The sequence below is a fragment of the Thunnus albacares genome, chromosome 1 (genome assembly GCF_914725855.1).
Source record: "Thunnus albacares chromosome 1, fThuAlb1.1, whole genome shotgun sequence".
Lineage (NCBI taxonomy): Eukaryota > Metazoa > Chordata > Actinopteri > Scombriformes > Scombridae > Thunnus > Thunnus albacares.
In genome coordinates, this window is record NC_058106.1 from 38,095,117 (window position 1) to 38,167,205 (window position 72,089).

General features: G+C 40.1%; 1 protein-coding gene and 2 non-coding genes across 3 annotated transcripts; 1 reads left to right on the forward strand and 2 right to left on the reverse strand.

Annotated features, from left to right (window-relative positions):
- Nucleotides 1–567: 567 nt before the first annotated feature.
- trnav-uac lies at nucleotides 568–639 on the reverse strand. The gene has a single exon. It is a non-coding gene; the product is annotated as a tRNA-Val (tRNA).
- Nucleotides 640–1,099: 460 nt separating this feature from the next.
- trnav-uac lies at nucleotides 1,100–1,172 on the reverse strand. The gene has a single exon. It is a non-coding gene; the product is annotated as a tRNA-Val (tRNA).
- A 24,114-nt stretch (nucleotides 1,173–25,286) lies between these two features.
- LOC122987212 (nuclear receptor ROR-alpha A-like) lies at nucleotides 25,287–58,378 on the forward strand. Its single transcript, XM_044358980.1, has 11 exons — nucleotides 25,287–25,445; nucleotides 40,654–40,739; nucleotides 41,922–42,063; nucleotides 43,038–43,309; nucleotides 43,394–43,589; nucleotides 46,328–46,449; nucleotides 46,692–46,824; nucleotides 48,567–48,674; nucleotides 50,063–50,173; nucleotides 50,595–50,707; nucleotides 51,819–58,378. The coding sequence occupies exons 1-11, from the start codon at nucleotides 25,418–25,420 to the stop codon at nucleotides 51,975–51,977; spliced, it is 1,470 nt and encodes a 489-aa protein (XP_044214915.1). The 5' UTR covers nucleotides 25,287–25,417; the 3' UTR covers nucleotides 51,978–58,378.
- Nucleotides 58,379–72,089: the final 13,711 nt, after the last annotated feature.

Here is a 72,089-nt window from a genome sequence, read left to right on the forward strand (position 1 = left end):
ATGGTTTAGGTAGAGTTTTTCTTTTAGTTTACAAGACAGAAATATAGAATTAGGGAAAACCACACTTTGGTTGAGTTTGAGCATTTTAGTTAAAGTTATCTTTAGATTGTGGTTTTCCTTCTATTATCATACAATCATACATCTGTTAACAGTATTAGTGAGAATATGATAGGGTAAGGTTGATTGCACCATTGTTTTGATGTGACAAGATGACAGGGTTCTGGTTCTACTGGGGATTGAACCCAGTACCTTTGGCATATAAAGCAGACATGATGACCACTAAACTATGGAACCACCGACATGAGTCTTTTTCTACTAAAATCCCACATTTTTATGTCACTTCTTGTGACATGTGACAGGCCTGTGTTTTGAAATTAGACTATAAATGTCTATATTTATTAAATAACAAAACAATGTGTATTTAGCTCAAGCTTAAAATTATGTAGTAGAGTTTAGGTAGGATACCTTATGTTTTGGTTGAAGCAAGTTTTTCCTAAGGTAATTGTTGAAATCTATATTAGTGGATTCCACAACTGACTTTAGTCATGTGGAAATTTGACAGAGTTCTGGATCCACTGGGGATTGAACCCAGGACCTTCTGTGTGTAAAGCAGACGTGATGACCACTACACTATGGAACAAGGCCTTTTGGTTTTTTATACCAAAACCATGTAATTTCCACTAAAACGTGGCAGGCCGAATTTTTAAACTGAGACTATAAATTTTGATGCTGATCTAGACATAATCTCATCATTAAAAACAGTATGTTACATCCCAACACTGTTCCATACTTAGATACTGCAGCCACTTTTTGTTGTGAGAATATGTTGGTTAAGGTTATATTTACATCAGGTTGTCTTAGTTTATGAAACAGGATGACCTTTATTAGTTCCAGAATTGACTTCAACCAAGTTAAGGTGATTACTGGTTGTGATTACAGAACCCCAAATTGCAGTAAAGAAATTATAAGCAAAAATAGGGAACAATTGCATTGCTGGTTTAATTGAGGTTAAATCATTTTTAGTTAGGCCAAAGTTATGATTACATGCCTTTGATAACTCTACAGTTGACTTTAGCAATCTGACAACATGACAGAGTTCTGGTTCCACTGGGGTTTGAACCCAGGACCTTCTGCGTGTAAAGCAGACGTGATGACTACTACACTATGGAACCACTGACATGGGTGTGTTTCTACAAAAATCAGACATTTTTATGTCCCTTGTGAAACTTGACATAAAAATGTGGGATTTTAGTAGACTATAAATGTCTATATTTATCAAATAACAAAACAATATGTATTTAGCTCAAGCCCAAATTTATGTATTTATTTAAACTGAGGTTGCACTTTTGGTAATTGTTGAGCTCTACGTTTGTGGATTCCACAACTGACTTGGTCGACCTCTAATATTAATCATACAACAGATAGATCTGACCAAGCAATCTGATTGGTCAACAAGACATTTAGATCGAATCAGCATGACAGCACATCTAGCCGTGCTCAAATGAAAAAAGCCTCATCACTAAAAATATCGCTCCACTTTTCATAAGAACTACAGACCGTGACGTTGCGCTGACAACTACAGTCACTAGACGACTAGACAGCTGGTGGTTGATTTGAATTGTGGAGATATGTGAACTCGGCAAAGTTTTTTTCTGTGGTCATTTTCAGCCGAAACTGTAACATTTGAAGATATTTAGTTAAACACGGTGGTCCGACCTATCTGACATTTCTGTTGGCTTTATTTCATGTACTGTGTTGCTTTGCTAGTGTCTTTGGCTAGTTTTGTTTTGTTTTGTGTTGGAATCTGCGGTGAAAACCCGGAGCGGAGTTTTGAGTTGTATTTCTTTTATGTTTGTGAAACTGGATTGAACTGAACTGATTAGGGGTTGTGGGGAAAACAAAACGGACCTTTTACCAAGTGGATTGAATTCTGAGACTGTGGGACGAGTTACACTCACACACACACAAAACCCGAACCCTTCTTCACTCTCTATCATTATCTGGCTCCCCCATACACAGCAAAACTTAACCATTTTCCCTTCAGTTGAGACTGTATCTCAGCTTCCACTCCTGCATCCTCCATCAGCTGTGCTGGTGCTACGGCGCTACTAGCTTAAAAATGTCTGTGAAGTTTGCAGACATAGTAGCTAAATCTGTCTATGGGAAAATGATTTTTTTTCAGCGGATATCTCAGTCATAACGAGACTGAGCTAGCAAAGCAGTTTTGTGTTTATATGTGATGTATTTATTCAGTTTGGGAAATCCCACGATCTCTAAAAAGTCGGCTAGCTGAGTCAGCAGGGACTAGAAATCATCTCTGTTGTGAGATCGTTACTAAGGGTCAGTCTACTTGCTGGAGTAGTAAACAAGGTTTCATTACATAGGATTCTACTGAGGTGAGTGATTGTTTTCCAGGTATTAGTCATACCCCATGTATTTCCATGGAAACGGAGATAACACAAGCAAAAAGTTTTTTATTTTTAGAGCGAACTGACCCACAATATGAATAACTTTTGTTTATATCTTTTATTTTGTTGGTAAATGTTGTATAATCACAAGTGATGCTTACGGATGCTTTCCTGACCGCATCACTGTCGTGCCAACAATGACGGTAAAACAAACCCTCGAGTGTAATATTGCTTAATTGTACAAGAGATGAACGATGTATTTTAAGATCCTCCAAAGATTTAAACTCACAGTCTCTCTTTTCCCAGATCTGCTTCTCAATTGAGCTCAACTGTACTTTGTTATCGCTATGTATTGTACTCTGTACTGTCTGCCATGTGCAGCACTGTCTGTTCATGTCTATGGAGGCCCTGAGGGCGGGAAGGAGATGGCGTGTGTGTGTGTGTGTGTGTGTGTGGTTTGGGGAGGGGGCACAGAAGGCTGAGCAGCATGTTTTCTCTCAGTATGGAGTCCAACTGGAGCACCGAGAGGCTCAAGACCCCTATTTAATATATTTAATAAGCATGGGAGGGGATGCTGTGTGTGTTTGTGTGTGTGTGTGTGTGTGTGTGTGTGTGTGTGTGTGTGTGTGTTGCTAAAGGGCCGATGGCTTTGTAATAGCAGACTGAGCCACTCCAACAGTGAAAACAGTGTTTGCAGAGTTCACATGGACAGATCTTTCCTGGATCTTGGATGGAGAGCAACTTCGTCATGTTACATGCAGATAAAACAGAAATGACAGACCTGCACTGTGCAGAAGAGGCTTGAAATGGGGTGATGATTTTTGATTCTGACCTAAATGTCTCGACTCATTTCTGTAAACAAAACAAAGATGGCCGTCTGTCAGCTCACAAGCAGCACTAGGATTAGATCTTATCTTTCATTTCAGGATGTAAAAACCCCAAATTTGTGTCCTCATTTCCAGCCAGTTTGATTATTATAACTCCTTGATCAGTGAACCAGATAATATGAGCATATATCTCCTCTTATGGCCTCCTTGCACTGGTTCTCCTCCTACTGGGCATGTGCGGACGACAGATGAGCAAGTCAGCCACAGAAAACCAGTGAAGAAGAAATAGTATACTGTTTCCTTTTCTGTTGTGGCTTCCTGACATTTAGTTTGCATCACAGCATTCAACAGAGCATTTGCACTGCTGTGTTACTTGGTGAATTACAACCACATATAGATCAGTGGAATAGTGTGAAACCATTGGCAGGAACGTGTTTCATGTCACCTGCGTGCACGAGACAAACAAGCGCTACTAGAGGACCGAGACTCCACAGAGAACCTTTGATGCAAGGTTTAGATGCACTCAGAGAGTATTGTGATCAGCCAGAGCACATCTGGAAGTGTTCTGGTTCACATTGTAAATTCCATCTGAACATCCAGCAAGTTAAAAGATCAGCTAACTCCGCCTCTTATAAGTGCTTCACAGGAATAAAAGTTCAAATTAAGACCATAAAAACATACAAACAATAAGAGCATATGCCAAAAGATAAAGTTAACATAAAAACAAAACACAGGCAACAAGGTAAATCAAGAAGAAACAAATGAACGATCACTTTACATCACAGACGACTCACACTAATAGTTTAAACAAGTCTGGCTATAAAGCTACAAAGTAGTAGCGGTCGCTTAGCTTCTTGTCAACAAATCACGTGCAGATAAATATTATGTATATAAATACATCATTGCCATGAATTAGGGAACATACACATGTGCACACATGTGCAACACATGTAAATTGATTGTCATGTGATGTAAACACTGCTGTTATTGAGAATGTCACTATTTATTATGAGCTTTATTTAATGTATTTCCGGTAGTGATATGTTATCACTACCGGAAATACAGGGACAGCGGTCGCAAATTAGCCTTGGCTAGAAATCCTATATGCAATACAATCTGTTTCATGTTATTTTAACCTGTTACAATGAGTTTTTTTGCATCGTCCCTGACAAATAAACTAATAAAAACAAAAGATATGTTGGTGTAGCATGTTGTGTGGTTGGACTGTAGATTTCAAGATCCTATAAACTCTGCAACAGTAGACAAATACTATGGACTGTATATCTGGACATGTGTGTACAAATACATGATGCTGTTGTTGTTCTTTTTGTTTTCTTTATGATTTTCTACCACTGTCTGTAGCCGAGGGGTAGAGGGTATAAAGTGCAGGTGGGGATGGGCTGTTTGTCATTGTTGTGTTATTTCAGTAATGTAAAAACTCTGATAACAGGTGTTGACAGGTGTGTGTTTTTTTGATGTTATGTTCTTTGTATGAGTGCTTTTAATAAGTCAAAACTCACATATGCAGACCTAAACCAACAATGAACTGATCTACTGGCTTATTCTTCCTCCATTACTGGGTGACGCACCGTCCTGCCGTCAGAAATACTCACGAGAACACCAAATGTGAATTTATCTGCCACTGAAAATAGTCCCCCAAAAACTACAGTGCAATATTCTGTTTATATGCGTAAAAGCTTGTGTAGCAGCAGTGTTTGATCCTTCAGATCTGATGCTCTCACTGTCCACTGAGAGGACTTCCAGATAAAAGCAGAGCAGGGACTTTTAGCGACCGCAGTGGCGTCTTACGGCCGCTTTGGCTGGTTGCTGGTACTTCCCCAGCTCTTATACCTGCAGAACACAGTGTTTCAGCTGCTTCGGTTGCAGCAGCAGCAGCAGCAGCAGCAGTGGTGTGTCCGTTTGTGTTTGGCTGCTGGTGATAAGCTGCTGTTCTTTCATGTGTCACTGTCTGAGGTGGCAGCAAACGTTACTGCGGTTAGACAGGAAACAACTACCAGGAGCCCTGAGAGTGTGTGTGTGTGTGTGTGTGTGTGTGTGTGTGTGTGTGTGTGTGTGTTTGCATTGTACTGGTATCATATGGAAACCTCATATATCATCCTATATGCTCATGAACTTCAGTTTCAGTGTGATTAGAAGAGGTATCTCCGGAGTTTTAGAATACAAATGTAATGACTTTAAAAGCAGTAGTTTGACATTTTGGGAAACACACTCATCTGCTTCCTTGCTGAGAGTTTGATGAGAATATTGAGACGCTTTCATGTCTGTAGGTGAAATGTCAAGCTACACCCAGCAGCTGATTGGCTTAGCGCAGTATGAAGAATAAAAACACAACCCCTGTAATACCACAAACTTTATTTGGTGTGTGGATTAAAAATGCAGAAGGACTTGGGTTCAACCCCCAGTGGAACCAGAACTCTGTCTCATGTCACATGACTGTGGAGTCAAAATGTAAGATTGTATCGTGAACAAAGGGAAATCTTGACCTAAATCTATCTGTAATCAAAATATGTTCAACAGGCTAAAACCACCAAACATGTTACAAGATAAATTTACAGTTTTAAGGTTCAGAGCAGCAAACAAATGTATAAGAGAAAGTCTGCAAACTGGAGGTGTGGAGATTGAAAGATGTGGGTGAATACCAGTCAGGGAAGATCTATTATAAAACACTGAGTTGCATTGTGGGACATGTAGGATCCAGTGTTTTTGGAGTTTGACCTATACATATATATATATATATATATATATATATATATATATATATATATATATATATATATATATATATATATATATATATATTAATTTGTCAGAGTAACCCTTTAAAGAGAAGAAATGAGTGGACATGACTGAACTTACAACTACAAATAAAAACTACAAATTCAGCAATGTATAAATACTCCTACATGAAAAATCCTACTGTAGTAAAAGTACATAAGTATTATGAGCTTGATGTAGTTAAAGTATTGCAGTAAAAGTACATAAGTATTATGAGCTTGATGTAGTTAAAGTATTGCAGTAAAAGTAGTGGTTTGGTCCCTCTGACTGATATATTATTATATATGACATCATTAGATTATTAATAGTGAAGCATCAGTGTTAGAGCAGCATGTTACTGTTGTAGCTGCTGGAGGTGGAGCTAGTTTACACTACTTTATATACAGTTAGCTAGTTTAGTCCAGTGGTTCCCAACCTAGGGGTCGGGCCCCTCCAAAGGGTCAGCAGATAAATCTGAGGGGTGGTGAGATGATTAATGGGAGAGGAAAGAAGAAAAAACAAAGTTCTGATACACAAATCTGTTTTCAGTTTTTGGACTTTTTCTCTAATCTTTGATTTTTGCTGAAATATTGGATCATTTGAACATTTATTGAAATGAAAGCATGTGAGAAGTTTAGAGGGAAAAATCACTATTTGGTGGAGCTGTTAACAACTCATAGACATGTGAAATGTGACCCCGACTACACACTGCTTTTTGTAAGACGTCAAAAGACAAAAAGGTTGGAAACCACTGGTTTCATCTTTAACAATGTGTTGTATTTTAAAAGCTTGTTATATTATCCATTGTGTCAAATCTTCATCTGAAAAGTAACTAAAGCTGTCAAATAAATGTAGTGGAGTAGAAAGTACAATATTTCCCTCTGAAATGTAGAAAGTAGCATCACATAGAAATACTCAAGTAAAGAACAAATACCACAATACTGAACTTAAAGCACCTCCACTCAGTGTTTTTCTTCTTGTTCAGTTGGATGTTTGAGCTTCTCTGTGCAGAATGATGTTTGTGTTTGTTTTAACATCCATCAGCTGAAGGTCGAACGTTTCTCTGAGCTTGTTGAAAATCCAGTTTTTACAATTTGCATGATTTATGACATCACGACTAGTTTGCAGCCTGTTGTGGTCCAATATTCAACTCACACAAGTGTGACGTGGAAACAAACACTGAGAATGAACTTTAAACATCTGGTGTGAAGTAATAAACTTTTTGATATGAAATATATTTGCATATTCATGGACTCTGGAATTTTTAATGAGGGAGAAGGAGTAGATGTCATTTCAGGGATTTTAACTTGGTATTTACACTTTTTTGGGCGGGGAAACCACATCAGACACACAATATTGTTCCAAACAGAGTATTTTCACGTCTTACTACATCTTTAAATACGGTGCTTTCCACCTCTAGTTCAAACTTTAACACAGGTACATTTTGAGTCATTTAACTGCTGTAACTGCAGGTAAAATGGAGACAAAATATTCTAAGATTGATTTTTTTTCTTGCTTTCTATGTGTTGTGGTTTTATATATTTCGGCAGCAGCATTACTCACTTCCTCTTATTTTAAAACAAGTCACCCAAAGTTCACTCACATCTCTCTGTCTAATCCTTAAATCTCATTTTATCAGCATCATCTTAAACCCTCAGTTCATTTGATGCTGTGGAGGCAGCGGGACAGAGAGTTTCACTCTTTCTCTTTGTTTTTTAGGCTCCCTGATGAACGGCAGTGAAATGACTTTGGCGGCGGCCGCTAATGCGCTATAATTGGCGCGAGGAGCCGCTCGCTCTGAACAATTAAAAAGATGCAGGAGCTGTAATCTCTGCTGAGACTCTGAGGCAGATTTCTCTCCATCTTTGTTGTCTTTGTTTTATGTCTTTCAGAGCTTTTAAACAGGTTTCAGACACATTGTTGTTTTTGTTTTATGTGTTTCAGAGCTTTAAAACTGATTTTAGACTCATTGAAGCAGCGGTGACTGTGGTTTCTGTACCTGCTGCAGACTGAAGGACTAAACTTTTACTGCTTTTCTTGTCAGTCGTGTTTGAAAGACGAACCGTCAGCCAGCAGACTGAAACCTGACGCAGCTCGTCTGCGGGTTCTTTAAAAACTCTCGAATGTCTTAAAGTCTCAGTTTGACAAAGATCAGCTCTTGTTTTTCTTCTGAAGTTCAGCGTTCGGGGCCTCGTGGAAACGGATTTATTCTTGTGTGAGTGATTTCAGAAGATTTGTAGGATTCATCAGTTTTCTTGTTCTGTAGGTAGAAGTTCAGTCTGACTTTCTTTACATGGAGAGAAACACTCATCTGACCTGAAACATAAAGTCTAGATATGAGAATTAACAGTAGAGCTGAAATGATAAGTGTCTTAATTCATCAGTCGATCGAAATAAAATTAATTGACAACTATGTTGATGGTCGATTAATCATTTTTAAGTCCTTTTTCAAGCAAAAACACCCAAACATGTAAAGGTTTCAGTTTCTCAAACATGACGATCAGATGTCATATTTGACAATAAATTGAATATCTTAAGGTTTCGGATAGGGAGGCACGATATTGGATTTTTTGCTGATATCCAATTTGCCGATATTTCCAACTCATTGTGGCTGATTTCTGATATATGCACATATTTTTTTCCAGCTGGCTGAGGAGACTATTATACATGCAAGCATAGATTGTACTAAGTATGATCAAGAAAGACAATATATGAAGGAAGAACTTAGGAAGACTGGAGTTCAGGAGCTCAGCAGTAAAACTTTAATGAACCTGCCAAGTTGGAGCAGCAGTAGAGTTTTCATTGAGTTTATTAGACAGACAGGATTAATGTGTAGGATTTAATCTCTGGTCCACACTCCGGAGCAGAAGGTGGCGGTAATGCACCTGATACGCTGGTTGCCAACCGCCGTTATAAACCAAAAAGAAGATTTTTTTTTTCAAACAGAGTGGTACATCCCATCAGCCGAAGGATTCCTTATCTGTGACGTGCCGATAATATCATGCATCCCTGGTTTCGGACCATTATGTCGGACAGAAAACATCATTGTGGAGAAATTTCTCACCATATTTCTCAAGATTTCTTCAGCTAAACAATAGATTAATTGAGAATAAAAAAATAATCAGCAGATTAATCGATGACAGTAGTTAGTTGCAGCCTTAACTGAAGCAAAAACTACAACATTCTGTTCATCATATCATCGTCTTGGCAGCCAGTTCGCAGTAAACATCTGTCCAGCATCATGTCGACCGCAGGCTCTAACATCTCTGTGACTGTTACATGACCTCCTCTCATATCAGTCATGGAGCTTTTTGCTTTAGAAAAATACATTTTTTAGCATCTAACTTCACGTCAAAGCGTTTCCTTCTTTCTTTCCGTCACGGTGCAGCAGCTGCTCTGATGAAACATCACCAACAGCTGGATTCATATTTTCATATTTTGAAGCTCTGCAGTGTGAAATTCTTTCTTTTTACTCCTTGAGAACAGCACTGAGCGCTCTAACAGGTGTAAAGTCTGCGTGGATACTGATTGTTTTACGTGCGTTTAGCTCTGATCGTGTGGGGTTTTTCAAAACGAGGATCAGTGCAGATAAACACGAGAAGCTGCTGGATGAAGCTTTTCTACCGTCAGAACAGATTCAACAACAGATCTCTGGCTTTAATATGAAGATACTCGAGGATCCTCGCCGTCTCTTCAGCATCGTCGAGGCTCAGCTAGTTCTGAGCAAATGTTTCTCCCCCCTCATCCATCCATCACAGCCCCGAGGGAAGCGCTCACCATGTTGCCGGCCTCTCTCGTTAATGCCTCTGCTCTTCACCGCGCCGCCCCGGCTCAGTCAGCTGGACCCCTGAGGGGGGAAGCGGCTCCTGCATCCCTCCTGTGTTTCCTTATGTTGCTGCTTTCTGCTCAGCTCCACTGATGAATTATGGAGTGAGAGCAGGAGGACAGAAACACCCTGAACACACTCTGAATAAAGAGTTTCAGACAGAAACAGCAGCACTCTGATACGTTTACAAAAGCAGGAAAAGTAATCCGACACGCTCCATAAAAATATTCACCTCATATAAAACAGCAAATATATATATATAAAGCAGCAAATCAGCACATTTTAGAAGCCAGAACCAGAGAATGTTTGGCATTTTTTCATAATAAATGGCTTGTAATTATTCAAATTCAAACTATTTGACTGTTAATCAATTATCTGTCTTGAATTCTTGTAGTTAACTGATTCATTGCAGAGTCTACAAACATGTTCACAGTTTAAAGGATTCAGATGTTTGTAACAATATAAAATACATTAGTCTGCTGTGGTTTGACTCTAATAAATGGATTATAATCCGTCAATTCATTTAATTCGTCAACACTCTATTTTCTGCTCTTTTCACTCTTCCACACTTTGACCTTTTTCTCCGTCTGATGGGTCGATAACCGCAGACTGACGTCCAGTTATAAACACGTCAGAATTTTCTACTTTTCATTATTTATCTCTGGACAACCTTTGTGATAAACACAAGAAAGAGAAGATCAGCATAAGTTAGTTCTGATAAAAAAACGCCACATACAGAACACAGACACTTCACTAAATAATACACATTATATTATAAAAGGATCCGTCCTCTCCCCTCCTTAAAGCTGTGAATATTTCAGCAGAGAGCTGCAGGTTCTGGGTCAGTGTGTCAGTGTGTGATCTGCTGTCACTGACAGAGGAGGAAGAGGAGGAGGAGAAGGAGCAGCCGAACCATCACATGATATTACAGACACACTGTTAACACACGTCAGCTCTGATGTGGTCTGACGAACAACCACGTACGTTGTCTTAGTTGATATTTGGGCAAGATAGAAGCTTCTTCAGGACCTTCTTTGTCTGTGTTTACATTCTCCTTCCTGCCTCAGACACATCTGACCAATGAGAGGAGAGAATGTTCTCACCTGGAGGTTGAACTTTAAAGGCCCATTTCGGATGTTTTGAATGTTTTTTTATTACAAATAACGAGGTATTCCTGGTGTGTAAACGTCTCCGAGGATCGTCTCAGGCTGTTGCGTTCCTGACAGCGAGACGACGTGTATTCTGAGTTTGTATATTTCTCTGAGCTGAAGCAGCTTCTCCTCCTCCTCCTCCTCCTCCTCCTCCTCCTCCTGCAGCCTGAAGTTGAAAAGGGCAGAGCTAATAAATATTCGAATCTGGCCTAGATTTCTATGATAAAGCCTTGTAGATGCTTGAAGACAACGCCTTTTATCATGTCTTTGAAATATGAAGTGTGTAGTGGGAGATGTGTGTGCGTGTGTACGTGCAGGCAGTCAAAGGTCGCTGCAGATAAACATCGACGCCCACCGTGGTTTTTCTGCTGACGAGGGATTTTGCAACCACATCAAATCAAGTTTTTGTTGAAATCAACCGGATCGTTTATTTTTACTTTCTGTTTTTTTTGTTGTTTTTTTTTTTCCTTCTTCTGCTTACGTGTCGGTTGCTCGAGTTCTTTCTGAGTAACAGCTCAGTGTTTGTTCTGAGTCATCTGACAGGAAGCAGATCAGATCAGGAGAGCGCAAAAGCCTGAGGTGCGAGTGTTATCTGACACCGTCAGGAACAGATTCCACTTCAGTGGAAGAAGACGTGCAGCATTTTATGACACTGTGACAGAAACAAGAAGCTTTCTGATTTCACCTCCTCTGAGATATTTACAGACCGGTTTCATCTGGAGAATAAAGCAACATCTACATTCAGACGTTAAGTCCTAAAACGCTGTTTTCCGTCCACATTAAAACGCCAAAACAGGTCCTTCTCCTCCTACTGAGCATGTGCGGAGGACAGATAAAGATAAAGACACGATGAACTGTTTCTGTTTCTGCGGCGGCGTCCTGACGTTTAGTTTGTCGTAGCCGATTCCAACAGTTTGAGCAGAGAAAGGTGGCAGATAACTACTCACATCAAGCCGTCCGCCATTGTTGTTATCGACGTTGTGTTTCTTCTTCTTCTTCTTCCTCTCCCGATGAAACGCCGCGCTACTGCCGCCATCTGTTCTGTCAGTGTTACGACAGCGTTTCTGCAAAGACCAAGCACATTTACACTCTCTGGAGGACGTCTCGGAAAAGCTCGGTGTTGTAGTCTGGATGGAGGAACAAAACGGACAGAAGAAGAAGAAGAAGAAGAAGAAGAAGAAGAAGATGTGTTCAGCCGGTTCAGTGTGAACCTGGTCTCAGGAAGGTTCTGCAGCCTCTTTATTCTGAGCGTGATGGACATCAGAGATAATGATATCCTCAAGAAGTGTGAATGATATCAGTATGTGAGTTATGACTCCAAGAGGACAATATTTGACTCTTCTTCACCTCACGCAGTATCGCTGCCTCACCTTCAACTCTCCAGCGCCCCCTTTGGGGAGGTTTTATCCTGCTGGACGTCCGTGTTTATTACAGACCGGATGCTGTCATTTCCTCCAGAACATGAGTTCAGGTACAGAGGAGCACAGAGGATATTTCATTCCCCCTGTGATGTTCATCCTGTCTGAATCAGACTCCATGTTTTTATTGTCCTCTGCAGCTCTCACAGCTTAAAGGATAATTCAGGTTTATTACAGCTCAGATCTTATTGTCCATCATTCCTGTTTCAAACAGCAGTAATGTTCTGCGTTTTGAATCAGAGACGCCTCCCGGCAGCAACAATATATCACGATTAATATAATCGGTTCTGCTAATGTATCATAAACGTCGCATCATCAGACTTGGAGTTTGATGTTGATCCAACCTGCTGGCGATCAGGTGTATCATCATCCATCATTCATTCCATCATTTTACACACGTAACGAAACACAACTTTCACCAGTAAAGCCCAACTCCTCTGCTTCTCACACTGTGGGTTTCTGTGGTTGCCATGGTTACACCATGAACTGCAGAAACAAAAACAGTCGCTCTCAGGCAGAAGATTTTTTTTTTTTATTTTGCAATTTGAGCTCTGAAAAGTTAATAAATTAATAAGGATAAGTCGATTTCATCCTGTTAAATATGACAGACACATAAATAACTAAATATGCTCCGTTTCCTGTCGTGAAAAGGACATTTTTCTCGCCATAACGAGGGGCTGACTTGTTGTCATTTGTCTCTCCCAGCATGCCCTGGAAACAACAACAATCCCTACAGGCATGAATCACCTGCTGAGGTCCTCAGGCGACACTCATCATCATGGCGCCGTGTCTGTGAGCAGGCAGTAAAATCTGCAGACGCTGACGTGTATAAAAAGGTTACTCCGATATATTGAGGTCATTTTTCTATCCTTTAGTTTTTTAATGAATTTTTAAGGTTGTTCTGCTGCTTTCTATGAAAACATCTCCTGGACAGTTTGAGGACAAACTGTTACCAAAGATGTTTGTTTTCCGTGCAACACTTGAACATCTCATCATCACGTTCGTCCTTCAGGACTCAGCTGGAGGTAAACTGACGATCTCCTCAGCGTTCAGACATCCATTAAATATGAACAGAAATAAGTTCAGAGGGAATAAAGAAATCATCTCTCTGCTCTTTGACGTCCCGAGACGCTTCAGTTCGCCGCTGTTAGATATTCAGAAACGAGAATGATTGTTTGTTTTCCTCCCGCTTCGCTTCAGTTTGACACTAAACCAGTCTGAGCTTTAAATCAAGAGAGTAAGTGAGGACAGAATCACGAGTGAAATCAGTGTTTTTACTGGTGACCAGTCTTTCCTATAAAAGTCACTCAGTGGCGCATGAATCCCCAGAAAAAGGTCTGCCATGTTTTTGCAGGCTTCCTCACTAACCTCACACACGTCTGTAGAGCTCAGTAGAGTCTTTCTCCAGCTGTTGTTCAATCATTTAATCTCATTTACTCGTCTAGACTTTCCAAAATGTTATCGGATCGAATGGATTGAATTCTGATAATGAAACGAGTCATTTCACCCAGAAGAATTTTTTTACAGTCGCTCTTTTTCCAATGATTGTGTGTGCTGGGAATTTTGTTTTTTTTTTTAGGGGCCAGTGTGCGTCATGTGACGTTTGAATTACATGGTTGTAATTACATAGTTTGGGCTTTATGTCAAAGCTCTGTTTGTTTCATGCATTCATTTGAAGAACGTGACATCATCGCTCCACACAGACCTGATGCTCTGTTGAAAAATCAACCAATCACTGCTGAAACATAAGTGTTTTTTATGATGAGACATCACTATGGTTACGGTTTGGTTCATTTAGCCAAAGATCAAGATGATTGATTTTCATTAGGGAAACAGGAAGTGAACAGGGAGTCCGATGTTTTCCGTACGTGCAGTTTATCGCTGAGTTTGATGCAGATTTTTCTGTTTTTTTATATTTTTTAAATGTGATTTTGTATCATAATTTAAATAATAATAATAATAAATACAGAGAGTGCATGTATGTGCACTGTGTTTGCTTTTTGCCACTCAGCTGGTACGGTTCACCTTCCTGTCAAGTCTCCTCCCATCAGCCATCTGGGCCTCTGGCTTCTAACGCACACACACAAACACACACACACACAAACACACACAACAGGCCGTTCCATCACTGTTGAACGCAGCCTGCGGCGGACAGGCAGCGTCCTTCCTGTCACCTGTGATTTCAGTCACCTGAGGCAAAAAAAAAAAAAAAGCTCTTAAAGGTTTATGTGTATTTGTCTTTTTACTAATCTAATCTTTATGGTCTCAGTTAGATTTAAACAAACATGTGATCATCATTAATCCAATCAACACACTAACAGTCTGATCACAGCAGAAAAGATGTTTCATTTCAGAACAATTAAATGTGCAACTAAGAAAATCTGGTTTTGTCACGTTTCATGTGTATTTGTTCCTGCAGACTTGATCGGGTACGAAGCATCACCCTCAGCTGTAGTTTGGGTGTTAATGCGCCAACATGCTAAACTAGTATAAACATGATAAACACAATGCACCATGCATTGCACCGACCTAAAACCAGCTTGTTAGCTGGCTGATGTTAGCATTTAGCTTGAAGCACAGCAATTTAGTTGAGTATTTACTGAGACTAAAGATTCAATATTCAGTAACTTTATTGTCCTTAAAGGGCAAATGTTTGCGCAGCAGTAGAACCACATGAGAATCACAGCACAAGACAAAGATAACATGAAACATAATATACATTAAGTGCGGCTGAGTTAGAGCTCATGCCAGCTGTCACACTGACCTTTTCAAATCAATAAATGAATCTTTTCTGCTGCTGAACTTGAATACTGGTTGAAGAGGAGACTGTATGTGCAGAAACCTGAGTTAAATATCCTGAGAAAGACCAGTGGTCGAATGAGAGAATCAGAGATTTCTGGTAAAACCTTTAAACTTCTTCTTAATAACTATAACTGTCTGCTCCAATCATATCATGCTAGACTGGAGCTGCTGAGACATTTACAGTCAGGAAAAATATGCAGAAGAGTTTCAGTTTCCCGCTGCAGAGGAGAGAGAGTGTTTGTGTACATTTTCATTCCCTCCTCCCATATTTTGCACCTCTAAACAGGAACGCCTCAAAATACATTTAACATGAGCCCGAACATGCAGTTTTCTCCTGTTTCACTGGTGCGAAACCTCAGAGCAGCCTTGTAGTATACGAGGAGAAACACTGTTCCTTTAAAAAGTAGAAATGTTCTACTTTAACTGTGTAATTACAGTGTTGCGTGTGTTTATTTTTTATGCATTAAATGTGCAGTATATTTTTAAATAAGTGTAATACTGCACAGTCTAACTGGGCTGCATTCAAATGCTGTTTAAATGTTTGCTGCCTGACATCATGATGTTCATTATGGCCAGTAATGAACCAGTCACACACACACACACACACACACACACACACACACACACTGCCATTTATGATCTGCACTTGCCCAATTACTTTGGACTTGTCCTAAGGTGAGGCCTGGTCGCCATGGTAACAGCCTCCACCACTTTCCTGCTGTCAGTGTTAATATGGAAAAAAAACACACACAGATATGACCGCACATGCACAATCACACACATGAAATTATTATAATCACACACACACACACACATACACACACTGTGACCTCGTCCAGATGGGCCGAGCGAGAGGAGTGCGTCGGGGTGACGCAGACAGATTTTGGGCCCCAGGACTGGTCCCCCCCCCCCCCATTTATGCGACCCTCTGGAGAGCAGAGAGACGACGACACACTCAACACAACAAATATCACATTTAGACTGATAACACTCTGAGATAAAAGTTAATTAAGTGTTAATTTATTTAATTGTTCTGACTTCTGTTTGTTTGCTGAACTTTAAGGAGGACATATTATTATTCTTTTTGTGATTTTCTGTTATTTATATGCTGTTCTGATGTCGGATGTTCAACATGGTCAAAGTTCCAAAGTTGAGGAATGAATGTATGTAGAAACGATGCCTGCAAGTCAAAAGTCAGGGCACGTCGGCTCATAAACAGCCTTCGGCCCTGTAGCCTTTGTTGCTAAGTTGGTTGCTAAGGTGGTTGCTAAGGTGTTTCCATGTGTTGTTCACGTTGTTCAAAAAAGCTCATTAGCATTAGCATTAGCATTATCATAGTTAACAATAGATTGTAAATGAACTGTGCTAACCAAATTAGCAGCTAGCGCTAGGGTCAGCTGCATCCTCCCATCCAAATATGGTCACTTCTGACTCCAAAAATCAAAGATGGTGACGGTCAAAATGCTAAACTTGTGACTACGTCCATATTTTTTTACAGTCTGTGTCGTCCACTCTCATATTTCAGATGTGATTCAGCTCCAACATGTACGGATGGATTTGAGAAGTTGACATTTGGAGTAAAGAAGGAGAAAAAGAAGTGAAATCCTGCTACTATAGTTTGTTTACGTAGCCTCCGGAGCCGAAGAGCTTCCTGAAAGCTGACCAATCAGAACAGAGTGGGCTCATCAGGAGGCGGGCCTTAAAGAGACAGGAGCTAAAACGGCCTGTTTCAGACAGAGGCTGAACTGAGGGGCTGCATAAAGGACCAGTAGAAGATAAATAAGGAGTTTTTAACTGGAAATCATGTAAAGATATTCCAGTAGAGCCCCAGAATATAAATATAGAGCTGGAAATATGCAGAATATGTCCTGTTTAAAGCTGAAAAAACAGCATTTTAACCTCATTGTTTAATAGATCACATGTGCTGTGGTCTCATCCTCAGCTGGTTACAGTGACTAAAACAGTTACAGCAACATTTATAACATAATTATAACTATCATAGAGTTCTTTTTTAATGGCCTGATTTTTATTTTAGATATTACATATGGTCTGTGTGTGAAGCAGCATAAATCACTATAAGAGGTAAACATGTTTGTCCCCACCAGAGATAAAAATAACTGAGGAATATATGGACCAGAGGGAGGGAAATCCCCTCCACCCCCCCCCCCCCCTTCCCCCTCCGGCACCCTGCTCTCAATAACCTCAAAAACCAACTGCAACATTCTTTCTGCAGCTTAAAGTGACGATTGTTTCTCTCTGTCTGTCTGTTTGTTTGTTTGTTTGTTCGGCAGGTTTGTCAGCAGCCGTGAAGAAGACACACACATGTAAGTTCACTGATTCTTTCTTACTGCACTTTTCCCCCCGTTTATTCATATTTTAAACATATAACAAAATAAGCAAATAAATAAAAAAGACACAGTTCTGCACAGCTCACAGCTCACTCATTATTCATTTCTGTTTGTGTCATATATATCTCTAACTTTCTGGTCATCATTTCAACACCCAAACTTTGTCTTCTAAACGATAAAACAGAATTTAAAGGAATTAATAAGCAGCAGGTTCAAGTGTTGGTACGTCAACATCCTGAGGCACTGGAAAAGCCCCACAGCTCCCACTTTGATTGGATGAATGAGTTTCTTAACTAAAATGATGTTAACTCAGGAGCTGTACTGGCTTCCCAGAATCCTTTGCTGTGAGTTATGTCTGAATATGTTTTTTGGCCTCTTCAACTGCCTGTTTACACTGTTTCCTCGACCTGGTCTGTTACCTTCTGCCTTTATACCCCAAAGCATTATGGGCGCTGTAGTTCCAAAACTAGATTATCTCTAATAAATGACAGAATAAACTAAACTTTGTTTGACATCGCTAAGGCTCAGAATGTCCCTGAAACACTGACTGACTATTATCCTCTAGACATTCACATGCTGATCATTTCCACGTATTGAGAACCTGTGTACATGCAGGCGAACATGTACACACCTCATTCAGACGGGTTAACGTCACAGAGAGGAAACAAAAATAAAACAAACACCACTCGATGCTGAGTCAAAGCTGAGCGATGATGATGTGAAGTGGAGGTGGTTTGTTTGAAGAAGAGGAGGAGGAGGAAGATTTCAGTTCAGAGATTAGTGTTTATTATGAGTGACCTTTTCACCTTTGACTTCAGACATACGTTGAAATTGAACCTTTAAAATGTAGATGTGAGATTTTCTTCAGTTAAACGTAGGTGCGCAACATTTTAATGCTAACGCCGTCTTCCGATAAGCTGTAGGAGCAGTTTCCATGGTTACGACTTGAGTCCACTCTGACAACTTAAAGATGAATTGTGGGAATATGATTCACAGTTATCGCATGGTGGTATCTTGTTGGTCTGACATCTGCTGCTTGTGATCATGTTGCGCCTGTGAATAAGTTAGTAAGTTAATAACCTTCATCATCAGACTGATCGGTGCAACATCAAAGCTTTCGATACGTTTCACCACAGAAACATGAAGCTGCTGCTGCGACACAAAGTAGTTTAAACATTTTTACTTGCTCCACAGTAGTCCATCCGATAGTTGTTGAGATATTTCAATAAAGAACTAAAAAGCCAAAGTCAGAGGATCACCAAACTGGTGCTGCTGTTTCCTGTAGAGACGCTGAATATCTGCTGTAAATTTCACGGCAATTCGTCTCGTTGTTGTTGAGATATTTCACTCTGAACCACAAAACCTCATGGTGACGCTACAGGAAACGTCAGAAGATCACCAAAGTCAGAGGGATTCATCCTCTGGGGGACATGAATGTTTGTGCTAAATTTCATCTCATAGTTGTTGAGATATTTCAGTCTGGACCACAGAGGTGGACCACGCTGTTAGCATCGCTAAAAACACTTATAATCAAACAAATGTTCTTCATTTGTACGTAGGTGCTGTTTATGAGCAAATCTGTGCAAATAAATGTTTCATGAAGGTTAGTCAGACTTCCTCGAAAGTACTTTCTACCAAATAAAAACAGCTGACACATCTTAAAACCTTAATACAACAAAAACTATCTGCATGCATACCTTAAGGGCTTTTAAGGTGGACTACTCTATAAAAGGTTTTGAGGGCAGTTGGTCTCCGCTGAACTTAAACACATTCACTAGATGAGTTTTTAATGCAGCGCTTGTTGTCTGTGATGTGCTGGAAGTTTGTTCCAGCGAATCATAGAGTCTGCAGGAGAAGACGAGTGTGTAAATGTGTGACGGGGCTGCCAGAGTCGAGTCTCTCTCTCATTACAGCTGATAAGGATGGATAATGAATGTGAGATCCTCCTGCAGTCGTCGTCTGCCTGTGCGTGGGATGATCGGAGAGAGAGAAACGGCGAGCCTCCAGGCGCTGCGGAGGCATTTTTTACCAAACACTCGTAATGAATCTATTGACTGGGCCTGACGAAGGGGAGGCGGAGAACCGACCAGCCTTTCCAAGCGTAAATCATCCCCCCTCTGTTCTGCCAATTTGGAGGAAGAATGAAACTCCTGCTGCTCCTCAGTTTGGTGTCTCTGCTGGCAAGAGTCGCTCTCGCCTGCGGCCTTCAACGTCTTCTGATATTTCTCGGCCCCGGCTGTTTTCTAGGGAGCTTAATCGTTTTCTCTCATGCTCTGCAGCGTGGTCGGGATTTCTTTTATGAAGCGGAGTGGGATGTTGGGTGATGTGCCCTGTTAGCTCCAGCTGCTGCAGTTATTTAACTTTTCTCTACTGCAAACATCAACTGGAGTCTTGCTCAAAGGCACTTAAACATTTACCGCAGAGGGAGCGGAGCAGGTCGGCTGAAGGGGTTTCAGTTATAATCCTCTTTATGGACAGTATACAGTAGTTTTCATTGTCACTATGAGGAAACGGTGTTTAAATTGCATTCTGTCACGGTCACATATCGTCATGCAAGAGGCAGATTCAACCGGTATGAACAGGTTCATTCTTCAGATGCACGTACGACTTGGTTGAAGATCGTTTGTGGCGTTCATCGATCTTCTCAAACTTAGGTTTTCTGAAGAGTTTGTGTCGTGAACAGAAACTTTCTTCACACGTGGAGAAAAACTTGTTGGACTCAGAATTAAAATATCTTCATCTGAATGAATTTAAATATGATACAGAAATCAACTAAAATAAAATATAGAACTAAACATCTTATCATCATCATCCCACCCAATCTCCTAGAAATTACATTCATATATATATATATAAAAAATAATATATATATGGTTTAAAAAAAAACACTAAAAGACCTAATTATTTAAGAAGAAACTGCTAATTAAGAAGTATTATTTTAGTGTGAAAGGGTTCAGTGTGCATTTTATGTTAAATTATGAAACTTCTGGCTGTTAGATCATGATAGATTCTGTTTTCTTTGTGTCTGTATTGTTTAAATGTCGTCATGGTTTTATTTGCAGCAGACCTGCGTTATATCATGTGTTGTCATGTCAGTGTGTTGAGATGAGCGGTGTGAATGTGTATTTTTGTATCGTTACAATAGGAAGTTGTGGACAACAAGAAGAACAGCTGCTGTCACGCATCTCACCAACAAACAAAACACCTCGACTTCCTCCCTCTGAGCCGTTTATATAAACGTAGTGTCGTTCATTCTAAAAAAAAACTTTACCTGTGAACATAATCCAGGCAGAGATAACATTATTATTATGTTTGTCAATGCAACATAACTGGGAAAATAGTTTAGTTATATGTGAACGTAATTTTCTAGTAGACAGAGTTGTATCATCACGGCTGCCAGATGTGCAGATGTTTATGTCAGCAGTAAACAGCTGCAGCTCTCTAACATCACCTACTGTAGTCTGTAATATTCTCTCCTCTAACATCTCTGTGACGGTCACATGACCACCTCTCATAATAGTCATGGAGCTTTAGATGAAGCAGGAACAGATATAATAACAGAAGCAGACAACTTAAGAAACATTAGGTTCACATCAGTTAATTAAATAAACATTTCCTCTAATGAATGTGAATAAAGATGCATTTTATTAAGTTAAATGTCATGATACATAATCATTTGTTCCTGCGGCACACAGTGTCCTGATCCTGTTGGCTGAACTCAGTCACCAAACATCAGCTGCTGCTGCTGCTGCTGCAGCCTGCAGGCATCACTGCGAACATCATGTTAACATACACAATCTTTAATGGATGAGTCCTCATGTGTTTGTCTGTGAAGGACTGAACTGATCAACACTGTCAGATAGGGGTTTTTTTTTTACCGTCAGTGAGGGTCATGTAGTGCATTGACTGTCGGGGGTGAGGAAGATGATGAGTGTCATCCTCCTCTACCAGAAAAATGGCCACAAAAGTTGCAGCATTCATGGATGAAATGAAGGAAAAATCTAAATACTGCAACACAAAATTATGTTTGACTTGAAAAAAAGTCTGCTTTTATGTTTACTTGTAAATTGTTTTGTTGTTTTTAGTGTTTTTAGCTATGCTAGTGTGCTATGCTAGTGTAGAAGATTAATCCTACCGACTGTTGATCTTCTTACTTTTCCTGTAGCGCCACCGTGAGGTTGATATTTGTGGTGCAGAGTGAAATATCTCAACAACTATCAGATAGATTATCATGTTATACAAGGTCCCAGGAAACATGCTAATAGAGCTGCAACTATTAGTCAATTAATCAAATAGTTGCCAACTTTTAAATGAATTGCTAATTATTTTGATAATTGAGTCATGACCAGTGCCTCTATGCGCTGAAGATCTTTGGGTTGTTGGCTGTTGGTTTGGATGTATGAGTTGTGTTATCCAGTTATTCTACTGGTTTTGATGATCCTCTGACTTTTCCTCTAGCGCCACCATGAGGTTGAATTTTTTTATTCTTTATTGAAAAATCCCGACAACTATTGGATCGATTGCTGTGAAACGTTTCTTCATTCATGTTCCTCAGAGGATGAATCGTAATAATTTTGGTGATTCTTTGACTTTTCCTCCAGTATCATCTAGTCAAAGTTTTAATTAACTTTTTAATATTTTGGTTTATGACCAAATTACAACAAAACTTCCCGTCAACCTCAGCTGTACTTTGGGTTTAGTGCTAATTAGAAGATGCTAGCATGATAACACGTTAATCTAAGATGGTGAACATTATACCTGCTAAACATCAACACATTAGCATAATCACTGTGAGCATGTTAGCATGCTAATGTTAGCTTCGAGCACTTATGTTCCTGCAGCCTCTGGAGTCTCATTTGTTCTTTTTTTATTACATCAGGTGAAATAATAATTTTGTGTGTTGTGGGGGTGCGAAACAATTTTGACAAATAAAGGGTTACATTTGTGAAATGTAAAAAGCTGCTGAGGGTTGAATGTTTGGATGTGGTTGGTGGGCAGTTTACTGGTAAAGCTGTATCTCCTGGTCTGTCTTCCTCTTTGGTTAGTTCTTGTTGTTTGTTCTTTTCTCTCCACATTTGTTCTCTGTATCACACGTCCTTCCTTCCTTTTCATGACTGCCGAGCTTCTATTCCCCCTCTTGTTTCTTTGAACTGTTTTTTTTTCTGAACCGCAGTGAAGAAAAGAAGCGGTGCAAACACGTCATGTGGGGGTTTTTTGAGTTTGTTTGATGATGATGTGTCCGTCATGATGCTTTGCTCTGTCCCGATGAGGAAAATTGATTTTTAATTGCAGTGAGAAAACTCAGCAAAAGTACAGCTGCAAGAAAGACTTTATGAGTTTGTTTGATCCGCCCATTAGCTGATTCAATTCCCTTAATTTTCTCCCCATTTCTGGAAACAAATATGGAAACATTTAAGAGCTGCAAAGGAGGAATTTGGGAAAAATATTTGGGAAAATTTAACATTCTGCCCTCGGTGGTGACGTCTCAAGCAGCGCAGCTGGATCTAGTGCAGCCAAAAATATGAACAAACAAATTCTTTTTCCAGTTCGATACATAAATCGGTCTGCACTGGTGCATACTGCCTCCAGGAAATAACCACAGCCTGAATGCTGAAGGCTGAAGGCTGTGGTTATTTCCAACATGAATAGAAACTCTCACCTTCTCCCACCTACTCTGCTCGTATATGATACCAAAATTACTGCCAACAATAGAAATGTAAACATTACACACTTAAAACTGTGTTAAGAACTCACTTGAGTACAGTGTTACTGAAGTGTGGCTTTATAGAGAACATATCATACACATCCAGGTTTATATTTAGATTCTGGGGCTCTACTGGAATATCTTTGCATGATTTCCAGTTAAAAACTCCTTATTTATCTTCTACTGGTCCTTTATGCAGCCCCTCAGTTCAGCCTCTGTCTGAAACAGGCCGTTTTAGCTCCTGTCTCTTTAAGGCCCCGCCTCCTGATGAGCCCACTCTGTTCTGATTGGTCAGCTTTCAGGAAGCTTCCTCCGGCTCCGGAGGCTACATAAACAAACTATAGTAGCAGGATTTCACTTCTTTTTCTCCTACTTTACTCCAAATGTCAACTTCTCAAATCCATCTGTACACGTTGGAGCTGAATCACATCTGAAATATGAGAGTGGACGACATAGACTGTAAAAAAATATGGACGTAGTCACAAGTTTAGCATGGAGCTGACCCTCGCGCTAGCTGCTAGTTTTGTTAACGCAGTGCTATTTACAGTCTATTGTTAACTGTGATAATGCTAATGCTAATGCTAATTTTAGCTAGCGAAAAACAGGCCTAAAACCATTAAAATGTACTCACCGGAAAAACTGAACATCCGATTCCTTAGAGGATATTTTAGTACAACTGAACGCTGAACAAGACTTTTTTAGGTGACCAAAATGTCACAGTTAACTTTCATGAACTGGAAACACACTGTGACTGTTACGCCATGGTTACATTACGCAATCAACACTATCACTGTGGTAGCGACTTGTCAATCACAAGGTAGCCACACCCTAAAGCATACGCTGCTTTATCATCTATTTTACTCGAAATGGAACCATAATTTATAAATTGAACATCATGCTGTATTGAAGAAGGCTTGAAACTAATGATTGAGACCATAAACTCATTAGGAAACAGTTTACTGAGGTAATAAATCAAGTGATAAGTAGGGTCATTTTCTCATAGACTTCCATATGATCAGACTTCTTTTTGCAGCCAGTAGAAAGAATTCAGGTTTAAGGCACTTCTACATTGGTTTCACTTGTCAGACCAGGAGCTACCAGCGTGGTGAACAACATATGGAAACACCTTAGCAACAACCTTAGCAACAACCTTTGCAATGAACGGCTGTTTGTGGGCATGCACAAACAATCTGACATCAGTTCAATGGGAAAGTAGAGGTAGCTTTGCAAACAAAGCATTAAGAGTAGGTTAAAGCCCTGACTTTTGACTTACAGGCAACATTTTTATAAGCTTTTACTTGATGTTTTGGAACTGTGACCATGTTTATCATTATTTATTACATCAGAACAGGATATAAATAACAGAAAATCACAAAAAAGCCCCTTTAACTAAGGGCCTGTGTAGTTTACTCTGGTTGGTTTTCCTCCGGGTTGTAATTCATTTGTGAGAATAAGAGGAGCGCTTTGCATGCTGGGATGTTGATGAGTGAAAATCAACAGTTGCTAGCGACTAGCAGCTAGCCAGAGATCCAACCTGGACTAACAACCGAGCTTCTTCAGGACGTTCTTCCTGTCTTTACCCTCAGACACATCTGACCAATGAGAGGAGAGAACGTTCTCACCTGGCTTGAATTATTTTCAGTGCGAAAAAAGAAACTGAAAGTCTCATCCATTCATTCAGACTAAAGCAAAAACAACTAAAAGGATTGAAAATGTACTAAATTAGCTAATTAATATGTTAGTTTTTAAAATCTGAAAAGGTGGAAAATGTTTTTAAACATCCTGCTGTTATTGTTCTTTAATCTAAATTTAAACTAAATCTTTATAGAGAAGTGAAGAGCAGAAAACACACACACACACACACACACACACACACACACAGGCTATTAAAACAGTCTCTTACCTCCCCTGCCTTCTCATTGGTTGGCAGCCGTGTCAGTCAGCGGGGCAGGGCGGGAGGGTGGGTGGGGCGTTGTGATGATGTCACAGTCACATGGATCCTCATGCGGTGCAGCGAGCAGCTCAGGATGTCAGAGCTGTGAGAGCTGCTGCCGATCACACACACACACACACACACACACACACAGGCACACACACACATACACACAGAGAGGAGATACTGCTGCCGTTGCTTCCTCCAGGAGTCTGGATTTTAAATATGTATTTTGTGATTTCTGACATGAAAGGTAGGACAGAAGAACCTGAGTGTGTGTTGCTTTGTTTCTCTCTGTGTTTGACTTTTTTTACCATTTGAACCTGATCCATCCTGAAGCAGAAAGATTTCTCTCAATCAAACGATAAAGAAATATTTCACATGTGCTGAATTCTCTTTCTGTGCAGCGAAGATGTTTTGTGTCTGTGAAGATGCTCCACTCTGTCTGTGTTACACAAAGCTTCTCTGAGGATGTTTACTAGTAAACTGTTTGCTCTCTGTAAGGTGAAGTGTGTGTGTGTGACTCTCATGGTGTAATCACTATTTTGGGAATCGTGATTAAATTAACGACATTGTAAAGTCAGTATGTGTGTGTGTGGCTGAGAGCAGGTGTGTGTGTGTATGTGTGTGTGTGGTGGACAGGAGGAGGATGTGGTAAAAAAAGTAATGTGACATTCTGAGAATATATGAGTTTATGAGCTGCAGGAAACCTGACAAGGTTTTAGTCACGTCAGTAGAGCTGAGGGACAAATATATAAGTTTATATGAGAAATAAGGAGTTTTTTAACCAGACTGGACGTATATGAGTCGATTCATTCATTCATTCATTCAAGGCAGCGACTGGATGTGAAGTCTTTACATTCACACACTATGATTTTATCAACGTCAGACTGGAACAGACTCGCTGCATCAGTCGTCGCCAACAGATCAGATTCAGAATGTGTCATGTGTCACGCCATGTGTGTCTCGGCCTTCAGTCAGAAAGATAAACAAAGATAATGTTTATTTACTTATCATAAATGCATGCACTCTCCCCCCAAAATGACATAAGAATATTGTAGCACATGTGTCCCATTTATAGTATTCAAAGTGATGCCCACAAACAGCATGTGTGAGGAGAAAAAAAAAAAAAGTAGTGAAATCCTGCTACTATAGTTTGTTTACGTAACCTCAGGAGGAAGCTTCCTGACCAATCAGAACAGATCGGCTCCATCGGGGGAGGGAGGGAGGCTAAATGGCCTGTTTCAGACAGAGGCTGAACTGAGGGGCCCAGAATAAACAAATAGGCCTGGAAATGTGCAGAATATGTGATGACATGTGCTATCATAATCACCATAGAAGAAGATATTATAGGAAATCAGTAGTAGCATGTACAAAAGATTATGCTATGAAATACTTTTTACAATTAGATTCATAGATTGCAACCAGGTTAGAAAGTGATTGTTTCTGTCTTTCACCTAGTTCCCTGTAGGATGTTTTATTGTTGGTTCAAGAGGTGAAAATAGGACTTAATAGCATTATCTCTGTAAATGAATTAGAGCTAGAGCGATTAGTCCATCAACAGAAAATTAACTGGCAACTATTTTGATAATTGGATCATAATTTTACTCGTTTTTTAAGCAAAAGTGCAAAAAATGCTGGTTTCAGCTTCTCATGTGTGGACTCTTCTATTATATATGATGGTAAATTGAATATTATATGGGTTTTGGACTGTTGATTTTGAAGACAGGACATTATCATGATGTTGTTTTATTGTTGTCCTCCCCAATGATAAACCACAAGATCAGTTGTTAATGCGGGTGCCTCGTACATACAGTATGCGTACGTTCGAGTGACAGCGCCCTCTACTGACTGTAGTAATGACGACAGGAGAAAAGGAGGAAATCAGGTGACGTTATAGCAACAAAGGGTCCTTCAACAAAACAATCAAGACTGTAACACAAGAGTCACTGTTCACTTCCTGTTTCACATAAACAACCTCGAGTCTACACTGTTCTTAAAAACCATGACCACAACTGTCTGAGCTTAGCCGCGTGGTTACTGTAACCATAACAACAAAGTCCTCCTAACCTAAGAGAAGTAGTTACTCTAACACAAACCTCACTGTTCCTCTGACTTTAAAGCAGCTATGACTGACTTTTTTTACAATAATAATGTCTGGTCTGTCAGTGTGTAATGTGTTATTGACCCTGCAGCTCCTCTGCAGCTTTACGGAGCTTTATAGTGAGTTTCAGCTCATGGTTTGTCTGTCCGGATGCAACTTTACTGTTCTGGTTCACTCTCAGCGTCTCATAGCGTCACTGTACACTACCTGCTCAGCACCAAACAGACACAGTTAGCTGTAGACTAGCTGGTGAACATAGTGGAGCATTTAGCAGCTAAAGAGTCAGATATTTCCCTCAGGAGTTGGTGGAGACCAAAAACAGAGCTAAAAGAGAGTGAATGTTGCTCCGTACCTGCTGGATGTGAGGTTATGTCGCGTTATGTTCACTGACATCTGCTGCTTGTGATCAGTATGCACCTACGTTTTAGCAAATATCGTGAAGGACTGACAGACGTTCTTCTACAACTGTCTGACAAACTTTGACTTGTTAGTGTTATATAGTCACAGCATACACATCAGTTTCTCTAAAAGATTATTAACCAGCGATGTTTGGAAAACTCAATAAAAACACTTAAAGCTCTTCTTATTCAAACCATCTGGATGAAAAAAACATTCTGTTCACTGCAAGATAAAAAAGATGTGTCTCTGTTTACGAACTTAAACAAAAATGGCAGCTACCTGGATAAAACACTCTTCATCATCCAGAGGCCTAAAAGAGTCTTTCAGAACAGCGTTAAGTGTTTTTAAATGACCTTTTATTTACCTTTTTGAGAAACTGATGGTGACCTCTGTGGCCTGAGCGTTTGCTGGTACATGAGAGGAAACAAACTGGGACCAGAACCAGGACTCTGCTTTGTTTCCATGTATTTAGTTGTATCAGAGTCTTTGTCTGTTTTTAAATTAAATTAAAATACAGTTTAATTTAATTCCAGTCATCATTTCTCCTGTAAATGTCTGTTCATTCAAACAGTTTTTACAGGCTTGTTGTTGTTGTTGTTGTTGTTGTTGTTGTCGGTGTGTGTGTGTGTGTGTGTGTGTGTGTGTGTGTGTGTGTGTCTGTCTGTCTGGTCCAGATTCTCAGTCTGTGAGAAAACGCTGCAGGAGGCGTTCAGCCAGCCGGTTATGTCACAGGATTACAACAGCGAGGAGATTATTTAACTGTTCTCTGCAGGGAGGGGGGGGGGGTGGGGGTGGGGTGAGGGGGGGTGCTCTGGGGTCGGGGGGCGGTGACATCACTGGTGACATCACCTCTGCCGCAGACACTCAAACACATGAAGAAATGGCTGAATATGGTTACTGCTAACTTTATTGTCTCACGCTCAGTTTTTCCAAACAGGAGAAATGTCTGCGTCTGACTTCTTTTACCCACAATTCATTTGGTTTTCCGGGTTGTTTATGACTTTGTAGATCTGCTTTAAACCACAAACTGTGTGTTTCCTCATTTTCTGTAGTGGTGCCTTCAAGGATGATAAAACGTGGGTCTCCCAAAACACGACAGGGAAAAGCAGACACTAAAATAAACTACTTTCATGATACACGGCTGAATATCGCGCCGTTGAATCAGATAAAACAGACTGTGGAGGAGAAAGTGAGCACCATAGCTACGGCAGCCGATAGAGAGGCGTCTGCAGGTGGACGGGGGTTTGCAGCATCGACCAGCGCTCGGTGAGAAGCGTCAGACTGAAAACTCTCGCGGAGCATCCTCACGTTCTCAGCAGTATTTTCATGTTTGTGTGTTTGTTAAAAGTGAGAATAAATCAGCTGAAACGAAGGCAACAGAATCAGCAGCTGCAGTTTAGTGAGGTTGGACTGTTTCACCTGTTAGTAAAGAAGCGGAGCCTCGTTACCGTGGTGACGTTTAAGATCGTTTTCCTCCCTGCGTAGTTCAGTCTGGTTGGTTTTCCTCCTCGGTTTGATTCGTTTGTGCAGATCTGAACTCACCAATCGTACTCGGACCAAAACAACGGCACGGAGACCCTTTAGAGGAACTGGTCTCGGTCCAGTCTCAAACCAGCTCTGGAGCAGTTTGTTCTGACCGACTACAAGGCTGCAAGTTTGAGCTAAACAGCTCCCGTAGCCAGGAGTGCTTTGCATGCTGGGATGCAGCTAGCAGCTAGCAGGAGAATGATGGAGGTCCGACCTGGACTAACAGCTTCTTTAAGACCTTCTTCCTGTCTGTACGTTCTCCAGACACATCCGACCAATGAGAGGAGAGAACCTTCTCACCTGGCTTTAATGATGCATTTTGGTTCATTTTTTCTGTGTGTAAAGAAACTGAACCAACTGACTCAATGATTCAGAGCAGAACAAACACTCTGCTGGTTTGAAAACAGCCCTAAAAGAAGTTTGATAGTTTCAGAGAATTATCAGTCAGAAACAGCCGAACCGAAGGAAAAACATCAAGTGATAAAACCGTGTAGAGGAAGAGAAAAACAGGAAGATTGTTCAGCAGAGGAGCAGGAATTAAAAAATCAGACTTGAACTGAACTTCAGCTGCAGCAGAAGATAAAGCAGGAGGACGGGTTGGGGGGGTTGAGGATGGGGGGGGGGGGGGGTGAGGAAGGTGGTTTTCCACTGCAAACCTTGACATGTTTCAAAGGCTCAGTGGCGGCTACACGACCCTCCTCTCTCCTCCCTCTTTGATCCGTCTCTCTGTGAAACTTTTTTTTTTTTTTTTTTTTTTTTACAGCTCGGTTTCAGATAATTTATCCATCGGGGACTTGTTTTGCCGAAGCTTTAGCATTTTTGGAGTAAACACAGTAACGGTGGTGGCCCTCATGAAATTCCTTCAGCTCATTAGCCTTCACTTACCGCTGCTCTGCTGCTAATTACACATCATATACAGTTGTATCTACTGTATACGATGAGCATCTGCAGCTGTCTACGGGGAAAACTCTACAAGGTTCAAGCGTTCATGTGGAGTTCTGAATTTAATTACTTCAGATGTAGAAAATGATCTGAGTCGGTGGAGGAGTTCACACCTGCATCTTTAACTTCCAGCAGCTACATCAGAGCGGAGACGGAGACGTCCCGTTGGCTCAGATTATAGAGGACGGAGCAGCTGATGTGATGATGTTTTCATCTCTGAGCTGAGATATTTAAATGTTTACGCCTCTGACTGACAGGCAAACAGCCCCGAACGCTGTTGAAGTGGTTCATCAGAGGCTTTCAGTCGGCGTCGTGTCAATCAGTGTTTCTGTTTATCAGCTGATTCAGATTCAGCAGGACGGATAAAATGTGACTGTAGGGCTGCAGGTGGTCATTATCGATTCATCTGTTTATTATTTTCTTGGTTCATTTTTTAGTTGATTGAATGTCAGACTGTGAAAAATGTCCACCACAGTTTCCAAACCTGACGTTTCTTCTTCATATCAACAGTTTGCTGCACAGAAACATTCAGTTTACTGACGTGTATGACAATGAAACTGTTGAGAAGCAATTAAGAAGCTGGAAAACAATGAATGTTTGACAGTTTTGCTATAAACAAATGAATCAAAATCAAAATAGTTGCTGATTATTATTTCTACTCGTCGTGTTATAAAAATGATGATGATACTGCAACTCTGCAACATCAGCAGACTCATCAGCTGAGGTTAAAGGAAGTTCAGTATTATATTATAAAGAGGAAGATGTAGAGATTAAAAATTTGTTGGAGACAGAGTGAGACGTGTCATCTGGGGGTCAGATGGACAGGAGAACTGAAAACAGACATGTTATTATTATCTATAAGTCTGTATTTGATAGATTAAGAAAAGAACTGTGACGCCCACTTAAGGTCCTTCCTTCTTGTCTCTATTGTTTAATGGTCATTACGAAGAAATTCTTTTAACAGATCGATTAGTTGATTAGTTTAAACAATTATTGGTTTAGACACATTTAAAAACCAGATGCGTAAAACTCACATACACATCCCCTCGTTCTCTGTAATTGTTTTGTGTTCCTTGTGTTGTTCTGTCTTTTGTCTTGCAATTAAAAAATAAATTAATAATACTAATAATAATTTAAAAAAAGAAATATGCAAGCTGGTGCCAAGAAGTTCGACTATGGGTCCAGACCTCTAAACATATCAAACTTTTCGATTTTTTCGGGTTGATCTGATTTTTCAAGCTGATAAATTATGAAATCTTTATGTGTTTTGCTTACTTTGTCATTTTTCCAGTAAACAAATGAAAGTAGCAGACATAAAAAAGGAAGTATTATAGAATATAAGTATTTAAATCAAATGCAAAACAATAATCAACACCGACAGGCAGTAAAAGTGATTTAACTGTCAACCAAACAGGAAGAGACTCGACTGTCTGAAGCTTCTCTTTGGTTTTGACCTCTGATAAGATTCTTCCTTCAGAATATAAACAGGTTTTTGCTGAACGTGAGACTTTGAAAGCAACATGAAGTTCAGCGTCGAGCTGTAAACATGAACACACACATGTGGAGGTGAAGCAAAGACAGTTTGGAGATTACAACACCGACCTGCTGGAGAGGTGACGAAGCAAACGCACCAACTGCTGCTTCGTCTGTTAACAGGCTGAAGGAACAGTGTCGGTGCGCCGCCATATGTCCGCCGTTATTACATCCACTCTGAGATTATAGGAGGAGATTAACGCTGCGGCGTCTCTGAGTGAGAGTAACCCATGAGCAAGGCATTTCATCCACTGAAGAGGTGAAATAACTTTTCTCTCGGTTTTACTGTTGTCATGTTCTTCGCCGTCCTTGTGACTGATTACTGTGACCGTCAGCTGGGTGAATAACGATCTCATAAGGATCACATGTAAATGTTACGAACCACATCATCTTCACACACGCCGGAAATACAGTCTGATGGTTGCTAGCATGAATTAGCTCTGGTGATAACGATGTAATTCGCAGAAGGGCTGATGGATAAATGGAAACAGGAGGCGTCTGGCAAGAAATACAGATACTATTAGTGGTAAATGTGACAAAAACAAACTCAATTATGAGAGAACTTAGTTTTATTTAGCAGAGGCAGAGATCACACAGTAGATCACCTAGTAGGTTACTGTTCTTTATGGAAGACATGAGCAGAAGTTGATGTTAGAGGTTATGTTAAAGCATGTGAGAGTCAGCTGTTGCTTCACTTATTTCACTTAATTTTTTAATGGACCATGAAAGGTTAATCTTGTTTTGTCCTGCTGATTTTACTCTTTTCTTCTTACTTGTTATGCTCAATGCTCCGGTTGCTGTTGGCTGCTGTATTTCACCCGCCATGTTTGTCTTCTTCTTCTTCTTGTGTTTAATGGAGGCGGATAAACCTGCTGTTATGGAGCGTGTCATTAGGTGTGTTTCCATCATTCCGCTTTTATGTGCTTTTTTTTAATTTGTGCATAAAAGAACGTGAGTGGAAACGCTGGAAATTCAGAAAAAAATTGAAATATCGCAAAAGCAGTTTGTCATACAGGAAGCATGTGACTTGAAGCTTCCGCCGCGCTGAAGAGACGAAACATGGCGGCAGACGTGTTTCACTGTCAGCTCTCTTCTTCTTCTTGGTCTCTGAGCAGCGTTCAGTACGTGACACAGAGCTGTTCATCAACGCTGTGATGTCAGCTGTTTGTCCATCATGCTCTCCATCAGCAGGTTGTGATGTTATGTTTTCCATCACTTCAGCTCTGACTGTCTTCTTCCTCTTTTTGTGGTTTACTGCACTGACAGGAGAATCAGATCAGACAGCTCAACTATTAATATTCACAATCAGAAGTGGATGGAAATACACATTAATTTGCATTTTCTTTTATTGATCTTCTGAAATTTCAGTTCAAATCTGCGCTACAGTTTGACATAAACCTGACTACTGGTGTCTTGGCTTTTCCCTTCAATTCTTTGTTTACACTCAGTTGCTTGGAAACACAAATATGATGATATTTATTACTGACACAACTGGAAAGTGTCACTTTTCCAGTGAAAAACAGAAGTTAAGGTGGGTGTGGTGCCTTATTTCTGTTGTTCAGAGATCTAATTGTAGATTTTCAAGAGAAAGACTGAACTTTTTGTGTTTATCGCATCTTTTAAAAGTTTAAAAGTCCTCTTTTAATGACGTTGTCTGGTTGTGTCGTCTTCTTCTTCTGCAATGGTTTAACAGTACCGAGACCAACTGATCAAGTCCTAACATACAGTACATATATTTTTTCTCAGATTTTCTGGAAATTTAAATTTTGCACTACATTTGAATGGAAACTTGGCTGCTGATACAATTTACAGTTGTTTTCTGCGTTTTTACTGTTTTTCAGTAAATTATTCAACAGAAATTAACCAAACTGTTTCCTCATCAGTCTTTTGACTCAAGTGTTGCTTAGAAACACTGAGGAAAAACGACACAACATCTTTAATTTCTCGTAAACTGTTCATGTCACTCGCTCTGCTTCCACTCACTGTGTAGGAAAATCATAAATAACACAGTCATAATCGGAGGATTTTACACCTACTTAAAATTTCAGCACGAATCCAAGGAGTCATTCTGAGAAATTTGATGAGTACAGATATGCTTCTTGGCACCTTTTGAAGCTCGATCACGCTACATTCTGTCACTATGAGATGCTTTTCTGGGAATATCTTAAGTTTCTGAGAGTGGAGTTTTTGTTTTATGGCTGCAGATCAGTGAACAAATAAAACCTCAAACAAAAGGCAGAGTTATGTTATGATGCCTCTGATCTGTGGAGGAACACAGACATTTAACTCTTTGTTTGGCTGCAACAGTCACAAAGAACAAAATGTAAGAAACAGAATGACTTGTGTTTTACTTGAGAAGAAGAGGAGGAGGAGAAGGGATGACAAAGGATAAGAGAGATGATGAAGAAGAAGAAGAAGAAGAAGAAGGAGAAGGAGAAGAAGAGTATGTTGGTGCAGCAGATGCTGACAAACATGAAAGCTTTCTGTGTTTGATGCTCTGACAGCTGATGACTCATTAAAACAATTTCCTCTCAGGTTCACTGATTTAAAGACTCAGTGAGCAGAAGAAGAGGAGGATGAGAAACTGTCACATCATATTCATCGAAGCAAAGGTCACTCTGAGCCTCCGGGCCCAGGCAGCCTGGACAAAATCAATATCATTTATTCAAATAGATTTTGTCTAAAATGTCAGGAAAAAATACTTCATCCCTAACCCTAACCCCTAACCCTAACTCTAACCCCTAACCCTAACCCCTAACCATAACTCTAACCCCTAACCCTAACCCCTAACCATAACCCCTAACTCTAACCCCTGACTCTAACCCCTAACCCTAACCCCTAACCCTAACCCCTAACCATAACTCTAACCCCTAACCCTAACCCCTAACCCTAACCCCTAACCCTAACCCCTAACTCTAACCCCTAACCCTAACTCTAACCATAACCCCTAACCCTAACTCTAACCCCTAACCATAACCCCTAACCCTAACCCCTAACCATAACTCTAACCCCTAACCCTAACTGTAACCCCTAACCCTAACTCTAACCCCTAACCCTAACCCCTAACCATAACCCCTAACCCCTAACCATAACTCTAACCCCTAACCCTAACCCCTAACCATAACCCCTAACCCTAACCCCTAACCCTAACTCTAACCCCTAACCCTAACCCCTAACCATAACCCCTAACCCTAACCCCTAACCATAACTCTAACCCCTAACCCTAACCCCTAACCATAACCCCTAACCCTAACTGTAACCCCTAACCCTAACTGTAACCCCTAACCCTAACCCCTAACCGTAACTCTAACCCCTAACCCTAACCCCTAACCATAACCCCTAACCCTAACCCCTAACCATAACTCTAACCCCTAACCCTAACTGTAACCCCTAACCCCTAACCCTAACTCTAACCCCTAACCCTAACCCCTAACCATAACCCCTAACCCTAACCCCTAACCATAACTCTAACCCCTAACCCTAACTGTAACCCCTAACCCTAACCCCTAACCCTAACCCCTAACCATAACTCTAACCCCTAACCCTAACTGTAACCCTAACCCCCTAACCCCTAACCCTAACCCTAACCCTAACCCCTAACCCTAACTGTAACCCCTAACCCTAACCCCTAACCATAACCCCTAACCCTAACCCCTAACCATAACTCTAACCCCTAACCCTAACTGTAACCCCTAACCCTAACCCCTAACCTCTAACCCTAACCCCTAACCATAACCCCTAACCATAACCCCTAACCCTAACCCCTAACCATAACTCTAACCCCTAACCCTAATTCTAACCCTAACCCCCTAACCCCTAACCCTAACCCCTAACCATAACCCCTAACCCTAACCCCCTAACCCCTAACCATAACCCCTAACCCTAACTCTAACCCTAACTGTAACCCCTAACCCTAACTGTAACCCCTAACCCTAACCCTAACTCTAACCCTAACCCTAACCCTAACCCCTAACCATAACCCCTAACCCTAACTCTAACCCTAACTCTAACCCCCTAACCCCTAACCATAACCCCTAACTCTAACTCTAATAACTATTCCCCCAAAGTCCATCTGCACATGTCTTGTTTTGTCCAACTGTCAGTTCAAAAGAATATTGAGTTTATAATCATATAAAAGAGAGAAAAGCAGCAAATCCTCATAAACTTGTAGTAAATCTCTGGTTTCAGCCTAATGAACGACAGCTGTTCATGAGGAGGTGAACCTTCCTCACATTTCATCATCAGCATCATCGTCGCCCCTGAATGAGATACTGTGTGAGAGCTGCACATCAGCACTTTACACGTTTGACAAGACACGATATATAAATAAAGTTACTATAAATAAAACACGTTCAGAGCTTAATGCTCATGCATCCTTTGTGCATTTGACCAAAAGCTGAGTGATGATCTTAAATGCCAAGAAAAAGACCAGAATATATGATAAATGCAGCAAACTGTCTGCTTTTAATGTTTGATTTAACTTTGATCTCGGATCTTTTTTAACTTGTGTAAAGCATCTTTGAGTATCTTGAAAAGTGCTCCATAAATTAAATGTATTATTATCATTATTAATGTATTCATTAAAAATAGAAGAAGAACTGATGTCTTTGAAAACAAAGATGGTGGGTTTAGCTGAACAGGCGGCTGATCAAAAACTCAGAGGAGACTCATCAGCCAGACAGGAGAATATCTGGTCCACCTTAAAGGTCAGTCCACCTTAAGTGAGCCTGGCCAGGTTAGGCTAACGTGTTGTCGCTAACGAGTCTTTTCTCGGTCTTGAGAAGCTGCAGTGTTTATTAACTGACACGTTGCGGCCTATGCTGCCATATTGACAACTAACTGCGAACCTTTTCCTGCTCCGCTCGCAACACCATCACTTTCCTGCCGCTCGCTCAACCACACACTCGCTACGCGCACACACACGATGACTCAAAAACATCCCACAGTAATGTAGGGAGTTATGCTCGCACAGTGTGTGTGAGTGAGAATCATTAGTAGCCCGTTGATGTTAATGATCGTCTGAAATTTTAGCAGCAGTGCTGATAATTTTAGAATGAATACAAGGGAAAGACCGCTGTTGTTTTTCCTGTGAATTCAGGTTTATTTCACACTGGTAAAAAAAACCTCACAAATTTAAAAAAGACCTGATATACACACCAAATGATGCCAAACACACTACCGAAACCACACACACACACACGCACTTTCCTCTCTGCAGTAATTAGCCCTCTGAGCATTAATCCCCAATTCTGCGTTTCATCATCAAACATGGTTCAACAAAGCCACCACCTGAAGTTAGACCTGATGTGAGAGCTGCAGTCATTAATACACAGCCAGCTGCAAACACAAACATCTGTTTGTTTTTTTGTAATGTTTGTCCAGCAGCTTCAGGCTCTCAGGAGGAGACGAGAGGAGAAAGTTCTCAACGTACATTTTATTATTTTCATAGTGTGAAGTTTGTTCCTTTTGTTCCTGCTAAACTCAAAGAATCACACTTACACTAATCACTATTTCATAATACTGTGAGATTGTCTCATTCAACACAACAAACATTCTGGTTTGTGGGATATCTGTGCACTTGCCATTGCTACGGTAACTGTCGTAAACAGTGATGTGGTCCGTGCAGGTGACAGCAGGAAGTTGACAATATCATGAGAACATCCTGTTTTAGAAAAATGCCCTTTTTTTAAAAAAAAAAAAACAGAGTTTGGTGTTGGAGCCGTTGCTTTTGATCTGTGGTAAAGAACGATTGGCTGGGTGAGGAAACACACACACACACACACACACACACACTGTGCTGGAGTTAATCTGAGTGCTGCTGTGGTTCACTGGGTGCATCAGTGGATCTTGTAGATCTTTATTCTCTGGGTCAGCTGGTCAGTCCTGCTCTGAGGGAGGACGAGAGACACTGAAGCACACAGGGAAAGAGAGAGAGAGCGAGAGAGAGGACTCACAGTAACAGATAAAAAATATAAGGTGGACTGATACTTCCTGAGGATCATTATCACTGATGTCCATCACAAATAACAGAAACAGAAATGTGATAATGATCTGAACATCATGTTACACTGCAAACAGCTGATTCACATGGAGATTATTTGCCAAAATATAAACAAACACATATTCAAAAATCATGTCCTGCTGTTTTCATGAGTGATCAGTTTGATTTCAAAAGCACTGAAGAGAAAGCAGCAGCATGTTGGTCTTGAAAACATGAAGTTTAAAAACTCAAACCCAACTGTTATTTTATTTTATGTAAATAAGTAATTAAAATAAATTTGACCCAGGAACAAATGAATAAACCAGACAAGAGAAAGAAGAGTTTCTGTGCTGCAGACAAACAGCTGGGAGATGATCTCTCCTTCAGTCTGTGTCTGAAGACTGATTGTACTGATTGAGTGTGTGTGTGTGTGTGTGTGTGTGTGTGTGTGTGTGTGTGTGTGTGTGTGTGTGGCTGCAGACTTGCATAACTTCTCGCTGCTAAATTTAGCAGCTGAGAGGCGAACTGTCACTCTGTTACTGCTGAGTATATAAATACACAGTGAGTCAGTCTGAGCTGCTGTCTGACAGCTGAGATCCTTCACTGACTGAACAACTCCTTCATAAAAAATACATTTTCCAAACAATCATTACACATATAGTATATATATATATATATATATCGATATATAAGACAAATCTGATTATGAGATGACTCGGCTTTTTTCAACACCTATTTTTGTAAGAAGACCTTTTGAAGATAAACCTCACTGTCACACAAAGAGAAGAGACGTCATCAGTCAGCATCATAAGTGACAGATAATTAAAAATGAATTTATTTCCTCTGCAGCAGAAAAACATGTAACATGAGCCTTCAGAAACTCCTGCAGGTTAAACTGATCTAACCAAACTGTAAACACACTGGAAGCAACCTGCTAGCCTAGCGACATTAATGCTACAAACAACCCATGATGTATCACTTTCTGTAGGAGCTGCTGTTACAGCGATGCTCTCTCTGTTCAAAAACAACATCTGTCGTCCTCGGATATAATTTGTCTCTATTTTGAAGATCAATTAATCTTCAACTAATTTTTTCAAGCAAAAGTGCAAAACTTTCATTGTTTCCAGCTTCTGAATTGTGAAGATTTGCTGCTTTTCTTTGTCGTATGTGACAGTAAACTGGATGTAAGGGTAAGGGTAAGAAGACCAAAACGACATATATATATATATATCTACTGTGTATATATATATATATATATATATATATATAGTTATTAATAGTTACAGTTATTTTTTTAATAGCTACTACAACCTAACCTTAACAAATACAATAATTGTTTTTTCTAAAAAACATTTTTTTCTTGAAAATCTACCCTGGGGACAGAAAAACTCCCTTAATTGAAGAATCACCCATATATATATATATATATATATATATATATATATATATATATATATATACTGTATATACAGTCTATATGTTGAACACTACAAGTTTACACTACAAATTTGAAAAGTACATAAATCTGGAGGTGTGGCGATAGAGAGCAGTGAGGTTATCAGACCTCTGTAGCTCTTCATCTCTGCTGGAGGCTAGCAGCTCCATGCTACATTAGCCGCTACTAGCATCACACACACCATGGATGTATAAAGAGAACTGGATACAGCGTCATGCAGGGTCTCATTCAATCTTATGAAAGTTGCTCAGTGGCACATGAAGTCAAAAAAGCCACTTCCTGGAAACATACTGCACATGCTCTATAGGCCCAATCGAGGTGCCATGGAGCATGCTCACTAGGCGGCTAACTTCTGGTTTAGCCCTCCGGCTAACTTAAATGGGGATAAAATGGTTCAATCATGCAGCTCTTCTAGACTTTCAAAACATGATCAGACCGAATGGATCAAATTCTGTTTGTGACACAAGTCATTTCACAGGACAGTCAAAAAAAACTTATCTTCTGATTTACAGACGTTTCTTTCATAATGTGGGAAAAAGTGTCATGTGACGTTGTAATTACACAGTTTGACCACTATATCAAATTGGCTTCAAAGCCCGGCGCTGTTCCTGGAGGCTTGCACGCCACAATCTGTACAGTCAAGTGAATTGAGTGGAGTTGCATTGTGGGTAATGTAGGCGGCAGGTTTTGCTTCTGCTGCATCGATTCGGATCCTTTTTTTGAAACCCGTCCGTAGGATGAAAAGCTGAATGTGTGTGACAAATGTTTGATGGTTATCGGTTCAGATGTGTGTGTGTGAGGTTTTCAGGAAGAGTTAACCTGAAGGCAGTTTCATGAATGAAGCATCTTTACAACTTCTCACACATGGAATCTGTTCATTGACGTCCTGATCAGCAGGAAGTTGACAGTTTCTCTCTCAGCCTGAATCACTGATGGATTTTAAAACTTACTTTGCTGTTAACGTCTTAATGAATGAGCAAGTGAATCCACCGATACATTTTCACATCAGTTTCATTATTTAATTTTATCAGAGAGTTTTATAAAGTCTCACATGCATCAGCACTGAAAGACACGATGTTCAGTTTCATTCCTGGAAGCTGAAATGCTGCATGTAAAGCTGGATATTCATTTATTCATCCATGCAGCTGAATGAATGAAAATATAAAATACAGATGATTATTGATGTTGTTTGAGGGGTTTTTTTTTTTTTTTTTAAGGGAAAATAGTTTTTATTGGTTGATCTGATCTGAAAAGAATTTAATCAACAATTTCAAATTAAAAGTCTCTTTCACAGCGTTTCATAGTTTATTAAACTGATGTTATTGTTTGAAGATTGAGATAATTCATGTTTTCAGTTCAGACTTTGTGTTTACAGAAATGTTTCAGGTTTCAATGTGAAAGATTTCCGTCTTGACTTTTACGTATTAAATGAGCTGATTTCCATTAAACCTTCACTTAAACTGTTTCTCGTGCAGCTGCTGACAGATGTTTTGACACTCGGTATTATTTTCTCTCCGCAGCTCAGATTGAAATCATTCCCTGTAAGATCTGTGGAGATAAATCGTCGGGGATCCACTACGGCGTCATCACCTGCGAGGGCTGTAAGGTAATTCCCCCCCCCCCCCCCCCCCCCCCACATGACCTCACTTCCTGTTGACCCTGAGACGGTTATTTATCTTTCTTTTAGAAGATCACATATTACTTACTCAGATTCTGGTTCATTTATGGTGTTTTTAAGGCTTTTACTTTGAGCGACTTCCTGCCTCCGTGCACACTTTGACCATTTGGGCATGAGCTCATTACGCATATAGTGAAATGTGTGTTTTTATTTTTAGCAGCTGTTTTTTGCTATTTGCAAAAGTTTTATTAGTGAGGAACAACAAGATCAGCCTGATGGAAGTGACTGGTGGTAAAAATGCTGGTTTGCATTTAAAAAAAAAACAAACATAAAAACACACCAGGAAATGAATATGAACAGTTTTGATAAAAATGTAAATAGTTCTGTTTTTCTGTGCAATTAAGACTTTTTTTTTCTTTTCCTGAGGCCCTGGGATACAAAGATGTCATGTCATTTGCACATTGTCGGATATTGTGGAAAACTGATAAAATGTTGAAAAATTCAAATTCTGTTTTACTTTTTACTTTTCTTATAACTTTTTATGATGTCATGTGATGTCACTGCAGCGTACATATTCAAATAGTCCATGTGCTGAAAATATTATATCAATGACTTGCTTGTCACTTACAGCAGTGAATGTTTAGGAATGTTTATATAATTTAGAGAGTCGAGGCACCAGAAGCCCAGAGGGTTAATTATCTTATAGAGAAACAGACGGTTACCTCTGTGACCTGAATGTCTGCTGATACATGAGAGGCACAAACTGGGGCTAATTTGGATCATCAATCACAACCGTTTGGCACAAAAAAACTTTCTCCCGGTTCCCCCAAAAAACGGGCGGCTGGTGTGTTCGGCTGCAGCAGCTGCTGCTGTGACAGCTGCTGGCAGCTGGAGGCTCATTTCACAGCCAACGAGCAGCTTATGGAGATTCATCTACATACAAGCACAGGAGAGGGAGGCTGATAGGAGCTGTGGCAGTGTGGACGGACACCCGGGGTCATGAGGGGGTGATGGGGGAGGGGGGGGGGGGCAAACCTGTCCTTTAATGTCTTTAAAATGTGCTAGAAAGATGAGTGAAGGCCTGAGGACGTCATGGTGTCGCTGACTGACTGAACTCCTGCATATAAAAAACCAAAACACTACAAATACGACCGTTTCCTCGTCTCTCAGGGTTTCTTCAGGAGGAGTCAGCAGAGTAACGCCGCCTACTCGTGTCCTCGCCAGAAAAACTGTCTGATCGACCGAACGAGCCGCAACCGCTGCCAGCACTGCCGTCTGCAGAAATGTCTGGCTGTGGGCATGTCCCGAGATGGTGAGACACACACACACACATATAGTTATAAATAACCCTAACGCACATTACAAACTTATTAACACACACACACACACACACTCACCTGCAAAAACAACCAGCCATCAGCAGTTTTGCAAGATGTTTGCTTGCAGATGCAACAAAAAAAAACACCACCTGTTTTTTTCACGCTCTGAAAACTCCCGTGCGCGGTGATTTATATCTCTACTTAAATCTCTTTTATCGAACTGCTTAAGATCTTTTACTCGTCTTTGAAGAGCTTCATGGTCTTGCAGCAGCCGACTTGTCTGACATGTTTGCAATATATGAAGCAGGACAAATCTAACAAAAACAGAAGCAACGTAAACCAACATCCCTTCAAATCCGTGTTACACTGCTATGATGAGTTTGACAGATTTTTAACAGCCAGACTGAAAGTATGTTACATCACATCATAAGTCTGGACACACGAAAAGTTACTCTACTGTATGTTTACATGATTTCTGATCAATTTTTTCTGTTTTTGGGTGAAGATACAATAACAGAAAATAAAAATTTCAAACTAAAACACTTAATACAACAAAATGTTCCTTATTTATTAGTGAATGATGCCACAATATTCAGTTCTAATGCTGTATCTGGAATTTTTAGTATAAAAAGCTTCAAATAGATTCATATTTTGGCTTTGTTGACATATTTATTCATTTTTCAAAATTCAGTAAATAATCATGAGATGAACCACCTTGTTTTTAGGGACTTATTTTGTGTTAATTTCATGTTTTAATTTGTTTTTTTTATTTTGATTATATATTTATATTAGAATAATAAGATAAAATGACAAGAAAGCAAAACTTAGTAAATAAAACCAGAAACAAACAAACAAACAGAGAACCTGACATTGAATAAATGATGAATGACACACGGGTGTTATGTATAAGATGCAGCTTGTCTTATTTTGTCATTTCCTTGCTGACTTCCTGTTTCTCCTCTTCCAGCTGTAAAGTTTGGTCGGATGTCCAAGAAGCAGCGGGACAGTTTGTACGCGGAGGTTCAGAAGCATCGTCTCCAGCAGCAGCAGCAGCAGCAGCAGCAGCAGCAGGGTCCCCTCCTCGTGTCCCACCCCGGCCTCGGCAGCCCGAGCCCGGGCGAGTCTGAGCCGCTGTCCCCCCCCTACGGCCTCTCCTCCACGGGCCTCACCGAGCTCCCGGACGAGCTGGGAGGCTACATGGAGCAGAACTCCCCCGAAGGAGGATCAGTGTCGTCAAAGGTGTGATGTTTTTACTTTAAAAAAAATCCATACAACGAATTAAATTGTACATGTAGGCATATTAACCCTCTGTCCCTAAAACAGACGGACTCTGGAGGAGGAGGAGGAGGTGGTGGTGGGTATTACCTGGACATCCAGCCGTCTCCGGACCAATCAGGACTCGATATTAACGACATCAAACTGGAGCCACTGTGCGACTACAGATCCAGTAACGGCTTCTTCCCGTACTGCTCCTTCAGTGACGGAGAGACGTCGCCGACCACGTCAATGGCCGAACTCGGTGAGATACTGTAGGAGAGCAGGAGGAAGGTGGAGGAGGAGGAGGATCTCTATTCCAGCTTTAAGAGCAGACATGACTGTTCAGCTGTTTTAATCTTAATATGAGAATCAGTGGATAAACTCATCAGAGGTTTTGATCATTTAACATGTTTCTGTGCACAAAAACTTCAAGTGAACCACCATTAGGGATTTTTTGAAAAAGTATTTTTTAGGGCTTCTTTGCTTTTATTTGCTAGAAGACAGTAAAGAGTTAACAGGACGTTTGTTTACTAGTAAATAGTTTTCCCAGTTATGTCATGGTGACAAACATAATCACTTCCTGGATTAGACAATGTTTTCTGGAGTGAAGGAAATACTACATATATCTACTTAAAAAAGATACATACAGATATGTAGGCAGGAAAAAATGAACTATAACACTGTTATGTTCAGTATCAACATTTTTGCAACTTGCCAAATACATTAATTAACATCATTTCCTCATTATGTTCCTACAAAATGTATTTGCTGTTGTATATTAGTTGTATAGGATGTTTATGTCAAATTAGAGAAGTATTTTACCAACTTGGGACCAAAATGGAACCCAAACCTGTCCAGCTCTTATAGGTCTTATGTTAAAAATCCTCCACTGATTAAGCTTTACAGTGAGTTTCAGCTCATTGTTTATCTGTCCGGCTGCAACTTTACTGTTCTGGTTCACTCTCAGCGTCTCATAGCGTCGTTTTCAGAGAAAAAAAGCTGTAAAAAGTCACTGTACTCTACCTGCTCAGCACCAAATGGCAACCAGACACAGTTAGCTGTAGACTAGCTAGTGAACATAGTGGAGCATTTAGCAGCTAAAGAGTTGGTGGAGACCAAAAACAGAGCTAAAAGAGGGTAAATATTGGACTAACATTCACCAGGTGGACAGAAACACGACTCCACATGAATGATAATGTTGCTCCGTAACTGCTGGATGTGGAAATAAGCAACTGTTTGCTAACAAGTTCAACATGTCAACTTAAAAGATGATGATGATGTGACTACTTGGTTAGTAAAAAAACAAAACAAAACAACCCGTCCACAACGTCAGACTGAGTGAAACAGCAGTTCAGTCTGATTATCATCAGCTGGTATTTACACGCTCAGAGATTGTTCTTATTCTAGTAAATCCCAGGAGAGCAGCTCAGTGGGATTACAGTTCTGACTGTGATCTCCCACAATGGAAGAAAAAAAATCTGGATCCACTCCTGGCAGTGGATGTGGTGCTCTGAAAAAAAAAAAAGATGAATAAATAAAATAAATAAAACATCCACCATGTGGCAGAAGGTTGTAAAGAGCTGGAGGGAAAAACAAACACAGTGAAGAAGATGAGGAAATATCTTGAAAGAAGTGGAGCAGACGGAGAGGAGGAGGAGGAGGAGGAGGAGAGGAAAGAAGGGCCACAAAGAAGAGTTAGAGAGAAAAGGAAGAACGAGAGGTGGGGAGGGGAGGGAGGGGCGGGGAGGGAGACTGTGGGGCAAACAGACAGAAAGGTGGTTTAAAATAGCAGGAGGTTGGAAACTCATCTTCAGAGCTCATTAAAATCTCTGTGTGGTAATTAGCTGTCTGTTAATTAGAGCCGATTGGGACGTGGCAGGGCGCTCGTTCGGGGAAATCAGCTACTTCTGCTCCCTGGAGATTTTTTTATTCACTTTTTTTTCCCCTTTGACAAAAGCATTTATCGTAATACCCCCCCCCCCCCCCCCCCCCCCCCCCCCCACCCCGCCCCCAACCAAACAGAAGCTTTATTAGCTGCTCCACGTTCTGTGTTGTTTTGGTCTCTGCTGTTATTTCATATCTACTCATTCATGCTGCATCAATTACCAGAACAATAGTTACAGTATTTTCCTCCTGGGTTTGTTTCTTATCTGAGCTGCATTCACAAACATTTTGTTGACAAAGTTTCATTAAGTGTAAAAATTCTTCTTCTTTGCCAAAATATACAGGAACAAACACCAGAGTCATAGAAATCATCACATACTGGAATCAAATATTCCCACCTCATAGAGGAACCTGAGGGTCGTTTATGAAGCTTCCTCCTTTCCAGCAGGAGAAACACAACGTCTCAGAGAGAGTGACGTCACTGTTTTACGAAATTATAATCATGTATTGTAATTCTTTAACAGTTATTGCTTAATATCATTATGAGATTTACTAATTTTAGCTTATACACGCTTAAACACTGACATAAACAGGACATATTCTGCATATTTTCAGCTCTATATTTATATTCTGGGGCTCTACTAGAATATCTTTGCATGATTTCCAGTTAAAAACTCCTTATTTATATTCTACTGGTCCTTTATGCAGCCCCTCAGTTCAGCCTCTGTCTGAAACAGGCCGTTTTAGCTCCTGTCTCTTTAAGGCCCGCCTCCTGATGAGGCCACTCTGTTCTGATTGGTCAGCTTTCAGGAAGCTTCCTCCGGCTCCGGAGGCTACGTAAACAAACTGTAGTAGCAGGATTTCACTTCTTTTTCTCCAATTTTACTCCAAATGTCAACTTCTCAAATCCATCCGTACATGTTGGAGCTGAATCACATCTGAAATATTAGAGTGGACAACACATGGAAACACCTTAGCAACCACCTTAGCAACCGCCTTAGCAACCAAGGCTACAGAACTTCAGATGACTAGACTGGAGCATCATCACTGTATTGTATATAACTGTGTATCCATTAACATCACCGGCTCAGTGTTGTGTTGTGTGTTTGGCTGCAGATCACCTGGTTCAGGTCATCTCTAAATCTCACCTGGAGACGTGTCAGTACCTGAGGGAGGAGCTGCAGCAGATGAGCTGGCAGAACTTCCTGCAGGACGAGGTGGAGAGCTACCAGAGCAAGGTGTGTTTAGTTTTATATCCAGGACACTCTTTCATGACACTTTGGACAAAGGGATGTTTAAAGTTCAGACTCAGCACCGTCTGACCTTCTTTGAGTCTCAGTGTTAGTCTTTTTATTTTAAAGTGATTTTGCTGGTTATTTTTCCAACACTTATAGGACATCTGGTTGTGTGTCTGTGCATTCAGTTGAAGTTCCTTCAGTTCAGAGGTTCATTATTTAAACTTCCTGTCTGTTCTGTGCAGCCGCGGGAGGTGATGTGGCAGCTCTGCGCCGTAAAGATCACCGAGGCCATCCAGTACGTGGTGGAGTTCGCCAAACGCATCGACGGCTTCATGGATCTCTGTCAGAATGACCAGATAGTGCTGCTGAAAGCAGGTGAGAGTCAGAGGTTATTTATGCTTCATGCAGTGAGACCTCAACATCGTAGTCCCAGAACACTGTTGGAATATATAATAATCAATACAACACAACCAGAGATATCGTCTTTTTATTCCACACATTTCCTCTTCCTTGTCAAAACCTGCTGCTCATGTTATCCATAATGCAACTGGAGATTAGGGTGTGTTATGCTAGTAGCGGCTAATGTAGCCTGGAGCTGCTAGCCAGGAAACTCGAAGTCTTCAGCCCCAACTGATGCTGACTCAAGTGACATCATCAGTGACATCATCAGCTCCCTCCGGAGACACGAAAGGCTTTATATGACTTTTTACACAATGAACACCTGGACACACGTTTCATAGTAACACATATGCTAAAACTGCTCTGTAGAGCTGAAACTAGTTGGGAAGTTGTGTGCAGTTTATCCTGATGTATCAGTGCAAGTCAACATGAGGATTCACGTCCAGACGCCACCGCCGTCGACGTACTTAGAAAAACAATGTTCACAGATGTTTTTACATGCGTCCAAAGCTGGTGTGTGTTGCTCTTTACACTTTCTATACAACATAATAATGATACTAATCTTTATTTATATATTACTTCTCAAAACCCAAGGCAGTAAATCATTAAATCATTAATGATAAAAATGATAAAACTAATTCTGGCGTTGTCAGATAAAAGAAAATTACAACTCAAGTCAAATGAAACCAGGAACCAGGAAAACCCTCCTACAGTACACGTCACAATTTTTATTTTGCCAGACTGTTTTAAAGTTCCCAGTGTTTCCAGTGTGTAAAACCAGCAGTCAGGTGTCCATAGTAACAGTGAAAGAGGTTTTCCTCGCTGGAATCATTCCTCCTGTTCATACTGGATATTAAAAGATCCTTCAAATGTGCTTTCAATGGAAGTGATGGAGGATAAAATCCACAGTGTGTCCACACAGTCATTTAAAAGTCTGTGTGAAGCTTCTATTCAGCTTCAGCGGTCTGAGTTAGTCATATCAAGTGGATATCTGACACATTTACAGTCTTTTTTAGCATCAAATTCCCTCTTTGTGTTTCCTCGGACAGCGTTTCCCTGTTGAGCTGCAGGTGGAAGTATAGTAACAAAAAGAGGAACTTTGGCACTAAAAAGACTGTAACGTTGAAAGATATCTACTTGATTTGACTCAGTTGGACGCTGAAGCTTCATATTAGCTTCAGATAAACTTTTAAATACATTTTTTGCACAGAAGGAGGACTGTGGATTTTGTCCTCCATCACTTCCATTGTAAGGTTATTATGAAGGGATCTTCTAATGGTCAGTATGAACAGGAGGAATGATTACAGCAAGAAAAACAGGTTTCAATGTTCATTTTGGCTCCTGACAGACATGAACAATTGTGAACTCGTCCTTTAAGTAACTGCATTTAAGAGGAAAAAAAAGGATTTCAGAGGAAGTTATCAGGTCTCTAGCTAACGTTTAGCTAAGCTAAGCTAAGTTAGCTAACTACATCATCCTCCTGTCATAGGTCACTTTTTTCTTGCACTTTTTCTCACAAGTAATGAGCAATGTTCACTACATTATCATCTGTCATTTGGATCATATTAGTGTCACCTGTGAAAACTTTATCTGACGTTGAGTTTAAAGGACACACTTTCTCTTCAAAGTAGACGTGCTTTAGTTAGTGATGACTGATTAACTTGATGAATCAGTCATTAAATAATCATTATATGTGACACATTAATCATCTCTGCCAGGTTCTCTGGAGGTCGTCTTCGTCCGGATGTGTCGGGTGTTCGACTCGCAGAACAACACCGTCTACTTCGACGGGAAGTTCGCGGGTCCGGAGGTCTTCAAAGCTTTAGGTGAGTGAAGGATTTAATGCGACTCGTCCTGCTGTCGACTCGCTGTCAACGTCCCAAATAACATCTCTAAAGATCAGTGGGACATTTAAGACTTTTCTCAAGCTGTGTCTTATCATTGTTAGAATGTCATAAAATACATTTACTTAAGTACTGTGCTTAAGTACAATTTTTAAGTACTCGTGCTTCACTTAAGTATTTTGATTTTCAGCTGCTTTATGCTTCCACTACGTTTCAGAGGGGAATACTGGACTTTAAACTGAACTGCATTTATTTCACAGTTTATTTTCAGATCTGGATTCTACAAGTTAAACAGATGATATATTTTATAATTACATTAAATCATTAAATCAGAGACCTGTTGTCACTTTGACATTAAAGGGTCTTTTTCTGTTCATCAGTGTCAGAAAACAATGTTCTCTTTGATTCAATGTTGTAAAACAATTCAATTTCAAGAGGGGTGAATATAGGCACTGAATATCTGTATATATACAGTATAAATACATGCACACACACACACATATATATATATATATATATATATACAGTATATACATAAATATAACACTGGTGCCATTTTACTACTTTTTCTTTTGATATTATTGTGTTGTTGAGACCTTTTATTTAAGTAAAAGTAACAGTATAAAACTACTCCCTTACAAGTAAATTCAAATCTTACTCATGTAAAAGTATATTAGTACCAGTATTATTATTATTAAGACTGCAACTAAGGATTATTTTCATAATCAATTGATCTGCTGATTATTTTCCTCGATCAGTTGATTAATCCTTTAGAATATGAAATGTTAAAAAAACAGTGACACAGTTTCTCAGAGGACACAGTGATGTTTAAATGTCTAAAATGTTAAGATACTGAGATATCAACTAAAATCAAATCAATTAATTGACTAATCATTGCAACAATAAAAGCATTAATAGTTCTCATTATGTAAAATGATCCCAGAGCTTTACTGTATGTGAAACTGTAACTATTGTTCTTAAATAAATGTAGTGGAGTGGAAGTATCATGTAGTATAAAATTGAAATACAGTAGTACATCAAATATACTTAAGTACAATAATTGAGTAAATGTATTGTATGATTGGTTGCTATTGAATCCGGTGTTTTAGAGACAAACGTTAGCTCAGCAGCTAACTGACTGACTACACATGTATCTGTTTCATTTACTCATCATTGTTGCAAACAATTTTTATCTTTATCCATCAATGCACCTGTTATGAAACATTGTGAGATGATGACGTAAATGGATCTTTGGGCCACTGTCACATTCAAAGTTTCTATTTTCTCTCTGGAGCTATAAATAAACCTGTGTGTGTGTGTGTGTGTGTGTGTGTGTGTGTGTGTGTGTGTGTGTGTGTGTGTGTTTCCAGGTTGTGATGACTTGATCACATCAGTGTTTGATTTTGCTAAAAGCATGTGTTCGCTGCATCTGTCCGAGGACGAGCTCGCTCTCTTCTCAGCGTTCATCCTGCTGTCTGCAGGTACGTCTCTTCATTCACGTTTTCACACGTTTAATTTACCGAACCGCCTCGAATATGAGACGACTTCCCCTTTTCTCCAACAGCTGGAAAAATACTTTTTATACAACACAATGTCACGCTGTCCTCTGCTTCTATCCCAGTTATGTATTCAGGTCATTTAGACTGACATTTATACGAGGCTGTAAAGGTTTACAGACTGACACCCTGCGTTACTCTGTGAATTATGATGCAGCTAAAAAGAAAAGGCAGCGATTAGATGTGAGTCGACTCAGAGGCGTCTAGACTGATGATTCACATCAGTAATGTTTAGGAATGCAGAATATCTGTCATTCTAACCAATCCAAGCTGAATAAGTGTGTGCATGTGCGTGGGTGTGTGTGTGTGTGTGTGTGTGTGTGTGTGGGTGTGTGTGTGGGTGCAGACCGGACGTGGCTGCAGGAAAAGCTGCAGGTGGAGAAGCTGCAGCAGAAGACTCAGCTGGCTCTGCAACACCTCCTGCAGAAGAATCAGAGAGAGGACGGAGTGCTGAACAAGGTACACACACACACACACACACACACACACACACACACACACCAAACCAACAATGAACTGATCTACTAACAAGTATTGTAGGTGATTTTTGTCCCCACAACATGAGTACAATACAAGTAATTACAATAATTAGGCCTAAACATGAACATATGTCATGATGCACGATGTTCACCTGATCATCATATCAGTCAGATATCTGTGAGGCAGATAAATATAAAACTCAGACTTCAATCAGTGACCTCACACTGCCCTCATGTGGACAAACTGTGAAATGCAAACTCTCGTATTTCCATCCATTCAGATTCAGCTCATATGAACACACACACACACACACACACACACACACATACAAGCACAAATCTGCTCTATTAACAAATGTTTACTCACATCCTCTCTTGTTTCCTTCTTTCCTTGTTTCCTTTCTTGTTTCCTCCTCTCCACCTTTGTCATTTCCTCTATTCTGCTCTTCTCTGATTTCCTCCACTCTCCTTTTCTCTCCTCTTTTGTTTCCTCCCTTGTGTCCTTTCCTCTTCTCTCCTCTCCTCGCTCTTCCCTTGTTTCCTCTCCTCCTCTCCTTTCCTCTCCTCTCCTCCTCTCCTTTCCTCTCCTCTCCTCATCTCCTCCTCTCTTCTCCTCTCCCCTCTCCTCTCCTCATCTCCTCCTCTCCTCTCCTCTCCTCTCCTCTCCTCCTCTCCTCTCCTCTCCTCTCCTCTCCTCTCCTCCTCTCCTCTCCTCTCCTCTCCTCCTCTCCTCTCTTCTCCTCTCTTCTCCTCTCCTCTCCTCCTCTCCTCTCCTCTCCTCTCCTCTCCTCTCCTCTCCTCTCCTCCTTCCTTGTTTCCTCTCCTCCTCTCCTCTCCTCTCCTCCTTCCTTGTTTCCTCTCCTCCTCTCCTCTCCTCTCCTCTCCTCCTTCCTTGTTTCCTCTCCTCCTCTCCTCTCCTCTCCTCTCCTCCTTCCTTGTTTCCTCTCCTCTCCTCCTCTCCTCTCCTCCTCTCCTCTCCTCTCTCCTCTCCTCTCCTCCTCTCCTCTCCTCTCTCCTCTCCTCTCCTCCTCTCCTCTCCTCTCCTCTCTCCTCTCCTCTCCTCTCCTCTCCTCCTCTCCTCTCCTCCTCAGCTCAGATTTAAGGTGTCAGCGTTGCGTTCGCTGTGCAGTCGTCACACAGAGAAGCTGTCGGCGTTCCGAGCCGTTTACCCGGACATCGTTCGGACACACTTCCCTCCTCTTTATAAGGAGCTGTTCGGAGCTGAACTGACTCTGCAGCCCGACGACTGAACGGTGACACACACACACACACACACAAACACACACACGGAGCCGACGGCACCGAGCTGCTGTGTTCAGAGAGACCGAGCTCAGTTTAACAACAGCGACGGAGGTCGGGACGATGACTCCCGGGGGACGCGGCCGCTGCACTTCACCCGGACAGCCGAGCGCTGCTGGTTTCTGTCCTCACCTTCTCCTCCTCCTCCTCCTCCTCCTCCTCCCGTGGCTGTGGGTTTGGATGCTGTAAGGATTCAGGTGGTCTCTCTCCACCTGCTTTAACACACATCTGGTATCAGACTCAATGACACTGAATCTGGTCGACGTCACCTCTTCTTCTTCAGTTCATTTTTAAGTGTGATAAAATTGCTCATCAGAATGGTGCTGCTGGGAGTTTGCTGGTGAGCTGTTGTCACTCGCCGCTCTGCAGACAAAAAGTTAAAGGTGCCCTGTGAAGTTTTGTTGTAAACAACCGAAAGTTGTGTTTACATTCAGTGTTACTCACCAAACTAAACGTGTGAATCCTTAAAGTCTAACGAACATGTTGAACGCATTTTGTTCCTGAAAACTTTTGCAAACCTGATTTTTTTTTTAAGTATTTTAAATCCTGCATTGTTTACATCTTCTTTTCTTTCTTCTTCTTTTGACAAATAAAACACCATGGATGGATTATGAGACAATGGGCCTCTGGGTACAGGATATATCAAGCGCCCCTTATACCTATAAGAGCAACCTCACCTTTGTGTTATTTTGCAGGTTAACCTGAACGCTAACATTCTGCTGTTGGCTGAAAATGCATCCTTAACTTTAGTATTTTGTTTTTGCTGGAAAGGAAAACTTTCCTGAAACTTCTTGCCACAGATTGGTAGGTGGTTCAGTAATCCATCCATGGAGGACAGAGGTCAGAAACTCCACAAGGTAACTTTAACGCAACGTTTGTGAAGCAGTTTTTACTCTTGAACTCTCCGACTCTCCGTACCCTCCAAGATCAGTAACGTCAACACAGGTTGCAGTTGGTCAAAGGTGCAAATTTTATAAATACTGACTGAGCTTTAACAGTGAACGCCACATCTCACCTGACAGTTTATGTTTCCATTAAAATATTGCTAAAACCTCTTACAGCTGAAATACAGCAGGCACAGACGCGACGCATCATGTAGGTTCGTGTGGTTGCGTTTCAGCCACTGAGTTTTACAGTGATAATACAGCTGGTTATGCAGAGTTTGGAAGTGTAGACTATATTAACTGGTACTGAATAAATTAACTAGATGGTTTTAAATACAGCATTATAAATACACATTTGACTGATTTATTTTAATGTGCAATGAAAAAGAAGACCACAAGTTTGCACTGCTGCGTCACATTGCCTCTGATATTCATTTTAATCATTTTTAAAGAGATTGTACTCGTTTTTTACACAGTTCACGTCCGTGTCTGGTGTCTGTCGGCCGTTAGACCCAATTTCCCACAAGTTGCTTTAAACTCAGGAGGGAAAATTTATACATCACATTAACTGAATCATATTTATCTTGTATCATCTTCTCCATGTTTTCTAGGACTGCACCAAATATTCTACAGCAGATGTCCTCTGACAGATTTAGTAAAACTGAAAAAGTCTCAACAAGAATTTAAAACACAGTTTTATGGGTTTGTGTTTATGTTTGGCCGAACTTAATATCTGGATTCAGCAGATGAATGAAAACATTCATCTGAGGAGGAGAAGAAACAAGAGAAACAGGAACTATGTTAGACACAAATTATTTATATGTTTTAAAACGTATCTGGAACGGAAAGCTGCTATTTCCTGTTTGTAATCAGCAGTGAAGATGTTTCTGTGGTAAAATAATCCTTCATGATTCTGGTTGTTTAACAGAGATTGTTTCATCCTCCATGCTTTCATTCCTCCTCTTCCTCTTCCTGCCTTCATCCTCCCAGCAGCCTCTTCCTCCTCTGACTGCCTACCTGCAGGCAGCTGGTTTCTCTAACCAGCAGTTAGTCTGTAGCACCATCTGGTGGCTCTGATAGTGAAGTGCAGGTTGTGTTTTCTCCTGGGAGTTTTTATTTACTGCAAAAAGCAATATTTGATTTTGAAGTTTAAACAGTTTTTATGTTGCAGCAGGAAAATACAAACACTCAGTGCTTCAGAGGAGGAAACAGAGCTGCAAGCAAACATCATTCAATAAGTTTTTCATTCCTGGAAGGGCAACTGTATGCAGCAGTGAGCCATCTCTGTCGACAGATACAGTCAATAGACAGGAGGAAGAAGAAAACAAATATACAGTTAATCACAATCAAAAAATCAAAGGCTATTAGTGTAAAAACTATATTTGGAATTAGTAGTTAATACATTAATAAATATATCTAAATATCTCAGAATAAAATAAAATAAAAAACCCAAAACATCGGTCATCATCTGATAAATTGCTTTGTCTATAAAATATTGGAAAATAGGGGTAAGTGCTCATCACAATATCCCAATATAGCACTTTACAAAGACATAAAATAACAGGTCAAAGAATTAAAAAATATCAAAGATTAAAGTATTTAAAATAAAACAAAAATGTAAATGTCTTGTTTTGTTCAAACAACTGTTCAAAATCCAAAGATATTCAGTTTACAGTGATGTAAAACAGAGAAAAAGCTTGAACCAGATATTCGGCTGATTAACTGAGTGGCTCCCAACCTGAGTCTGACTTCACCAGATGATTCTCAAAGTTTTGCTTTTTTTTTCTTATGAAATACTTTCATATCTCCTGCTTCTAAAAAATCCTTCGAATGAGACAAACCTTAAGAGGAAAAAAACAGTCCTTGGTTGAACAGCTCATAGCTCACGGTCACAGATTCATTCAGCTTAGTGAAAGCAATAAGAACAATATAGACGTAAAAAGAACCTATGCAGAGTGAAGTGATGAAAATATTCAGTTCTGTTGCACTACAGAGTCTTTCTACTGACGACCTTTGTGTGTTTATCTGCGTGTGTGAACATTTAGTTATCTGTGGTACATTTTCAACCGTGTTGCTGGGAGGAGCAACAGATCGTTCACCTTTCACTGCTTTCTTATTCATTCAAGTGAACTGAATTCCTGCTTTTCATTACAGCTGGATATGAGACACATTACAGGAGGATTTAAGCAGAAATAATCAACCTGCCTTATAATAAATGTACTGGAATTTGTCTTGTGGAAACTACAGTTAATACAGCACATAGTGACATTTATTATCCATATCCTTCCACAGTTAAAGGATAGTTTCAGGTTTTATGAACATGGAAATACTACTGACCCTGACCGAGACTACACTGTAAGAAATGGGGGACAAAATCAGCAGCCCTCGTTCCAATCTTCACCTGAGGCTAAAAATGAAGCTTCAGCAGTCTGAGTCGATATATTCCAAAGTTACAGTCTGTTTAGAATGAAATTTCTTCTTTCTGTTTGCATGGATTGAAGTTCCTCGCTGATGTGTGGTGGAGGGATACATTCTGGTAGTGGTGGTGGGTAAGTCTGTTAATGCGCTCAAAGAAAACTTTGAATGCACCTATAAGCTGGATGCCAACTGCCAATAAAACCTAAAGAAGAAGAAGAGCACTTTTGAGGTCTTTGATAGCTGGAGTATTTTTGCGGTTTGTGTTTTTGGACACTAATATTTTGGTAACAACTTGCTCCAAATCTTAAAGTGTTTTGGGATCGATCTCCAGCTGTTCTTGTTGTCCTCCAGACCACCTCCGCTTGTTCCTGCCTCTGCAGGAATATGGTTCCCATCTGTGTTTATATGCTGTGTTGTGAAACATGCAATGGTAAAACTGCATTCCAGAGATTTCCTTTGTGTAAATAAATACATATTTGTGGTTCACTCTGTAATGTGTGTGCAAATCTGGCATCAAGTCTACACACGACTACTAGAATGTATCCCTCCGCCGCAGCTCTGCGAGGAACATTCAGGAGACAAAAAGAGGGAATTTCGTTCTAAACAGACTGTAACTTTGGAAGATATCGACTTGATTTAGCTAACTGGGGCTGCTGAAGCTTCATATTAGCATCAGCTGAACATTGCAGTGCATATTTGAACAGAATGAGGAACTCCGTGGACTCCAGCCCTCATTTGTTACAGTGTAGTCTCGTTCCAAGAGAATACCTTCAGGGTCAGTATGGAGAGTAGATAATGTTACAGCGTCCAAGACCAAAAGATAGACTTGATAAACCCTGGCCTGTCCTTAGAAGCTGTGTTCAGCATGTTTCAGCCAATAGACAGCAGAACGTAAACTCTAAACCAAGTTCACGGAAACACACCCTGATAACTTCCTGTTTATCAACATATATTATGGCTAACGTAGTAACATGATCATCCCTCTGGAGCCTTTTCTGTCCAGGTGTTGAATGTCTTCTACTCTCCTCCTCAGCAACTCGTTAACTTAGGTTTCCCACCATTTTTTGTTGGGCAGGTAGCATCCGATCAGCATGCGTGACCTCTTGCAACCCTATCGCCAGACAAGGATGTTGTCATTGGCTGATTCTGTGACATTTTCTTAATGTCTAATGTCAATGGGAATGACTGTCAGGTGACATCAGCAGTAACAGGGTCAGGGTTTTTAGGATTGATAGCAATCAGCGAGTGTTACTCATGTTATGATCCAACTTGGATTTCAAACTATGAAATATAAATATATTCCTCAATATTACTAGTTATTCATTGTTAAAGTAATAGGCTACATCCTGTTGTATTTCATTACGCTTTTCAGAACAGACAAGTGTGTCCCTCTCACCTTCATACATCAGGAATATATTTAAATAGCTGACCAATTTGGAATAATATCAATCAATCAATATCATCATTACTGTCACGGTTTATCACCAGTTTCACCTCACAACATCTGTCTCAAGGTCCAAAGCACAATGATGAAAATCTGTATATTTGGCAAATGATGAACATGACTTTAGCCATAACTGAATGTCAAGCAATAATGTAAATGTTGTATATTTATCTTTGTGTATAGTTTGAAAATATGGCATGCCAATGCAGATTCTAATTTAAAGGTTTAATTTGGAGGTTTTCTTTGGAATCCTAGGTTTCATTGGCTTTTTATTTTCATCAGTTTTAAGTCATCACATACGCTGATGACACACTTTTCTCCCTTCATGACAACTTATCAGTTTGGCCCTTGTTCTGTAAGTAAGTTTATTGATTATTCTGTACAGGCCACTGCTCTAGATGCCTCCTGAGCGTCAAACTTTGTATCTGTTGATTGATATGCATCATTATGTATAATACCTGGTTTGATATGCACTGCTCTCCTCTAGATATAGTTTAGTTGCAGAGAGAGCAGCATTTTTTTGTGCTTTTATTATGCGTATGGTGCTAGGTTACCTTTGTTAGCAGGGTCTTGATTTTAACAACTATGCCACATTCTATGTTTCTTCACAGGGTAACATAATAAAGGGAAAATTCAGTTTTTAACAACTTGAAAGTAACAATATTTACAGAATTTGTACTGTTTTAAGGTAACAATATTTTCTGCTTATGTTTCAAACAACCAATTTGTCTGATTGCTTGTATTGTGATGCTCAGAGGCTACAAGTGTAACCATGTTCTTATTCTCTTGTGACCAAAATATTAATTTTAAATATATAATATAATGTGATGGGAAAAAATTACAGACACAGTTTACATGTTGTAAAAGAGATTTTGCGGCAAGTTGGACATTACTGAAAGATACCTATTGTATATTTTTGGCAATGTTGCTTGAACCATCAAGACATGTAAAACTATATGTTACTACATAACAGTACACTGTCACATCAATCAATGCATTATATTCAAGTCAGACAAAGATAATCAGGACATAAAATTGATTTTAATGTCATAAAGCTAATGTTGGGATGTGTTAGACCAGACTCTCATGTTGATTTTTACTTACTGCTTACAGTAATTTTTGATAGTCCTGAACGCTCAAATCAAACTCTGGACCAATTTAGCAAATGCTAACTAGGCTAACAGTGGCAAGCTAACTGGTTTATCTGACCTTTGAGCCAATCAAGACTGTGTGTATAGTTTAGGTAAAGCACCGTTTACTGAACTGAGCTTTTGTCAGACAAATAGGAAGCAATGAGTTTGTAACAAATCAAAACAAAATTTCAGGGTAAATTGGGGGATATTTAACACAGGAAATTACTTTCCTGGCTACTGTCCTCAGTTGTATAACAAACAGGATTTTCCCTTTAATTTGTAAAATGTTATTATGATAACGAAATATCATAGTACAAGGATGTTATTTCTGAGCGTGCACCTGTATCAGTGTGCCTCACTCAGGCCTGTTGGTTTCTTTGTTTAAACTAATAAAACATGACTTCTTTTGTTTTGATACGAAGCAGAGCTGCTGTATCTGAAATGTATTAAAAATAAAAGAAAAAGAGAAAAATGCATTTGGTTTTTTTTCCAGCTTCTTTAAAATCCTATCTACAGTTCTACAGTACAAAAGCATACATAAATAAAAGTGCCAGCACAACTGACATATTTGGTATCGTTGGAAACTGAAAAGACTAATTTTGGAGGATATCCACTTGATTTGGACAACTGAAGCTTCATTCTAGCTTCAGATACAGTTTTAATACACTTTTGGACAGGACAAGAATCGGATTTTGTCCCCACAAGTGAATATTAAGTGAATATTCACTTTGTTACCACAAGTGAATATTGTAGGAAAACATTTTGGTGTCTGTGAACATTTTGCAGATCTAAAAAATATAAAATTGGCGGCATTATCTCCTTTCAAACATATTTACTGTTGCAAATTTGTATTATATAAATGTTATTTCTAGGAGACAAGGTTGGCTCTAGAATTATAAGAAATTAATACAAACTTCTGTGTGTTTAAACACTGTTTGGCAGCACAATTTAAGTTTGTAAAGATGGAGCCACCGGAGGGTCCAGGAGAGTTTTATAGGTTAAAACTACAATATTACAACTTCTGATCAGACTAACCAGCATGTTGTTTCTAAAAAGACACAGTGCTGTTGACTTTCTGAGATGTATGTTTTCATTGCTGTCAGCAGGCAGATGCTATCTAAAAATCTCAGCAAATAAACCAGCAGCATGGCACGATATCACCAGATCTATGTGGGAAAACATCTTTTTTTGTGCATGATTTGAATGAACTGACCCTTCAAACCGTCAGTTTACCTCGCTCTCATCTTGTATTTACTGCAAAGATTTTCTCTCTGCTCTTCATCTACTATCAAACTGTAGGAATGTAGTGATTTCCTCATCTGCAGAGCAAAGGAAAGGAAAGGAGAGAGAACAAGACAAGGGGAGAAGTGACGGAGAAATGAGAGGAAATAGGATAGAAGAACAAGAAGAGAGGAAAGCACAAGGTGGAGGAAGGGTTAAAAAAATAAGAAAATGGGAACTGAAGTTGTTTTTTTTCCTGAGGTGTTGATGTGGATTTCCTTTACCTGTCTGCCATCTGTTTTTGTCTCCAGCAGATGGCAGTAGAGTACAGGTGTATCTGTTACAACCTGCAGTGGAGCAAACAGGCGACTGCAGAGCTTCAACTACACACTGTTTTTGAGAGAGATTATTTTATGGTTGATGGAGGGTTCTTATCTATGTTTAGACTCAATATTATATTCTACATTTTAGTTGCATCACATAGAGAAAAAGGTTTCAGTTGACAGTCGTTAGATTACATTATGTAAAAATTAATTGTTTTTCTCCCTTTAACTCATCATTTTTAGACTTAAACACCTTTATCTTTGTTTTGTATTTCTCACCTGCTCTTTAAATACTCCGAACTTCTATGTGTGTTCTATGTGTGTGTGTTCTATGTGTGATCCCACCTTCCAAAATATAAGTAGTCTTTGCTACTTTCTTTCTGTGTTTTTTTTTACTTCTCTGTCAGACCTTCAGGCTCTCTGCAAACCTCCTTTCTTACAAAACAACTTTATATTCCCTCTAAATCTGTGTTTCTTCTCACTTTACCTCATTTTGTCGTCAATCCACTTGTCATCCCATCAGCCTGTCCTGAACATCTGATCGTTGTCGGGGTGCAGTTGTCTCAGTTTTGTCTGCCTGCAGTGTCAGACTTTAAGAACCGCTGGTCTGGACCAAAGGAAGAAAACTTACCCTTCTTTAACAGCCAGTCACCAAGCTTCTCGGTCACTTTTGAGTGAATTCAACAACTATGGCACCCTGTTTTGTTTACAACTGCAACAACAAAGAGTTTTGAATTAATTTCCATTCTGATTGGCTTTTTCTCCATAACAACGACAGCTGAGACTCATGGGTGTTGTATTATTCTTATTCTTCATCTGCCAAAATGAGAGACAGAACCTGATTACTCAGAAACAAAGTGGAACTCATTGAACCTTGTGGTCATAACATAACATAATCACTACATTATCTGGGAGAGTCCTGAGTTTCTGTGTTCATTAATATTGAGGAGATTGTTTAAAGAAAAAATACAGAACGGGAAAACTTCACAACACTATCGATCAAAGTTCATCAAAAGCAACACAAAGTGCAACCGAATACAAACTGGTGACATGAACAAAGACGAGCAGGAGGAAAGGTGTGTTTGTCTGTACAGAGGTAGAACAAGGGTGGCAGCTTTATGCAGTTATTTATCTGTAATGACAATTCCTTTGGAAAATTAGTCCGGCGCTAATGAGCATGCATCAGCAGCCAAACAGGGGCTTTAATGACACAGGACATATTAAAACAGGTTATATCAACAACAGCTCACACTCTTAATGCACTGCTCATTTTGTCCTCATTAGCACCTGTTTAGCATCACACACATCCAGCAGTGACATAAAGAACATCAGGGAATTTGTAAATCACTTTACAGATGAGCTCACGCTGTCGTTTTGCCAGAGGAGAACGTCCTCGAGAAGAAGATTAAACGTTCCATGTACAACAACACAGCTTCAGTCAGAGGAAAGCACCTGTTGTATCAGGAGACACAGATGTGGTGAGGACATGACTTCACAATAACCTCCAGTAAAAGCTGCAACGTGTTAACCAGTCAATGATGTACTGCTGGTCCTCCTTATTTCTAGCCCCATGATACTTTACATGAATTATAGATGCAGCTTTTGGTTATTCCTTTCATTTAACCAGCGTCAGTCTGACTTAGCGGCTTGCTACAGGTGTCCTCCTTTTCTTAGAGATTTTTAGGAAATCAGTCTTAAGCAAAGGAGACAAAGTGTTGCAGTGAGTTTTAGGAGGTGCAGACAGGTGGATATTTTTACTTTTGGACAGAGCCAGGCGAGCTGTTTCTCCATGTTTCCAGTCTTTGTGCTAAGCTAAGTTAGCTAGCTGCTGGTATTGGCTTCATATTTATCGCACCGAGAAAGTGAATGAGCGGATTTTCCAAAATGTCAATAATAATACGTAGTCACATCACCAGGCACTGAAACACAAGGACACATTCTGTACAGATGTAACATTAAGCAACACTATCAGGAAATGATTTAACAAACAGACACCAGAACCAGGTCATCTCTACGTCTCTGCTCAGCTTAAGGTGGAAATCTGAAAACCAGAAAGTCAATCCTCATTTATCTTGTCTCAAGATACTGCAGAAGCGGTTGCTGTGATTGGACACACATTTCAAACTGTTAAAACACAGTTTTTTCAGATGTATAACAGAAATCAGCTCTTGTGCACATCTTTGGAAACAGTGTGAAGTTGTTGCCTTCCAGTCCTTCCAGTCTTTGAGAAGTAGGTTTTGGTGAACCGAGTTCCCATCATCAAGCTAACTGTATATGCGAGGGCCTGGACAGCATGACCTCTGGGCATCCAAAGGTTTTCATGAGGGAGGATACTTAGTTTATTGGAAAACAGGTGGAAAGTAAAACAATGAACCTAAATAAATCTAGCATTGCAACAGCCCCACAATAACTGTAACAGGATTCCTTCCATCTTCCACATTTTGACTGTGCAAGATGAAGAAAATCACCTCCTGTGTTGTCACCTGCCTTACTTACATGGAGTATGTTAACAGGCTTAAATCACAGAATTTGTCTTTACACAAAGCTTTGGGAAGATTGAGCTTACTGTTTGATATGAAATATAAAATATGTGGAATAGATAGCAAATTGTTCTGTCCTAATAGCTTTGCCAAATGCAGTTTGTTTTTGGAGCTTTGTTCATAGAACCGTTTTACATTTAGCAACTGTCTGTTGTTTTTTTCTGTCTTCTTCCTGGCTGAACATAAACTATATTAAACCCTGAGAGAGACTAGTATCAGAACGAGGATACACAACGCAGCCAGAACAGTCTGTCTGTTCACCGCCAGGCTGTAATAACCAAACACTCCCTCTGTCTCCCGAATGACACTCTGATTTACGCAAACAGCTTACATGTGCCTCCTCTTCTTTTACCTCTTTACCCCTTCATCTGGCCCTCCGGCTCTAATTACCAGGACACACAGGAGGACGTCACTGACAGACTGAGGGAACGAGGGGAGGCGAGGAGAGGAGAGAAGTCACTGGGGAGGTGTGTTTGTTAATGAGATGGATCAGACTTGGCAGGCAGTGTAGCCTGGCAGCAAACTGTGGACAGAAAGAGACAGAGGCCCAAATCTGTGAGCTCCACTCACACTTAACCAAACAAATCTGGAGCAAACACAAAGACCTGGACTGTAAATAGCCTCAGAGTCCATTTTAGAGCCTGGGGATTATCTGCATTTTCATACCGTCAATTCAACAAAACCTCAGCAAAGCATATGTGAAGTAGGACGGATTTCACGGTGGAACAGAGGGAGCAGATTGTAGCTTCAGTTACAAAGGTTTTTCAGAGGCAGGAATAATCTCGCTGAATAATAAGGCAGAAAAATGGAGCTGCTGTGCTCTCTATGGGCATTTATCACATCTGGCCACACCCCAAACAGTGATGTCAGTGCAGGTGTTTAGGATTGGACATCTAACAGAAAACACCTGTTATAAACAACATCATAAACCAAAGTGCAGGACAAATAAAAACTTTGGCCATATGATGGGGCTAGAAGAGAAGTCAGGAAATAATTTCACCCTCTGAGACATCCATTGAACATTATAGAAACCATGTCAGAACCAAATTTCCTACCGATCCATCTGGTAAATGTCGAGATATTATACCAAATACTTCCATCATCAAGGCTGAGAGAGAAATGTCAGCGTGACCTCCTGCATCCAAAAATGATCAAGTTGCTATGAGGGAGGTTAATTTGTTTATTGGAAAACAGGTAAAAATTAGATCAAAATGAATGTAGCATCAGAGAGTCCCTAAACAAATGTAACAGGGTTCAGTGCCCTGAGATAACTTTTGTTATGATTTGGCACTGTATAAATAAAATTGAATTGAATTGAATTGAATTAATTTGAAGAGTGATAATAGAAAATGCCACTATGACACTAAACATGCTAATTTTGAACAAAAATATCCCAAAAACACAAAGGTAACAAAAAACTGAACCAGCTGAAGTCGTCATATTAAACCTCCAGCAGAATAATTGTAAAATCAAACATTTTCGACAATCAATACAGTGAAGAATCAATTATGTACACTTACCTTAAAGTTTCTGCTTGGCCATCACAAAGCAGAGGTGTCACTTCTCACATTAATAGAAATGCTGTTCATGTACATATTTCTGCTTTCTGCTTTAACACTAACAGTGGAGGGAGAGATGTGGTTTGTGATTATGCTGTAACACTAACAGTGGAGGGAGACATGTGGTTTGTGATTATGTTGTAACACTAACAGTGGAGGGAGAGATGTGGCTTGTGATTATGCTGTAACACTAACTGTGGAGGGAGAGATATAGCCTGTAATTATGTCCACCATATCACCAGCTGCCACTGCATCTTAAGTCCACCCGAGACCTAATATAATAATAATAATAGAATAATAGAATAATAGAAATGCTGTTCATGTACATATTTCTGCTTTCTGCTTTAACACTAACAGTGGAGATAGAGATGTGGCTTGTGATTATGTTGTAACACTAACAGTGGAGGGAGACATGTGGTTTGTGATTATATTGTAACACTAACAGTGGAGGGAGACATGTGGTTTGTGATTATGCTGTAACACTAACAGTGGAGGGAGACATGTGGTTTGTGATTATATTGTAACACTAACAGTGGAGGGAGAGATGTGGCTTGTGATTATGCTGTAACACTAACAGTGGAGGGAGACATGTGGTTTGTGATTATGTTGTAACACTAACAGTGGAGGGAGAGATGTGGCTTGTGATTATGCTGTAACACTAACAGTGGAGGGAGACATGTGGTTTGTGATTATGTTGTAACACTAACAGTGGAGGGAGAGATATAGCCTGTAATTATGTCCACCATATCACCAGCTGCCACTGCATCTTAAGTCCACCCGAGACCTAATATAATAATAATAATAGAATAATAGAATAATAGAAATGCTGTTCATGTACATATTTCTGCTTTCTGCTTTAACACTAACAGTGGAGATAGAGATGTGGCTTGTGATTATGTTGTAACACTAACGGTGGAGGGAGACATGTGGTTTGTGATTATATTGTAACACTAACAGTGGAGGGAGACATGTGGTTTGTGATATGCTGTAACACTAACAGTGGAGGGAGACATGTGGCTTGTGATTATGTTGTAACACTAACAGTGGAGGGAGACATGTGGTTTGTGATTATGCTGTAACACTAACAGTGGAGGGAGACATGTGGTTTGTGATTATATTGTAACACTAACAGTGGAGGGAGACATGTGGTTTGTGATATGTTGTAACACTAACAGTGGAGGGAGACATGTGGTTTGTGATTATGTTGTAACACTAACAGTGGAGGGAGACATGTGGTTTGTGATTATATTGTAACAATAACAGTGGAGGGAGAGATATAGCCTGTAATTATGTCCACCATATCACCAGCTGCCACTGCATCTTAAGTCCACCCGAGACCTTTGTTGCAGGTCTTTCTCATCTGATTTTCTGTCATCGCTTTACTGTGTCATAAAAAGGCCCCAAAAATAATTCTGAAAACCTATCCAATATTTGTTATTTCATTCTGAACCTGAGCAGTGAACCAACAGACAGGCTGACACTGCCATCCCTAGACCCTGCCACCAGCTAAATGAACCACCATTAACCTATAATGAACTCTACATGAGCCAAGAGATTCCTACCGCAGTCTGCTGCTGAAAACCTTTTCTTCCAAAACAGCATAACTGCAGCATTACAAAGACGAGGAGGGACTGATAAGGAGAGGATGAGTGGCAGCAGAACTGCAGCTGTGGGAGAGATGCCCTCCAGCTATCGTTCACCTGAAATGGATCACATTTAGCAGCTTTCACCCCTCCACACTCCATCCTCTGTTCTTCATTTTCTCATCTCCACCGCCCCCAACACACACACCGTCCACTTCTGTCCATCATATTATCTGCTCAACGAAGCCACATCGCCTGTCCGTCTTGCCTCCCGTGTCAGAGCCCTTCAGAGGTTTATCACTTTATCAGCCCACTCAGGAGCGCCTGATAAAATCACATCATGGTTTCTGTCCAATGACACGCCTCAAACTGCTCCAGGCCAAAGCCATTAGTAACTCTTCATGGTTATTTTTCACACAGGTCCTCTACACTGCTGCCAGGTACAGAGGCTTTGACATTTTTTATACTTCAGTGAAGTCAAATAATTGTGTTTTTATTCTGTTCCCTTTAGGAGTTTAAAAATAAAATAACCAGTGTCAGTCCAGGTGAAAATGACACATATCCAGCTGGTGTCATGTACATTATTCACCATGGAAACAAATATCTGCAAGTGATCAATGTGCAACTGATAATTGGGTAAAGAAACAATTTAGCAAAATATACACATTTATGATTAAACGCAGAGTCAGATGAGGATATAGATGTTTTTGTTTCCAGCTACAGATGTAGATCCAGGACAGGTTTAGTGTGGATTAGCACTAAGACTAAGAAGCAGAGGAAACTGCAAGCCTTGTTTTATCAAAAGAGAAAAAAAACTGAGCAGGAGTCCAGGTTAGTTTGTGTCCCGATAACTTTTAATGTTTAAAGTAAATTTTTCATTGTTGACTTCTTTCAGTTTTCTTTAAAAAGCTGAAACATAAATTATATAATTATAATTTGTCCATGCTCTAAAAATAAATTATCTATGACAGAAATGCGCATGTGTCAAGGGTGCAAATTCATCCGGGGTGGTGCAAAAAGACGTGTCCGCTGAGTTGAAAATGTTTCAAGCTGAGTCAAACATTCGCATGCATCCCGGGATTTATGAATGTTCTTCATAACTTAGAGAGCAGGGAAAAAGGAGAGAGTGGAGGGAAATAATGAAAAAAAAAACGCACATTTAGTACGTTGGCTTTTTGTGCCGAACACACAAACATGCCAGTGTTCAAATGCACCATCTAGCATGCTGCCTTTACGACCACACAAACCAAACATTCTTCCTCAGCTACCTCTCATTAGCTAACAACAAAGCATGTCTATAACATCACCAGCTAACATGTTGCTAACGAGTCGGATGCTGCCTGAACCACTAAACAAACCAAGCAATTTTCTTCAGCTACATCATCCGCTAACAACATGCTAGGCAGAAACAACCAGCTAAGAACATGTTAAGTTAGCTAGCATGATGCCTGAGCAACCAAACAAATCAAACAATCTTCCTCAGCTACATCACTCAGTAACATCATCAGCTAACAACATGCTAGGCAGAAACAACCAGCTAAGAACATGTTAAGTTAGCTAGCATGATGCCTGAGCAACCAAACAAATCAAACAATCTTCCTCAGCTACATCACTCAGTAACATCATCAGCTAACAATATGCTAGGCAGAAACAACCAGCTAAGAACATGTTAAGCTAGCTAGCTAGCATGATGCCTGAGCAACCAAACAAACCAGACAATCTTCCTCAGCTACATCACTCAATAACATCATCAGCCAACAACATGCTAGCCATAAACAACCATCTTAGACCATGTTGAGCTAACTAGCATGTTGCCATCACAAATTGGTTATCTGTCTTTCCATATTAATGGTAACTGAACAACAAAACACAACAATGCTAAATGACAAATATTGTTATTATGATAAGTATTATCAATATGAAGATATAAAAGAAGCTCATGTTGATGATGATGGGAAACAACATTTTACACTTTGCCTACAGTAAATTTCTCCTGTGTGTTAATTAAGTTTAATTTTCAGTTCAATGTTTCTTCTCTACGTCTGAACACACACACATATTTTCATTCATATCTCTTCACTCTGCAGCAGTAACAAAACAGTTTCATCTCTTCCTTCAGCATCCTCCAACCTGCTACTTTTAACCCCATTGTCTTCCATTACCTCCCACTACTGTATCTGCCATTACCTCCACCCCCCCCCATCTCTGCTTCACCCCCTCCATCTGACATCGTCCTGCATCCATCACTGTCCGTCTCTCTCTGTGTTTCTGTCTAAATCACCTCTGAGTGCCAGCAGGACTGATCCACGCCTCCCATTACCTGCACCTCACCTCTCTGCCATTTGAGCCTCTTTTCAGCCTTGTTACATTCAGAAATAACTTTGTGCACCCTGAGTCTTGAGGTAAAGATGTAATAGTGATGGCGGAGTCACTTCCCACCATGTTCTGACTTTCATCCTCCTCCACATCAGTTTCCATTTCCTTTTCTCAGTCTCCTCGGGTTTCCACACTCTTTGTTTATAGTGTATTCGCTTAATCTTTCCATTTCTTAGCAAATATTCACTGTTTTGTCATCTCTTACAGTTGATCTCCTGCTGCCTCCATCATGTCTCTGGCTCCCTGAGAACAGCTGCAATACACTGAAACTATCACTGTGTCCCATTTTCATACTGTATATTTATAATATACAGAAAATGCTTTATATTAATCTGTTTTACATAGTTAAATACAAGAAATTAACATACCAAAATACTTTATACTAACAAGAAATGATGAGAAGTTTGCATCAGGCTGTGGGATTGGTCCATAAACATCACGGAGAGCATAAAAGCCACAATTTGTGTGTGTTTAGTCGGCAGACGCACACACAGACCTCTCCAACATCAAGTTCTTTCACTTAGCTCTACAAATATGCAGTCTGTAGAGCGTTTCCATCCACCTGCTTTTATTTGCATTTTCTCTTTGTGTATAAAAAAGAGTGTAAACACAGAAAATTAGAAAAAAAAAATCCTGAAATATCACAAAAAAAGTTTTTACTCTTATCTGAGCTGTTAAAGTTGGAGACAGACTGAGTGAATAAATGATGACGTGCGTGAATCATGTGACTGAAATGTCACTGAAGAGCTGAAAACATCAGATCTGTGCGGAGCGATGATGAGGAGACTGTAACCTTCCTCACATCGATACATGAAACTAACAGAAACGTCATATTTCCATCATGTTTTCCATTGTTTGAGTTTAACGGCACCGACTGTTTATCTGCTAATATTCATACAACAGCAGTGGATGGAAACACGTATGGACCTCATCAGCATAACAACTGACCCAGTGTGGGATCGCGATCCGAGGTTTGAGAAACTCTGAGGTTATAAAACTGTTCTGGACTAAACAGCGTTCAGTCGATCCTTCTGTTTACACTCAGCATGACAAACACACACTTCAAATGTTTTTAATGGCTTTTAGAGACAATTAAGCTTTTCAAACTGTCACACTGGAGCATTAACACTTTCTGCACACTTCTGTTCTCCAAAATGAGAAGAAAAGAGCACTCAGGCCATCGTCATCTTCATCACTGTGAAATCATTTACATGGAAATGGATTTTCATGGATCCATTAATCAGAATAAATTCATGTTTTGTTTTGATTAGATAAAAAGTCAAACATTACAAGCCTGCGCACATAAAAACAGCAACTATGTCGCTGTGTTTGTGCCTCTGACTGACTTCTTCTCCGTTGTAACAGCCGTCGAGGCTCATGGGTATTGTAGTGTTTTGAGCCGTCCGCCAAAATGACAAAACATGATTTCTCAGAAACAAAGAGCAAAAGTTCCTCAGGTGTTTTTGCTTCAGGGTTATTACCACATTCTGCAGTAGAGTCGAGCCTGATCTGCATGTAGCAGATTTATGACCCAAAGAGACTCAAACATACAACAAAAGTGTATTAAATCACATCTTGAAGATCTGGAGACACTTGGCAGACTGGTTTAAATCATGATGTTTCCTACTATGATACTCAGCTATCTGTCCTTCCAACCAGACGACTCCTGAGCGAAGAGAAAATGAAGCTCATCCACTGAACTATAAGTTTGAAAACACCCTAAAACTAACAAGTAGGGAGCCCAGTATTTGTATTTGTATCTGTATTTGTTGAGGCAGCAAAATTATTTGTATTTGTATTCGAATAAAAGTAGAAAGAGGCTTAAAAATCCTGTTTTTGTTTTTACTATGCTTTTAATTTTAGAAAATTAAAGTGTTACAATAAGTGTTGATGAATAAACTACCTTATGAAGGACGACGTCCCCACACCAGGTCTCTAACTGGAGTCTCTCAGATCATAGACGACTGCGCTGACTACTGATCTAAAACTTTACTCATCGCCTCATTGCAGACAGACCTCTACCTATTTATACACCCATAACACAGAGACAGCACAGCGTGTAACATGTAGAAGAACTTCAAAGGTGATTCTTGCTTTTCACTTTTCATTTATTGCTTATTTTTTTACAACCTAACTTTGTGGAAAGGAGAAGAGGAACAACAGGTTCTGGAGAGTCCGTTGGGACCCCTGATAGATGTCTAGACTGAGATAACGATGTAACCGACCTGCAAACTGGTCTCTGACATGACAAGTAATTTTTTTAATATTTGTATGAAACAAATATTTGTGCTTTGCCGGATAATGTATTTGTATTCAGGCACACCCCTACTAACAACATATGGAGACTAGATGACAAAGATTTTCACTCAGTGAAATATCAGCATGCAGATGGAGCTACCGGGTTTGTTACAAAAACATTTTGAGTCTCTGAACGTGCATCGTAAAGACCTCTGCCTGCTCGTGTTTAGTATTCACTCACATGTGTCCTCTGCAGCGCTGGACGAGCTGAATACAAATATTTATTAATTAAGGGCTAATTTCCTGCTCCATTGATTCCAGCTCCCACGTAGCTCTCCTCCTCCTCTCCTCGGAGGATCAATGAGAGCAAACACACACACACACAAAACCCCCCCAAAGTACAGACATGGATGAGGATTTTCTCTGCAGACCTCATTCTTAACACAGATTTTTTTTTTTTTTCCACTTTCATGGATTTTCAGCGTTGAGTCAGTGAGGTTGGAGCTTCCACAAACTCCTGATGGAGTTTGTTGTGTTTGAGATCAGGAGATATCACCTCTGGGTTTCGCTGTAGGGGGGGGTCAAACTGCAAAGAAACTCTCAGTGAGTCAGAGAGTATCGACCATCCTTACTTGGACCTGCAAATAGAATTTTAAGGAGTATATTTGTGATTTGTGATGAATATCTTGTAGAAGGAATAAGCAGAAACATAAATATCTGGGTTTCTACTACATTACTGCCCGTTCTGGAGACTGAAACACAATCAGCTGTTTCATCATGTACATTCAACTGACAGTAATAATGACATTTCTTTCTGTTTTTGTTGAGGAAGTGTGAACCAAAACAAACCAAAACAAACTTTTCCATTTGAGTTCAGACCAGACAGGACCACCTCAGGTCTGATTTACTTTTCTACACCAGAAGTGAAAGCAATTTTTTAAAGAGTTTAAAGGCTTTTCCCCTCCCCTGACACATTACGGCTCCATCACTTAGCGGCTGTCAGTGTGCGGACGGACGGCTCATCAGGTCTCCCGCCGGCAGGCAGCAGGTGGGATCAGTGTGCTGAAGGTAACTGATGCCAGTCAGAGTGAAAGGAGCGACTGGTAACATCATGTTAAAGGACAACAGCTCTGTCATTTATAACTAAAGCTCTTGTTTCCCCAAATCAGTGAAGATCTGCTGTCATGGCCTTTTTTGACTCATTTTTATAAATACTGAGTCTATTCTAAACATATTTATGATATTTTATTCACTAGAAGTTGTTTAGATTTCTCTGAATCCATCTGTCCTTACAGCTCAGACTCCTCTCTGTCCTCCTGCTGACTATTTACATAAAATCTGCATTATTAATGAGCTCCTACTTCGATTGGCTGGAGGTGTGGCCTCCACCTTCACCTCCAGCCGATAACCTAACGAAAGCAGCAGCATGTTTACCTGCAGTAACGTCTGCAGCTGGAGATGTAAGACAGTATGTAGCGTCTATGAAGCTGAGTCTGATAGTAGCCGGAGGTCGCTATCGTAGCTTTAGCTCACACAGTACCGGCTGCGATGCAAACAGCGACTACAGACGTTACGAACACGCTCAGTGTAGCGCTGGGCGGCGGCGGACTCGTGCTAAAGCTTCTTGCACTTTTGATTTGACGAGTTCAGCCTCAACACCGCTCACTCATCAGCCACAAAATTTCACAAAAATAACTTAAAAAGGAGCCGAGAAGATAGAAATGAGTCATTTTACAGCATGATTCATCCAGCTCTTTAATATTTGAACTGAAAAAATCTGAGCAGACTAGATAAGAACTAGAACTGTGAATAATTTAACAACTGTAAGTTATAGAAAATGAATGATTAATTAAAGAATAATATATTTAATTGAAAAATTAATATATAAGTATTGAATAATAATAATGATAACTGCAATTTAAATGTCATTATTATGTGTTATTTTGTGTTTAAGTAACTTGATGTTAATTGAATCTGTACTCTGATTTGGTTCAGTTAAGTTTTATTATGGAAAAACGTTCACTTCGTCAACATCTAATCGACTTTTGATTGTTCAGTTCAGGACGTTTCTTCTGTAATAACAGTAAAGACAGAGAAGACTGAACATCGAGGACGTTTTTTAGACTTCAAACATCACAGCTGACATCAGCTGCTGCCGTGGAGCCGATCGTTTCTCAGAATACAGGAAGTGAAACTGCAGGAACACGTTTCCAGGAGAGACGCTGAAGAAGAAGAACGGAGGCTAAGACAGGAAGTGACATCATGCATTCGTTTGCACACAGTGGACTCTGTGGCTTGATCCTTTAAGCAGATGGGTAACTATTGTGCTACTAACACACACACA

Bases quoted from the DNA above. Each gene is read 5' to 3' on its own strand.
- LOC122987212 (XM_044358980.1), top strand. From the start codon at position 25,418: ATGTATTTTGTGATTTCTGACATGAAAG. The intron at 43,310-43,393 runs GTGTGATGTTTT...TCCCTAAAACAG, and splicing joins GAGGATCAGTGTCGTCAAAG to ACGGACTCTGGAGGAGGAGG. The intron at 50,708-51,818 runs GTACACACACAC...TCTCCTCCTCAG, and splicing joins AGGACGGAGTGCTGAACAAG to CTCAGATTTAAGGTGTCAGC.